This window comes from Triticum urartu, chromosome 2A, assembly GCF_056163025.1.
Source record: "Triticum urartu cultivar PI428250 chromosome 2A, HENAU_Tu73, whole genome shotgun sequence".
Lineage (NCBI taxonomy): Eukaryota > Viridiplantae > Streptophyta > Magnoliopsida > Poales > Poaceae > Triticum > Triticum urartu.
Window position 1 is genome coordinate 85,898,638 of NC_141874.1, and position 72,089 is coordinate 85,970,726.

A 72,089-nucleotide genomic window follows, 5' to 3' on the forward strand; every position below is an offset into this window, starting at 1 on the left:
ATTCCAAACTTCTTCAGGCAATCTTTGAGGTATTTCTCTTGAGATATGAAGATGCTGTTGCTCTGCTGATGGATTTGAAGACCAAGGAAGAACTTCAGCTCACCCATCATGGACATCTGATATTGCTTTTGCATCATGTGCTCAAACTCATCACTGTATCTTTTGTCAGTGCAGCCGAAGATAATGTCATCCACATAGATCTGGCACACAAACAGTTCACCATCATATGTCTTCGTGAAGAGAGTGGAATCCAGGGAACCAGGTTTGAAGCCTTTTCTCTTCAGGAAGTCTTTGAGTGTGTCATACCAAGAACGAGAGGCTTGTTTGAGGCCATATAGTGCCTTGTGTTAAGCTTGTATACCATATAGGGATGTTTTGGATCTTCAAAGCCAGGTGGTTGTGCAACATACACTTCTTCTTCAATCTTGCCATTGAGAAAGACACTCTTCACATCCATTTGGTACATGAGGATATTGTGATGGTTGGCATAGGCTAGCAGTATGCGAATGAAGCAGTATGCGAATGGCTGCAAGCCTAGCCACCGGAGCAAACGTTTCAGCCAAGTCAATCCCTTCAAATTGAGTGTATCCTTGAGCAACGAGGCGAGCCTTGTTTCTGACAACTTGACCATGCTCATCTTGTTTGTTGCGATAGATCCATTTGGTGCCAATAATATTGTGCTTGTGAGGGTCAGGACGCTTGACTAATCACCACACATTGTTCAGCTCGAACTGTTGAAGCTCTTCTTGCATAGCTTGAATCCATTCAGGTTCCATGAAGGCTTCAACAACTTTCTTGGGTTCAGATATAGAGACAAATGCAAAGTGCCCACAGAAATTTGCTAGTTGTGTTGCTCTTGAACGAGTGAGTGGACCAGGTGCATTGATGCTATCAATTATCTTCTCAATCTGTACTTCATTTGCAACCCGAGGATGAACTGGACGAAGATTTTGCCCTTGCTGATCATTGTCTTTGTCTTCATCATTGGCTTCAGGCTGAGCAGTGTCTTCAGGTTGACTTGGTGCAGAAATAATAAGTTCCTCTTCAGCCTGTGCCTCTGAAGTTATGATTTCTCCAGTACCCATAAGCTTAATCGATTCACTAGGAGGGACTTCATCTAGCACATTTGGCAGGTGCTCTCTTTGCGAGTTGTTAGTCTCATCAAACCTCACATCCACAGTTTCAACCACTTTATAGTGAAAGAGGTTGAAGACTCTGTAGGAGTGCGAATCCTTTCCATAACCAAGCATAAAACCTTCATGTGCTTTCGGTGCAAATTTTGAAGTGTGATGTGGATCCTTGATCCAGCACCTAGCACCAAATACTCTGAAGTAACTAACATTTGGCTTCTTACCAGTTAGGAGCTCATAGGATGTCTTCTTTAGAAGCTTGTGAAGATAAACATGGTTGATGATGTGGCATGCAGTATCAATAGCTTCAGGCCAGAACTTCCTTGGGGTCTTGTACTCATCAAGCATCGTCTGAGCCATCTCAATGACTGTTCTGTTCTTGCGCTCCATGATGCCATTCTGCTGAGGTGTGTATGGAGTTGAGAACTCATGAGTGATGCCCAATGTATCAAGATAAGTGCCGAGGCCGGTGTTTTTGAACTCTGTGTGGTTTTCACTTCTGATGTGCTTGATCTTGATGCCATAGTTCGTCATGGCACGGTTGGCGAATCGTTTGAAGACATCCTGCACTTCATTCTTGTAAAGGATTATATGCACATGTATCTTGAATAATCATCAACAATGACGAAGCCATAGAGGCAAGCAGTGGTAGTGAGAGTAGAGTAGTGAGTAGGGACAAATAAGTCCATGTGAAGCAGCTCGAAGGGTTGAGATGTTGATAATCCCCAAGTGCAAGGAATCATCGTAGCAATTTCCAAAGGTGGAAGTGATAAGTATGGAGTGTCGAACCCACAAGGAGCTAAAGGTAAGATCAATATTCTCTCAAGCTCTATCTGCCACTGATATGACTCTACGTACACCGAACATTTGCTTCCAACTAGCAACGAGAAATAAAACTATGTTGTGGGTATGAAGAGGATAACTTTGTATGATATCAGAGAGCTAAAATATAGAAGTAGGTGATGTTATCATAAAGTTAGAATATATTACTAAATATTATAAATAGCTAGTGTGGAATAATGGTGGATCGGTGTCGGGGGTTGGGTGCGACATATGCCAATGGATGGCTTATCATGGTGGGGGCGAGTAGAACATCGCCGATGCCTGGAAACGGGATGAGGCATAGACACATACGCCGGCGAACTTTACCTAGGTTCGGGGCTCTCCTAGGAGATAACTCCCCTAGTCTTGCTCTGCGGGGTCTCCGCATGGTCACTAAGATGAAAGTGAGTACAATGGTGCTCCTCGAGCTGTATCTGTGGTCAGGAGGAGGCTAGGCCGGCTCTCTTCCTTCTCTAAGGTCTGATCTAGTTCTAATGGGTCGGAACCCTTTGCATGGGTGCCCTGGGGGGTTTATATAGGCCTACCCCCAGCGGTACAATGGTAAACCGACTGGGTGCAGGGCCCAGCCGTCAGTCTCTTCGCCTGCCGTCTTCTCTCCCGACTGCTGGGGCCCGCCGGCTGGTGGGCCCCGTCAACTAGTCTGGTATAGAGCCAACAGGCCATACCCGCCGCTTGCGTGTCTTGCCGGCTGCCGATTACTGTAGCCGTGCTTCTAATGACACAGGCTTGGTCATGGGGTCGTGGCTACAGACCTGCTACCTGGCGGGCGATTACTGTAGCCACTCCCCGTCTCGTCTGGTTAATGGCGCGTGGGACCTGTGGGAGGGGCAAGCCGACTTCCGGGGGCCGGCTCCCTTCGGGTCCGGCTGGTGGTGCTCTTGCCGTTTTCTGGACTCTCACTGGCCGGTAGGGCCCATCGTCCGTGGACCGTACCGACATGCCGTCGTGGGTGCAGGACTCTGCCTACCGTTGCTGATGTCAGGGATGGCATGGCAACAGTGCCTCGCCGGACGGAGATCTCCGCTGGTACAACGCACTGTGGCCTAGCCATCCCATGAAAAGCGGAGGGAGTGGGCTTTACTGTGGCCACTCCCGTCACATCCCCCCTTATGAGGGCATGGGCTTTGTTGGTGCCGTGGGCCGAATCCCCGTGGCCGGCTTCTCTGGGAGCCGCCAGGCGGGAGTCGGCCCGTCTTGACCTCGCCTCCAGGACTCGGCCGCATGCGGGCAGTTGGCTGTCCCTTTAGCCGGCCTCTGGAAGGCGGCTCTCCATCCTGGTGTCTTGAAGGGCGCAGTCAGCCCCGATGTCTTGAAAGGTTCTGGGCCTCGGGTTAGCCTACCCGTGGCCCATTACTCCGACAGTAGTCCCCGAAGCTGGTGAGGCACCGCGGTCGATTAGCCGAGGAGCCTCAGCAGTTTCTTTCTTCGAGTGTTTGTGGTGAGACCTTGTTTGACTTCTGCCGGGCCGACTGGTAGGAGTCAGAGTCGCCTGACTTTGACTAGTCCAAAAATGCTTTCGAATCCCCCGGCGGGAACTCGGTAGCGTATGAGCTAAGCTTCCTGACCGCCACCCACTCCGTGCCCGCCATGTGGCAACTAGTGGCCGGGCCAGCCCGCCTACCCATCCGCGAGATGGGACATGCCTGCAGGCGGGGCCCGCCACTACCACACCTCGGCATGCGAGCGGATCCGCTGCGGCCGTGGGGGGCGGTTGAGGTTCCCATGGAATTACCTCGCGCAGTAACTTTGCGCGATAAATGTGGGGGGCGTGGAGTAGTGGGCACAGTAAATCCCACAACTGCCTCCTCGGCTTCGCAGCCCACTGGGCTATAAGTAGGGGGAGGAGGCGAGACGACGGAGCACGCGCGTCCCACCTCCCCACTGCTTCTTCTTCTTCTTCTCTCTCCGCCACACCTCAAGCTATGTCGAGCACTGCGGCAGTCTGCTCACGATGAGCTCTTCCTCCACTGTCACGCCCCCGACGGCGCACTCCGGCACCTGGGATGGTTCGAAGGTTCACAAAGATCACATCGACTTCCTCCGCAAGACGTGTTGACTGCCCAGCGAGGACCTCGTGAGGGTCCACCTCGCGCGGAGGGGAGAGATCTCGCCGGTGCCGCAGGAGGGCGAGCTGGTCGTCTTCCGCTCGCACTGCCTGCGCAGCCTGGGCCTGCCGGCGAGCAACTTCTTCCTCTCCTTCCTTGAGTTCTACGGACTCCGGCCGCACCACCTCACCCCCAACACGGTGGTGTTGCTGTCCGCCTTCGTGACCCTGTGCGAGGGCTTCGTCGGCGTTCTCCCCACCATGCAGCTCTGGCGGAGTTCTTCTTTTCCAAGCTCGGCACCCAGGCTGCGGGTGTGCTGGCTCAGTGCGGCGCGTTCATCGCCGTGCGGAGGTCGGGGGCCGACAACCCGTTTCCCTCCATCAAGCTGATCAAGTCGGTGAAGATGTGGCAGCGGTCGTACTTCTACGTGAAGAACGTCTCCGCGGAGGGCGACTGGATCAACCTGCCGGCCTTCGTAGCCGGCCCGCTGGCTGGGAGGCAACCCAACAGGTCGTATCGGGCCCGGACGTTGACGCAAGCGGGAGCCGGTGCCGTCGCGCGGCTTCGAGTACTGGCACGGTCGGAGGGCCTAACCGGGCCGGACTTGCTGGCCGCATTCGTGGCCCGCCGAGTGCTCTCTCTTCAAAGTCGCCCCCACATGATCTGCCAGATGAGCGGGCACTGGGACCCGAGTCCGATGTGCACCAAGGAGATGCCTCGTGAGGAGGTGGCCTATATGGTGAATTATCTGGCAAGCTGCGACCTTCGAGAAGAGTGGCAATTCGGCAAGGAGCCGTATTCATGTGCCGCCCCTCCACCTCTGGTGAGTCGTTTCTTTTTCTCTTTCTCTCTGACTTCTTCGTTGTCGAGTCCGTTTTGTCCGATCTGACTAGCCGGCTTTGGTCAGAACCCCCTCCTCCAGCCAGCAGCCGGCACCGCGGGGCCGGACCGCGAATTCCTCCCCGACCGGGCGGAGAGTGATGTTGACGACCCCGACCTGGGGGTGGCGGCCCTGGAGGACGACACTGAGGGAGGAAACAACACAGCGGGCGGCCCGAGACTTGGGGCCAGTCTCGAGGACTGGCCCGATGATGACGAGGAGGTCATCCCACGCCACCAGCCAGGAGCCGGCCAGTCGGGCGCGGGCTCGTTAGCTCCGTCGAACGCACAAGGCGGCGGCAAGAAGTGCAGGGCCGGGGCGAGCCTGTTTGGCAGCCGACCAAAGAAGCCCAAGGGCTCAGCCGCGGCGACCAAGCGGGACGAGGCGACCGCAAAGGCCAACCGCTTCCGCAAGGTGGTGAAGACGCCGCAGCTTATTTCAGCGTAAGCACCACCTCCCCTCGTATCTTCGTATTTCTTTATTGAGTCTGTCTGAAATTTCTTTACTTTGTTTTCCGGCTTTGAGGGCCCCTCTCTATTGAAAAGTCGGCCACCAGCTACGTCGTGAAGTCGGCGGAGACCTCCTCCACCACCCGGCGGGTTGACCCCGCCGCCGACCTCCGGGAGGCGACGGAGCGGAACGCGCGGGAGGCGCGTGAGGAGCGGGAAGCCGCCCACCTGAAGAAGGCAGAAGCCGACAGGCGGAGGCCGCCGCTCTGAAGAAGATGGCGGAAACCGAGGCCATCGATGCGGATGAGAAGCACGCGGAAGAAGCCGCACACCACCAGTCGGCGGTGTTTGTCGTCCCCTTGAACTCCGCACCGCCGCTACCGGAGTTCTCGGCGCAGACTAGGGAAGCCGGCGATGAGAACCCGATCATGGAGAGGGATGCCGACTTCACCGCTACGCTGGAGGTCGTTGTGCCGCCACCGCCACCCTCTGGAGGCGCGCCAGGTGGACAACCAGCGGATCCGCCAGTGCCGCCAACCGGAGGCGCGACGACGATGGGCCTGGCCCTCGAGGTCAGTACACTGATGCGCCACCGTCTTGCAAAGGCAGCCTCAGTGCCGCGTCCTCTGGACACCGGCGCTGCGAGATCCTTGATCCCGGACACCGAGGTGTCGAGCGCCGCGCCCACCGGGTGGGTGCAGGGAGGCGGGACGGGCCCGTTGAACCGGGCGCTCTTGGACGTCCAAGCCAAGCTCCGGGCCGAGGGCGACGCCATCAAGGAGTGCACCAAGGCATACCTGGCGTCACGAACGACCATCCGGTTACGCATCCTTTTTTGCTTTGCTTCCTTGTTTTTTCTTTGTGGGGGCGCGCCAGCGCACCCACTGGGTGTAGTCCCCGAGTTTCGGGTCGGCTGCTGAGCAGGCGGCTCGGAACTCTAATCGGCGAGTTCCAAGTACCAACGCTTTTTTCTGAAATTTTGATGCAGGATTACCACAATCTTCGTGTGACCTCCTTCAACGCCAACGTTGAGGAGCTGGCCAAGCGGACCGCCGACTTATCGGACAGCCGAGGTGAGTTTTCTTCTTTCTCTACGGGGGCGCGCTGGCGCACCCGTGGGTTTAGTCCCCGAGATTCGGGCCGACTGCTGAGCAGTCGGGCCGGATCTCCCCGGCGACCCTTCTTCTTTGCTGACGACTGACATCCCTCCCCCTCCTTTTTCAGAGGCCAACGCCGCCCTTCAGCAGCAGCTGGGCGAAGTGAAAACCGCACTGGGCGTCAGGGAGGAGGAGTGCGGCCAGCTAACGGAGGAGCGCGACCGGCTGGCTACGCAGCTGGGAGAGCAGAAGGAGCTGCTCCAGAGGGCCCAGAAGGAGGCGGAGGACAAGGAGACCGCCCTTCTCGCTGAATTTGTGTCCGAGCGCTCCTCCTGGACCGATAAGGAGGCGACGCTAGTCTCCGGCTTCCAGGCAATCGAAGATCTTGTCGATGGTGAGCTTCCATTTGTTTCCTTTTCCGGGCTGCCGACTGCTAGTCGAGTCGGCCTTAAATTTTTAACCCTGTTTCTTTGCTCTTCTTCCTTAGCAAACTTCTTCCCCGGCCATTCTGATGCCGCCAATCAAGCCATCGAGGCTGATCATGAAGCACGGAGGGCGGACGGCGCACAGGCCGCCGCCGATGCCCCCCGAACTCTTAACGAGCAGATTCTAAGCATCGAGGCCCGTCTTCGGCCAGCCCACCGGATGCAGCGCCGGCTTCAACGCGTCGGCGCCTAGGTGATTGCCGCCCTATGGCCGGACATGCAGGCGCCACACACCCCTAGTCAGACTGCCGACTGGTTGGAGGTGGAAGCCGGCTGTCTTGAGGCCTGGAAGGGTTCTGCAACCCGGGCTGGAGCCCGCCGGGCCTTGGAATTCACCAAGGCGTGGTATCCTGGGCTGAGTTTAGCCCAGTTAGCCACATTCTGGCTGGAAGCTCAGCCGGAGCTGGCAATGGTGGAGGACGATCTCGTCAGGCGCGCCGCATCAATTGCTGAGTACACCGACACCAGTGTCTTTGTCCCAGAGTGGGCTGAGAACGGCGAGGAGGCGCCGCCGGAGTGGTTCCGGCTGAACCCGGACGACGGCGAGGACTCGGTGGAGGTGATCGACTCCAGTAGCGAAGAGGAAGGCGAGGAGGAGGAAGGAGACGAGGAGGAGGCGCCAGAGGTCGAGGCAGACGGCCAGCCCTAGCCCGACCGCGCCTCCAGCAACGCGCCGCGCACAACTGAGCCAGCTGTCGCCAGGGGTGATCAGGCGGAGACCAACCAACCAACTGCCCCACCAACTGGCACCGCCGACCCCTCTGGTCCTCCGAGTCCGTCCGCGGCTTCCTAGCCTGCTACTTTAGCTTTGTTTTTCTTGCTTAGTAGTCTTAACGAACTTGTTATTTTGCACAATTCCACCCACTGGGTGTGGGTGTATCTTGAACTCCTATTTGATGATTCGGCCAAGGGCCTTTCTATGTAAATATTTATCCACGTTCTATCTCTTCTTGCTTATTGCTCTTTGGCTTTTTTCCTTTACTGCCTTCCCTTGGTTGCCGTTTGGCTAGTCGGACAGCCGCTCTGCGGACTGCTGCTAGATCAAATACTTGGCTTCTTTGGGAGGCAAGTACTTAGCCATTTAGAGTTTTTAGCAAGTTAATTTAGCGGCGAGCCAGCTGCTCGAGAGTCGGTTGCAAAAGGCTGGAAACTAGCTTAAGCTATGTGCATGTTGTGAGTTCTTAGCCATTTTTAATATGGACACCCATTCTACCTTACTCCTGCTTGCCAGTCAGTCGCTCTGTGATCTGCGGCTTCTAACAGGAGACGGCTTGAGTGCCACACACTACTTGTCCGGCTGCAGGAAGTCATTTCATAGCCCAAGATGGCAAGTCCCCGGGCCGACTAGTCGAACCCGGTGCCAAGCGATAAATAATAGCATACTCATAGGCATAACTCATTATCATGTAGATAAAAGAAGGCAGTCCCCGAGATCGTCTCGAGGGGCCCGAAGTCTTCATACTTTAATACAAAAAGGTAGCGTGATACATACTGCATTAACTATAAAATCTTCGGCGGAGATTTGCATTCCATGGCCGCTCCGTCTCTTTGCCGGAGTCGTCCCTTTTGCGCGCTCAGGGCTTCTGAGCATCGATCAGGTAGTAGGAGTCATTGTCCAACACCTTGCTGATGATGAAGGGGCCTTCCCAAGGTGCTGAGAGCTTGTGCTGGCCAGCTGTTCGCTGAACCAGCCGAAGCACAAGGTCTCCTTCTTGGAAAAATCACGGCTTGACCTTCCGATTGTAGTATCGACGTAGGCTCTGCTGGTAGATGCTGGACCGGCTGAGTGCCAACAGCTGGCCCTCTTCCAGCAGATCGACGCCATCTTGACGTGCTTCCTCTGCTTACTCCTCGGTGTACATGGTGACTCAAGGGGAATCGAACTCTATGTCCATTGGGATGACGGCTTCGGCACCGTAGATGAGGAAGAAGGGCGTGAAGCCGGTTGACTTGTTTGGAGTCGTGTGCAGGCTCCAAAGGACGGTTGGCAACTCATCAAGCCAGCAGCCCGCCGAGCGCTCCAGAGGCTCGACCAGCTGGGGCTTGATGCCGGACAGGATTAGGCCGTTTGCTCGCTCTACTTGGCCGTTGGACTGCGGATGGGGAACGGACGCTAAGTCCAGTCGGATGCCCTGTGTCGCGCAAAAATGGGCCAAGGCACCTTTGGCAAAGTTTGTGTCGTTGTCGGTGATGATCCTGTGCGGTATGCCATACCGAATTGTGATGTCAGAGATGAAGGTCACAACAGTCGGACCATTCAAACTCTTGATTGGCTTTGCTTCTATCCATTTGGTGAACTTGTCCACTGCAACAAGTAAATGAGTCAAACCACCTCACCCGTCTTGAATGGTCCGACCATGTCCAGGCCCCAAATAGCAAAGGGCCAGGCAATATGAATAGTTTTAAGTGCCGAAGCCGGCTGATGAGGCTTAGAACGGAACTTCTGGCACCCCTTGCATTTTTGGACTAGAGACTTGGCGTCTTCAAGAGCAGTCGGCCAGAAGAAACCATGGCGGAAATGTCAGGACCCCGATTCCAAGTCACATCGATCTAGCCGGTAACACCTCATATCACATTGCGGCCTCACGCACGGTATCCCACGGGTGTCGCCTTACCATGGCCCGGGACAGTTTGCGCCTTTTGGCACACGTATATGATAGTGTCGCTAGCATCCATATGACAGAGAACCCGAGCCAACATGGCTAGTCGTGACCCCAAAGTGGCACAGACCGATGGAGACAGGCATACATGAATCACATCGAGCATGTCGGTCATCAGCGAGTGAATCCGGGCTGTAGCACTGGGCTAACAGGACTCCAGGGAACCCGGGCTGTAGCAGGCTAGGCAGGACTCCGGATGTCACCGCGTGACATTTCCCCGAAGGGACAGACATTGGAACGAAGTGAAACACATGCCGGCCAGTCAAGTGTCCTGAACAGTAGTGCTGGGCTAGCAGGACTCCGGTGAACCGGGCTGTAGCGGACTACTATGGCTCAAGGAACACTAGACTACATTTCCCCATAAGAAAGGCTGCCAAGGATAAACAACTAGATTGTTGGATCCCACTCATACCAAGCATTTCAATCATACACACAATATGCCCGATATGAGTACATACAACATGGCATCACAACAAAACTCTACAACTCAAGTACTTTATTTAAAGGCTCCAGAGAGCCATACATAACATGTTCATACAGGTAGGGGTCACATGACCCAACACTCAAGTCATACAAGCATACAAGCACAAGCGGAAGTAAATAGTCTGGGTACAGCCACTAGAAAGCAAGAAGGCTTCCGAAGCCTGTCTATCTACATAGGCCCCTCCATGGCCAGGATCACCACCTGGGTGGCTAGTCACTCGTCGACATCAAGGTCTACGTAGATCCCATCGAAGGGGGCGGTGTTGTCGTCTGAAAACAGTAATTAAGCAAACATGAGTACAAAGGTACACAGCAAGTCTTACAACAGAACCTACTATACATGCTCATTCTCAAGAAGGTGGTGGGGTTATTGTAGCAAGCCAGCTTTGACTCTTGGCTAAGCTATCCTACGGAACTCCCCTAGTAAAATAGTTTTCGAACACGATTCCACTACTCACCAACACAATACTCCACCGGGGATCCTCCCTCGACATCCTACGAGAGGGCCATCCTCAGTACTCACACTTATCTTGAGTCTTTTAGTAGTATCCATTAACTTGTCTATGAACTGTATAGGCAACCAAGTAGTCCTTTACCACGGACGCGACTATTCGAATAGTTTTATACCCTGCAGGGGTGTACTTCGTCACAGATGTTTCCACCACTTAGCGTCTGCACACGACATGTGCTCGGCAGACTTCAAGCTAAAACCGACGTGGGTGTAGACCACGATCTGACTAACCTCACAAGTCTCTAGTCCAGGTTTATCGCCTATTCAGGTTCCATCCACAAGGAAATCCGGTGAGGGTGTCCTCAACGGCCCCAAACGATGTGTACAGAGTCCCGAGACGCCAAACGGGCGCCCGACATACCCGGCCACAGTGTGTCTACCGCATCATAGCCCACCCCTAGGGTCAGCGCTACGCACGGCCGCCAACACATAACCTACAAACACCAGAAACTAGTTGCAACTCCTGGACAGAGGGCGAGAGGGGTCAGTAAGTCGAGCAGGGTCATAGTTCAGGGCCCAATGTGTGGTAGTAGCAGAATCTTAAATCACGCATACAGATCTCAGTTCTTATGGACGACCTCAATGAAACAACCCACCATGTACTCCTACATGGCCTCTCATCGATACCTTTACCAAAACATGTTCAACACATCCCTCACATTACCGACATAATCATTTCACTCTAGCCCATCACCCAGATGAACCAGACCTGACACAACTCTAAGCATAGCAGGCATAGCAAGGTAGGAATCACATACATGGCTCAATCAACTCCTACACATGCTAGTGGGTTTCATCTAGTTACTGTGGCAATGACAGGTCATGCAGAGGATAAGGGTTCAACTACCGTAGCACACAGCAGTTTGAATCGCGTTGTCTTAATGCAGTAAACAAGAGCAGAAGTGAGAACATGGGTTTGTATCGGAATGATCAATGGGTTGCTTGCCTATTGTAGTGGTAGTAGGGTACTGCCCTTCAGACGGATACTCGGGGTTATCCTCGGAGGCAGAACCTACCACGAAAGACACATCGAACATGATCAGCACATGACAATATGCAATAATATGATGCATGCTATGACATGGCAAGATGAAAGTGTCTTGGCCTAATGCAAGCTAAAACAGAAAGGAATGAACTCATTTGAATCAAAGATTCAAATGTTAGCTCATTAAGCATAGCCTTATTAGTGAATTATCTTATTCTGCTTAAACAGCAAGGTTAACTTGTTTTGTCCTGCATGAAACCATTACAGATGGATAGATTGAATTTTTCTGATCATTTTTCATATATAAATCTTTGCATTTGGAGCTATGGTTGATTTTCTATGATTTTTAGAATTTTGGCTATTTTCTGGAATTTCCTATTAAAGAATAAATCCAGTAATTTAATTAATGCGTCAGCATGACATAGGTGTGATGTCAGCGGGTCAACTGGGTCGGCCAGGTCAAACCTGACTGGTGGGCCCTGTCTGTCAGTGTCACAACTAATTAATAGAATTATGTTAGTGCTAATTAACTGTCAGTGGGGCCTAGGCCCACATGTCAGTGACTAAACTAATTAAAATTAGTTAAAACTAATCCTAAACTAATTAGCAAACCGGCCCCACCTGTCATAGCCTCAGGGGGGGTCAACCTGGGCCCACACGAGGTCAAACAGGGTCAACTCGCCGGCGTCTAGTCACCGGCGAGGCCAGACGCGGCGGAGCAACACGGGATTTGCACTCCGGCGACCAAAAGGACAGCGGAGACTATCTACGTGATGCGGGGAGGAAGCCGCGTCGACTGGTGGTAGTGGGTGGAGCTGGGGTGGCCGGAAACGTCGCCGGCGACGAGTTTGGCGGCGGCCGGAGCTCGGGTGAGGATGAACTAGTCGCTAGGGGGCACGGGGAGGCCCGAGGTTTGGTGCGTTGAGCTCCTGGAGGTGCGGTAGGACTAGTGGACAGGGTGGCGTGGCCATTGGGTGGCCGGAGCCTCGTCGACGACGAGCTCCACGGCGGTGCGTGCGGGTGATCTACATGCGGTCGCTACGGGGCTCGAGAGAGGGAACGGAGAGGGTGGGGAGGTGGCTGAGCTCACGGAAATCTGGTCGAGGCGGTCGGAGAGGTCGGGGATGAGCTGATGCGGTGGGGGTGGCGAAAGGGATCTCTGGTGGCCGGAGTTGAGGGCGAGCTCGGTGCAGCGTCTCCGGGACGAGCGAGCGCTCGGGGCTCGACCCACTCGATGTAATCGACGACGGCGGAGCTCGTGGACACGATGACGCGGCGCGAGGACGACGGAGGGCATGGCTACGACGACGATGCGGCGACAGGAGCGTCGGCCATGGTGGGGAACGGCGAGGAAGAGAGACAGGGGGGAATGGCGTGTCCAGGGGCTTCGGGGTGCGATGTGGAGGCATCCAGGCGTCCAGGGGCATGGACGGCAAGCAGGTGACGCCGTGGCGAGCTCGGGCACGCCGGCGTCACCTTCCTGCCTGCCTGGCGGGGAAGAAGCAGCTGGCTGGCGCGGGCCAGCACAGTGCTAGGCCTCCAGGTGGGCCGGCTGGTGGGTTAGGTGTGCTGCGCCAGGTGAGTTCCTTCTCTTTCTCTCCTTTTCTATTTATTTATTTATTTATTATTTGTGTAACTTCAAGGCTTTATTAAAAATGCCAGGGCATTACCATAAATCATAAAATTAATCATGGCCACTGCTTAGAATATATCCAACAACAAACATTTTAGTTTATGATTATTTGAGCATTTAAAATATTTTATAGCATTTAAATGCCCAAATGCAAATACTATAAGGATTAATCCAATGACCTTAGATGTCCTGGAAAAATGTGCACAATTTTTGTCAGGGGTTTTAACCCAAAACAAAAAGGGTGGGCTTTTTAGAAGGGCATTTCAGGTTCATTGAAAAAGTTTTTAGTAAACCCTAGTTGTTCCAAGGGGGTGTGCTGCGGGTTCCGTCATCCCCATTTCAAATTTAAAAGGAATTTAAACATGATGCACACTCTAATGCTTGAACTAGCTAGGGTGTGACAGGAAAGCTTTGGCGACGAGTGCCCTTGAAGCCGCATGATGGCCACATTCGCCCTGATGGATGTCTTTGAGGATTGCCTGGCCTTGCTCTGGCTCCACACACCGCTGGTGAATACCAGTGACGCTGCACCTTACGAGCTCTCTATTGATGATGGCGTACGCTGCCGCCCGGCGTTGTACTTGCCGAGCCGAGATCTCATCGGCTGGCAGCTCTTTGTTCACCATGAATTTGAGGATGGGTTGGGCCCATGAAGGTGCTGCAATTTCTGCAACTGCCAAGACTGCGACTTGGACGAGGGTGGCTGGGCCGGGAGGTGGCGGGTTGGAGTTGGCAGCCGCTTGCTGCGTCGATGAAGTCCCTGGGCAGATTGGTGCAGTCCCCGGGCCGGGTTCTGAAGTCTCCGGGCCGGCCGCCGCAGTCCCTGGGCCGGGTGCGACTGCCACGATCCCCGCACCGTCTACCGGAACACTCGTGCCGTCCGTGGGGGCTCTTGAGTCGGATCCGACTACTTCAGGAGGAGCCGGCATGAAGATGGAGTCTGACTCTGGTGATGGCTTGACGGACGGATTGAGGAGGCGCTGAAGGCCGACGCCAGACGGTATCGCCTGACGAGTGGAGCCGATTCGCGCCAGGGCGTCTGCTTGGTGGTTGTCGTTCCTTGGTACATGGAGAAACTCACATCCCTCGAAATACCCACTGAGTTGCTGTACGAGGAAGCGGTAGCTTGCCATATTTGCGTCCTTGGCGTCCCAATCGCCTACGACTGCTGGACCACCAAGTCGGAGTCACCATAACACAGGATCCGGCGAATGCCGAGCTCTTTGGCTAGCCAGAGCCCGTGAATGAGTGCCTCGTACTCGGCGACATTGTTGGAGTCGACAAAATGGATTTGCAGCACATACTTGAGCTTGTCGCCCTTGGGAGAGGTGAGGACGATGCCGGCTCCCAAGCCGGTACGCATCTTGGAACCTTCGAAATGCATTCGCTAATGGGTGGAGTCGGGCGCTGGTGGTAGATACTGGGTTTTGGCCCAGTCGACGAAGAAGTCGGCCAGTGCTTGTGACTTGATGGCAGTGCGAGGTTGGTAGTAGATGGTGTAGGGGGCCAAATCTATGGCCCACTTGGCCACTCGTCCCGAAGCGTCTCGGCTGCCGATGATCTCGGCTAGAGGAGCTGTGCAGACCACAGTGATTGGATGCTCTTGGAAGTAAGGCTTCAATTTCTTGGCTTTAAAATGCACACCATAGCACATCTTCTGGTAGTGGGGGTAGTTTTGCTCGAAGGTCGACAGTACTTCACTCAAATAATATACCGGTCTCTGAACTAGTAGTGCTTTGCCTTCCTCCTTGTGCTCTACTACAATGACCGTGCTGACCACCCGGCTGGTGGCGGCGATGTAAAGGAGCATGGGCTCCTTAGGAGTCGGAGCCGCCAGAACAGGTGGAGTCGCCAGCATCTTATTTAGTTGGACAAATGCTTCGTCCGCCTTGTGGTTCCACTCGAAAAAAGTGGTCTTCTTCATGAGTTGGTACAGGGGAAGAACCTTCTCGCCCAGCCGACTGATGAATCGGCTAACGGACGCAAACAGCCGGTGAATTTTTGTACGTCCAGCAGTCGGCTGGGTACCTCCATCCTTTCAATTGCCTTGATCTTCACAGGGTTGCATTCTATGCCGTGTTCGGAGACCAAGAAACCAAGGAGCTGGCTGGCTGGTACTCCGATGACGCATTTCTCCGGGTTGAGCTTGATCTGGAATCGGCGCAAGTTGTCGAAGGTCTCCTTGAGGTCTTCCAGCACTGTTCCACGCTTCTCCGTCTTTACCACCACATCATCCACGTAGACGTGAGCATTTCTACCGAGCTGCTTGAGGAGACATTTCTGCATGCATTGTTGGAAGGTGGCGCCGGCATTCCTCAAGCCGAACGTCATGGTTAGGTAGAAGAAAGCTCCAAACGGCATGATGAAGGCAGTCTTCAGCCTATCGGCTGGGTTTAACTTGATCTGGTGATACCTTGAATATGCATCCAAGAAACTCAACAGCTCGCATCCGGCTGTGGAGTCTATCACTTGGTCGATCCTTGGCAAGGTGAACGGGTCCTTGGGGCATGCTTTGTTGAGGCTGGTGTAGTCAATACACATTCGCCACTGCTTGTTCTTCTTCAGTACCAAGACCGGGTTGGCCATCCATTCTGGGAAGAATACTTCCATTATGAAGCCGGCTGCGAGCAGCCGGGCTATCTCTTCTCCAACAACTCTCCTCTTCTCTTCTGACAAGCGGTGTAAAGGCTGTCTGACTGGTTTGGCATCAGATCGGACGTGTAATTTGTGCACGGCGAATTCCGTCGGGACACCTGGCATGTCCTTGGGGGACCATGCGATGATGTCTCGATTCTCACAGAGGAAATCGACGAGCTCGCCTTCCTATTTGCTGTCGAGGTGGGCGCCTACGACAGCGTACCTCTCTGGGTGCTCCGGGTCCAAAGGTATCTTCTTTGTTTCCTTGGCCGGCTTGAACGATCCCTCAGCTTCCGACTCTTTTGGATCAGGCGACATCTCTGGCTGCATGCCTGCCATCGCCACAACTCGATCTAGCAGCCGCTTCTCAACTGCGATCACGAGGGACTCGGCCAGCCGACTGCTCTCTGATGCGCAGGCGGACAACTTCTTGTAGTCGCCAGTTATGGTCAGAATCCCTTTGGAACTCGGCATCTTCATCTTGAGGTAGGCATAGTGGGGGACGGCCATGAACTTGGCCAGGGCTGGCCGGCCAAGCAGTGCATGGTATGGGCTCTCTAGGTCCACCACCTCGAACCATATTGATTCATGGCGGAAATGATCTTTGTCTCCCAAGAGGACGGCGATCAAGATCTTGCCAATTGGCGAGCAAGAAAGGCCAGGGACTATGCCGTGGAACACCGTCCGGCTGGACTGCAGTTGCCTCTGCCTGATTCCCATCTTCCCCATGGTGTCTTTGTACAAGATGTTGATGCTACTACCACCGTCTATCAGGACTCTGGAAAAACAAGCAGCTCTCTTGTCGGTGGCAAAGGTGGCGTCCAAAACCAAGGCATAGGAGCTGGGTCTGGGCATTACTTCGGGGTGGTCAGCCCGACTCCAGCTGATGGGCTTCTCAGACCAGTGCATGAACTCAGGTGTGTCAGAAGCTATTGCATTCACCTCTTGCTGCTGCAGCCGTCTGCTGCATCGATCGTCGGCCACACTGGTGAACACGACGTATGCCCCCTGCTCTTCCGGGTACCCGTCTTGCACTGTGTCGACTGGTCTGACCGTTGGCTGCTTGGGCGGAGGGGGAGGCGGCTGCCCAGCAGGCGGGGGAGGCATAAGGCCGTCTCCTTTTGCGATCTTGGTGAGCCAGTGGCATTTCCAAGTGGTGTGGTTGGATGGCTTCACGCCACTGTGGAACTTGCAGGGTCCATCCAGAGTCTACTCATATGAGAAAGCCGGCTGCCAGTTGGACTTGCCGCCCTTCTGACGTCTGAGCGTTTACGCTTGTGGTCGTTCTGCTGTTGACGCCGACTGGTGTCTCCGGCTGGGGTTCGGGGAGCCTGAGGAGCCACTTTGCCGGTTGCGCTGACTTGAATCTCTGTCTTCATGGAGGAATCGGCCGTGGCGTATTTGTCTGCTATGATCAGCAGCTCGTCGAGGGTTTCCGGCTCATCATAGAGAAGCTTGTGCTTGAGGAGGGTGCCCTCTCGGCATCCCGCAGTGAAGTACTCAATAGCCTGCACCTCGTGCACGCCCTCGCAAGAGTTGTGGAGCTCGGCCCAGCGCGTGAGGTAGTCACGAGTTGACTCGCCGGGGCCTTGCACGCACAAGGAGAGCTGGCAGGGTTTGGGAGGTCGCTTGTACGTGCTGGTGAAGTTGCGGACGAAGGCGTCGGTGAAGTCGACCCAACTGTTGATGCTGCAGGGCCTTGAGTTGTTTAGCCATGTCCGGGCCGTGCCCTGGAGCATGAGTGGAACGTACTTCACAGCAACACGCTTGTTGCCATTTGCTATGCCGACGGCCCTGGAGTAGTCGACCAGCCAGTCCTCCGGCTTCACGGAGCCGGTGTACTTGGGTGTGTGTCTGGGGAGCGTGAACCCTTTGGGGAAGGGATCGTCTAGGATGCGGGGGCCAAAACACGATGGACCCAACTCATCTTCCTCCTCGAGCGCCAGGGATCAGTGGAGACGGTCGATCCGATGGCGGGCGTCGTTGTCACCGACTCCCTCTCGGCGGCCAAGGCGGTCGCCGAGCGTCGGGTGATCCACAGGCGGCGGGGAGACTCGCCTTTCCCTCCGAGGGAGAGGAGGCGGACAGTCATCCCGTAATTCCTCTGTTCTTGGGCGGCCGTCTCGGTCGCGCTCTATGGTGACGCGAGTCCGACTGCGGCTGGCAGACGGCTCCTTGTCTTTTCTTCCATAGACGCTGCCAGTCGGCGTCCGAGACTCTGCGCCTTGGTCTCGACGTGGAAGCAGGTTGTCATTCCGTCGGTGCGGCGCATCAGTGTGGCAGCCGGCCTCGTTCTGCTCAGCAGCTGCGTCAAGGAGTCGCTGCACGTGCTCCATCATCAGGCGACGCTCTTTGCCCTCGAACTTGTCCAGCTCGTCCGCCGCCACTTGGGCGGCTTGAATATTCTCTGCAGGTGTGGCGTAGATAGGGCAATTCACCCCGAACAGATCGGCGATAGCCGCACCGCGCTGATGGACCATGCCAAGGCGGCTAGGCCTAGCTGGAGCCGGCGTGCCGCCCACCGCGCGGTCCATCTCGCGCTGGTAGGCTTTTGACAGGCGTCTCATGCTGGCCAGCTTTTTGGCGCCTTCGACTAGCTGAAGGCGGCGTGCCTCCAGCGTCTCGGCGTCGACATCTTCAGGGATGGGCGCTGCCAGGTCTTGCAGCGCCGCATGGAGCGGGTCGTAATCACCCCCGCCGGAGTGCGCGCCATGATCGATGACAAGCACTTCCGTGACGGTGCTTCCGCCGCTCTCCGCGCTAGGAAGCGGCTCGTCGTAGACCACCACATTGGTGGGGAACGTGTCAAGGCAACACAGTGTCGGAGTCGACCAACATCGGATCAGTGGAGCCTACGGACTCCAAGTCCCTAGCTGGCTCGCTGGCGACGTGAAGTTGATCGAGGAGGCCTGCGAGGAGGCTCTCGGGGCCGCCTGTGCCCATGTCGGATGCGGGCTTGTCGGAGAGGCGGACCTCGCCTACAAGATCGGCGAGGCAACTGGCCGCGCAGGCGATTTCAGTGCCATGCAGTGCATTGGCGCAGACTCCGTCTGGCATGCCGGGCTGGCTACGCTCGCCAGGGAGGAGAATGATTCCCGTCCAGAACAGGTCTCCGGACGACGGTGCACCAGGCCCCACGGTGGGCGCCAAATGTCCGGGGTTGGGTGCGACATATGCCAATGGATGGCTTATCATGGTGGGGGCGAGTAGAACGTCGCCGGTGCCTGGAAACGGGATGAGGCGTAGAGACGTACGCTGGCAAACTTTACCCAGGTTCGGGGCTCTCCTAGGAGATAACACCCCTAGTCCTGCTCTGCGGGGTCTCTGCATGGTCACTAAGACGAAAGTGAGTACAATGGTGCTCCTCGAGCTGTATCTGTGGACAGGAGGAGGCTAGGCCAGCTCTCTTCCTTCTCTAAGGTCTGGTCTAGTTCTAATGGGTCGGAACCCTTTGCATGGGTGCCCTGGGGGGTTTATATAGGCCTACCCCCAGGGGTACAATGGTAAACCGACTGGGCGCAGGGCCCAGCCGTCAGTCTCTTCGCCTGCCGTCTTCTTTGCCGACTGTTGGGGCCCGCCAGCTGGTGGGCCCCGCCGACTGGTCTGGTATGGAGCCGACAGGACGTACCCGCCGCTTCCGGGTCTTGCCTACTGCCGATTACTGTAGCTGTGCTTCTAATGACGCAGGCTTGGTCATGGCGTCGTGGCTACAGCCCTGCTACCTGACGAGCGATTATTGTAGCCACTCCCTGTCTCGTCTGGTTAATGGCGTGTGGGACCCGTGGGAGGGGCAGGCAGACTTCCGAGGGCCGGCTCCTTTCGGGTCTGTCGGATTTCGGGTTCCGGCACACCCCTGAGGTTCGAACACTGGGTGCGCGCGGAGATTTCGCCTCCTACCTACCTGCACCCCTCCGCCTCGCTAAGATCTAAGCTAAGGAAAGAACAGCACAAGAAACACAGGGTTTATACTGGTTCGGGCCACCGTTGTGGTGTAATACCCTACTCTAGTGTGTGGTGTGGTGGATTGTCTCTTGGGCTGATGATGATGAGCAATACCAGGAAGAACAGCCTCGCGAGGGTCTGTTCTTGGCTGGGGCGATGAACTGCTGGGAGGAGTTCAATCACCCTTCTCTCTCTTTCTCTCTCTCTTTCTGATTCGATCCTCTCTCTTGATGCTCGATACTCGATCTCCCCTCCTTCTACCCGGTAGGTGGCTGGTCCTATTTATAGGCAATGGCCCTGGGCCTCTTCCCAAATATTGAGCGGGAAGGGTGCCAACAATTGGCCATTTTGAAGGGGAACATCTGGTACACTTATCCCGACTAAAGTTGGTCCTCGCCTGCCAAAGGCTCTGGTGGTGACGCCGTCTTGGGCTCCATGATGACCTCTGTCTTGCAGTCTTCCTGGTCTTGGTCTTGTTGCACTGAAATGGCAACCTTTGCCTGATGCCTCGGTACTCCGCGGCTACGCTTGCCCCCTTTGCACCAAAGAGGAAAGGAGGACACTGCGCGGTTGGCGCCCGCGTGGCGCCTTTGGTCATCATGGCTTGCGTCACGGGCACCTCGTGAGGTACCCCGCCTTGATCTCTCCGCCTCCTCGCGAGCCAGCCTGATGAGGCCGTGCCTGCGGAAGCTCCGTGTCGTCCGCCCCGCGAGGCATGGCCCCTCGCGAGGGTCTTGGGTCTGTGTTGATGAACATGGGCCGTGCTGGGCCCCCCTTTGAGCCACGCCGCAGGCCACAGGTAGGCAAGTCTGGGGACCCCCGTTCCCAGAACACCGAGAGTAGCCCCCGGGCCCAAGGCGCGCCCGGACTTGGCCGTGCAGGGAGGCGGAAGGGCAAGAGCGAAGCGCCGCAGGCCCTAATAGCCTGCGGCCTTGGGCGCCGCATGGCGGTTGATTGGACGTGGGCGCCTTAGCAACCGCGCGAGTTGATATAGGAGTGGCATCCGCCTAGGCTTTGCTTTTTGCTTTCTCCGGTTGCTGCTCAGATCCCATTTCTTGCGCCTCTCCTTCCTTCCTCCAAAATTTCCAGATCTACTCCGACCACGTGACCTAGGAAGCCATGGCGCCTCGTCAGTCCCCGGCCGTAGCTTGGTACTCGTCTGCCCTGGAGTCGTCGAACGTGTCGGAGGCAAGCTTCACCCGGTTGCACCGGATGGCGGCGGCGCGGGGCATCGACGGGGCGAAGGTGTTCAAGGCCGGCTCCGCCATCCCTGAGGGTCAAGGGAGCACCTTCTATCCGTTCTTCGTAAGCGCCATTGCTGCTGGCCTGGTGCCTCCCTTCTCCGAGTTCTTCTTCTCTGTCCTCCGCCATTATAAGCTACAGGCTCTGCATCTCCACCCCAACTCCGTCCTTCTCCTGGCGATCTTCGCCTATTACTGCGAGGCTCATGTAGGGGTGCAGCCCTTAGTGGCCTTGCTGCGCCACTACTTCTACCTCCGGACCTCTCGCGGTCCTGCTTCATCGCGTATGGTGGCGCCATTGCCATTTTGAACCCCGGGAAAAGGATTGAGGGCTTCAGGAGCAAGTGGGTCTTGGTGGATGCTGGGCGCATCCACCCTCGGCTGATCTTGCCCACGGAGCAACCCACGAGCTCCAGCGATTAGGGTCGAGCGGAGCTCGCGGACCCCCGCGCGAAGCTGGTGTTGGAGAAGATGGACATGGATCTGAGGCCAGCCAACATGGCGGCGGCGAAGCTGACCGGCGCGTCGCTGCTGAGGGAATTCCTGGAGCACCAGCTGGCTCCGCTTCGGCAGTACTCACTTCCGATGTGGAGGCCCCATCCGAGCCCCGCGGCCTTGGCCAACGGAGATCTGGCTGCGTTCCTCTAATCTCTGGTCAGGGGCGATGTGGCGAGGTTGGAGGGCGCTCCTACGCCCTTGTTCCTCCGCGACGACTGGGATCAGGTAGTGGAGTCCATGCCCGTCTTCAACGGGGACGGGCCCGTGCCCATGGAAACTCCCGAGGAATCGGTGGACGTGCCTTCCGACGACTCCAGCGAAGAGGAGGAAGGAGGGGAGTGGGAAAAAGGGCCTGACTCCGAGGCGACTGACGGAGAGTCGAGGGCTCCCCTCCCCCGGCGTAGGTCCCGCGTTCTCTGCCTCTCTCCGAGCGATGACGACGAGGATGATGACGAGCAGGACAGCGGGAGCTTGCCCCGATCCCGAAGAAGGACAGGACCGGGCTGATTTCCCGCAGGTCTGCCCCAGCCCCGAGGCGGACCGTAGACGTACCTTCCGCTTCCAAACTTCCCGAGGTTGACCCTTCCAGCCGGCTTTCGGGCTTCAAATTTGGCCGGAGGCCGCTTGAGCTCACTGGCGACAACCCGTAAGCGCTTGATTCTTGTCTTTATTTCTTGTTCTGCTTCTGAGGCTTGATGTCCGCATCTCTTGGATAGGCTGGCGCCTGCAGCAAAGAAGCCGAAGGGGGCTCCTGAGGTTCCATTCTGTGGCAGCGCCTCTACCCACGAAGGAGGGTAACCGCAATGCACGGGCTTCTCCTGCCCGGTCGTCCTCGCGAGGCCTGGCTGAGCCGGCTGGGGCGAGCTCAGCCCCCATGGCCCAAGTGACTCCCGATGTCCCTTTGCCTGCTGCCGCCACTATAGCCGTTGGGGCGCAGCAGACTCCGCCTCAAGATGCTGTGGCCGCGCTGCCGCCTTCTCCTTCTACTCCACCGACTGTTGTCTCTCCGACTCCTCTTGCCGTTCTGGATCATGTTGCTGCTGAGATGGACCGGCTGCGGCAGGATCTTCTTGGCGCCGACCCTTGCTTGGTGGCCGGGCGCTTGGAGCTGGCTTCAGGATGGATTCGCTCTGACGCTTCGAATCGGGCGACGCTGGTCCAGGCCTCAACGGCTTGCGATGAGGAGAAGCAGGCCGTCCTTGAGGTGAAGGCTGCTCGTGACGCAGCCCTGGGGGAGGTGGTTGATGTCCGCGGTCGCTGCAAGGCGCTGGAGGACTGCAAGGTCTGCAGGACCAGCTCGCGAAAGAGGTCCGCCTTCGCCAAGAGTAGGAAGAAGGCGTGAAGGCTCGCGAGGCGGCCGTCAAGGAGAGGGAGGTCAAGCTCAAGAAGTGCCGCGACCACCTAGGCGCGCTGGAGCAGGAGTTGGGGGCGAGGAGGCCGAGCTGGACGACAAGGCGCTGGTTCTTGCCGAGGACCACGTGGCCTTTACGGAGATGGAGGCGAAGGCTCGCTCCTCGCTGAGGACGCTTTACGACAGCGGCCTGGAGAGCCCGCTGGGTGGCACCGAGGACGGCCCCGCCAAGCTGCTTCCCTTCCTGGTTCGTGCTCTTGAAGATGTCGCCCTTGGCCTTGCCCCACGGCCGAGGCCGAGGCGCGTGTCCTGTCTTCTGCAGCGCTGACGCGGGTCCTCACCCAAATCTACCTTCGCGATCCCAGCGTCGACCTCGACAGCCTGCTGGAGCCAGTAAGCGGCGAGCGTGCCGCTGCCGAGGCCGTGAAGGGTCACGCGGAGGCTCTACTGGGGAAGTTCCGGGCCTTCAGCACCAAGCCGAAGCAAGGCGCTGCCGACCCCACTGCTCCATGAGGCGAACCCACTCCGCGCTGCTCCACCGCCGACAAGTGACTTCGTTGTGGCTCCTGTCCTGCCTTTAATTCCTGCACATGTATCATGCCTCGGGGAGGCGTTTAAACTTGCTTTGGCATTGAGATAACAGTGTGGACTATAATATTTGCTTTTGAATTCCTTGAGATTTACGCTTTTCCTTTCTACTTGCTTATGTTCTACGCCGGCAGAGCCCGGCCCCGTGCATACCTCAGCCGCCGTTAGCCCCGACCGGAAACCAGGACGGGACCAAGGAGTGAGGGGCTACGTGGAAAGTTAGGCTCCTGAGTCGCGATGCTCAGGAGTCCCCCTTGGCACACGAACAACAAGTAGGGAGGTATAATGTGGGTGGATCTACCGTTCTACGTCTGCAGAGCCCGGCCGCGCGCATACCTCAACCGCCGTTAGCCTTTCGGAACTAAGGAGTGAGGGGCTACGTGACCAGTTAGGCTCCTGAGTCGCGATTCTCAAGAGTCCCCCTTGACGCTCAAACGGCCTTCGTACCTTGGCTCCGCTCGGGGAGAGACGCGCGACGAACCAGGCCCGGGGGGGGGGGGGCCTGGCTGGGCGGCGTGCGTTTGGGCGTGACCCAGGCGCAGCCCCCGCGCCCAGCCCCCTCATGCGGCACTCCCGAGGGGAGGCGTTACGATGAGGCTAGACACTGAGCTCTGGTCTCCCTGAGGTTGATGCGGCTCGGGGGCCACCCTCAGTTGTTTATCACCAGCGCGGAGCATACCGCTTCCGTAGGTGTACGGGCATAGCCGCTCCTCGGCAGTGTCGTCAGCCAGCGCGGAGCATGGTGCTTCCACTAGTGCGTGGGAGGGGGCCCCCCTCCGGGAGGAGCCCTCGGGGCGTGTACAGCCCCGCCCTGACACGTGGCTGGCACGGTAGGGCCTGGCGAGGTGTATCTGGGCACCCGTGAGCCAGCGCGGGACTCACGGGGCCCTACCTCTAGGCGGGTTGAGCCTGGCACTGGGCCTTATCTTGTGATGTGTCCCTGCAAATTTGGTTAGATGCCGGCACTCTACGTCCTCGGGTCCCGGCCCTCGAGCTGGTCTCAGCCGTCGCTGGTATGCCAGGTCGCGATGCCGTGGACAAGGCCAGAGGGTGAGGGCTGGAGTGCCAGTAAGAGCCCTGAGTCGCGATGCTCAGGTACCCCCCCCTTTAACGTGCAAGTGTTCGGCATGGAGAAGAAGAGGTGCCGTGGATCGGCATCAAATAATCAAGCATGGTGGGTCGAATGCATAACCGGAAATAAACGCAAAAGGGATACATGCCGCTGGGTCTGGCCCGAGCGACTTGGGGATGATGAAGCCCGAGGGGCGCCCCCAACAAGGTAAACTAACAACATGGAATAAAAAGGATACATGCCGCAGGGACGGACCCACGCGACCTGGGAATAATGCAGCCCTGGGGGGGGGGGCGCTCCCAGCTGGAAATGAAACTTGAAAGATGTCACCTGATGATGTTGAGGACGAAGGAGTGTTGATGTAGCAGGCTCGGTGGGCTGCGGAAGCCGATCCTCACGAGCCCCCAGGCCCAGGGGCCTCGGGAGGCTCCGGTGGTGCTGGTGGCTCCTCGCGGACCATCTCCATGTCCGCCAGGGCTGCCGAACGCCTAGCCTCTTGTGCCTCCATGATGCCCCTCATGAGGCGCCGGTACGTGGCAGCCGCGTTCGGCAAGCCGTCAGTCATGCAAACGTAGCTGAGGGGTGGACCTCCGCAGCGCCCACTCGCGAGGGCCAGAGGCGCTCCATAGAGGCGACTCAATTGAGCCCTGGTATGTCGATGCAGACGCGCAGCCCACCATCCTCGCCTGGATGGGGAGCCACTACAGGTAGGCGGCGGCCGCCTTTCATGACTCTTGACTCCTATAGCTCCTGAATGGCCTTGCTGACGAACTCCTGAGGGTCTGACTCTCATCGCCTTACTTCTTCTTGAGGGAAACGTGTTTCGAAACACGCCTCCATGTGGTGCCCAAGCGCCTCCCTCGTGACCTTAGCCAGGTCGGTGGCCCTCCAAGGGAGAGCCCCCGAGCCCTGCCTGGGGAGGGCGCCGGGCGTGCTTTCCTATGCGATGGAAGGAGGTTCCCCATAGGCAGACGCGGGCCCAGAGGGGCCTGCCTCCTGAGGGGCCGGGCCGAACGATGTCTTCTTCTTCTTGGGGGCGGTCTCGGGAAGCCTCCTACTTCCGCGATCCGGGTCTTCCAGTGACGCGGCCTGAAAGGCTCGCTCCAGGGAACACACCGCGTCCTTCTCTTCACAGGGCACCGCGATGACTCCGCCACTTCCTGGCATCTTGAGGATGTTGTAGCCATGGTGAGTTACGGCCGTGAACTTGGCCAGCGCTGGGTACCCAAAGATGGCATTGTACGGCAGGCGAATGTGAGCGACGTCGACGTCGATGAGCTCGGTGCGGGAGTTGTCGCGTGCCCCGAAGGTGACAGGGAGGCGGACCTGCCCAATCAGGACCGTGGAGCCGTCGGTGACTCCGGAGAAAGGCTTGGTTGGCTGAAGCTGGCTGTAGGGCACTAGGAGATTGTTGAATGTTTTCATGGACAGGACGTTGAGCCCTGCCCCGCTGTCGATGAGGGTCCTGGTGACCACCACGTTGCTGATGATTGGGGAACAAAGCATCGGGAGGACTCCGGCTGTAGCCGCACACTTGAGCTGATCTGCTGAGCTGAACGTGATGGCGCACACCGACCACCTGAGAGGGAACGTGGCTTCGAGCTTGGGGAGGACTGCATTCACTTCGCGGGCGAACTGCTTGAAGATGCGTTGAGAGGCTGGGGCTTGAGCCCCATCCAGGATTCAGGTGATCGCGCGCGGCTCCTGGAAGCCCCCAACCCCCTCGTCCTGGTGGCAGTCTTCGTTTCTCCTTGGCTGCAGCGGCAGCGGAGGGAGGCCTGCGGTGCCTTGCGGGCGATCCTCGCGAGGCTGATCCCTCCAGTCTACCTCGCGAGGCGGGTCTTGCCAGTGATCCTCGCGAGGTTGATCGCGCCACCCTTGGCACGGGCCACGGTCTTCCCAGCGTCCTGCGTTCCTTTCTCCTCCTCGACCGTAGCCCCGGTCACCGCGGTCGGGGCGACGGCCGATCCTTCCTTCTCGCACGGCTCGGAGCTCTTGACATTCGTTGCTGTTGTGGGTGTGGAGGTCGTGGTACACACAGTACCGACTGCCCTTGGAAGGTTCGGGCTGATCTCTGCCCCGCTTGGTGTCTGGTTCTGCCGCGAGCACGACAGCCCCCTTGCGCTTCACATCCTTGGCCTTGGGCTTCTTCTCTTCTGGGTCTGCGACAGGAAGCTCGAGGAGGGAGAGATGCCCTTCCTTAGCCCTGGCGCACTTGGTTGCCAAGTTGAACAGCTCCAAGGAAGTGCACAGGTCTTCATGCATCGCCAGCTCCTCCTTCATCTTGACATCGCGCACGCCGTCGGAGAAGGCTGAGATGAGGGCCTCCTCGGTCACCTTGGGAATCTTGAGGCGTGCGTTGTTGAAGCGCTGGATGTACTTCTGCAATGTCTCTCCGGGTTGTTGCTTGATGCGGCGCATGTCGCTCACGGCAGGTGGCCGGTCGTGAGTACCTTGGAAGTTGGCGATGAAGCGGGTGTGCATCTCGTCCCAGGAGGAGATCGTGCCTGGAGCCAAGTTCAGGAGCCAGGTGCGGGCCCCGTCCTTGAGCGCCATGGGAAACCAGCTCACCATGACCTTCTTGTCTCCGTTGGCAGCTTCAGTGCCCAGCTCATAGAGCTGGAGGAACTCCGCAGGGTCGGCCGTGCCGTCGTAACGAAGAGGCAGGTCTGGCTTGAACTTGCCCGGCCACGCGACGCTGCGTAGCTCGGTGGTGAAGGCACGGCAGCCTGTTGTGGCCACGGGAGGCCTTGGGTGACGGAGAGCTTGGTCTTGCATGTCCCCATGCGCTGCAGCCTGGAGCAGGGCGGGGTCTTGACGTGCGGGAGCAGGAGCATGGTCGCGACGTGCTGGAGCAGGGAGCGCCCGGGCAGCTTCTTGCGGGCAAGGGACTTCTTGGCAGCTCTGCTCTTGCCGCGCTGGCACCTGACGAAGCGGGTTCCGCCCAGGGGCCACTCGCCTTGGAGCCATGGCGCCTTCTTGAGGAGGAGGCGGCCGGGGCGCCACCGGAGCCTCGTCGCCTGCGCGGGCGGGGTGCGGTGCAGCGGAACAGACGGCGCAGGAGAGCCCCCTGCGGCGCGGACGAGCTCGGCGACGCGGTCGAGCCATTCTTCGTAGACGTCGTCGACGGGACGGTAGCGCAGGAGCTCGTTTGCCGCAATGAGCGCAGCTCGAGCCTCCATGGGTGCGCGGAGCACTCGGGACGAAGAACCAGCCGGGGCGAGCGTGGGAGTAGCGGTGCGGCCATCTTGCCGCACGGACGGATGCTGAGACGACGCTTGCTGCTTGTCCCCCGCCGGGCCGGTGGCGGCGTTGACGGCAGGCGACGGGGAACGGCGAGAACGCCTGCCGACAGAAGCCGTCTGGGCGACGCGGGAAGCGAGAGCGGCGCGGCGCTCGGCGCGGGCCCGACGAGCGTCAGACATGGACGCGATGGTCGGAGGAGAACGGGGTGGTGGAAGACGAATTCCGGCGCACCCCTACCTGGCGCACCAGATGTCGGATTTCGGGTTCCGGCAGACCCCTGAGGTTCGAACACTGGGGTGCGCGCGGAGATTTTGCCTCCTACCTACCTGCACCCCTCCGCCTCGCTAAGATCTAAGCTAAGGAAAGAACAAGACAAGAAACATAGGGTTTATACTGGTTCGGGCCACCGTTGTGGTGTAATACCCTACTCCAGTGTGTGGTGTGGTGGATTGCCTCTTGGGCTGATGATGATGAGCAATACAAGGAAGAACAGCCTCGCGAGGGTCTGTTCCTGGCTGGGCGATGAACTGCTGGGAGGAGTTCAATCACCCTTCTCTCTCTTTCTCTCTCTCTCTCTCTCTTTCTGATTCGATCCTCTCTCTTGATCCTCGATACTCGATCTCCCCTCCTTCTACCCGGTGGGTGGCTGGTCCTATTTATAGGCAATGGCCCTGGGCCTCTTCCCAAATATTGAGCGGGAAGGGCGCCAACAATTGGCCATTTTGAAGGGGAACATCTGGTACACTTATCCTGACTAAAGTTGGTCCTCGCCTGCCAAAGGCTCTGGTGGTGACGCCGTCTTGGGATCCATGATGACCTCCGTCTTGCAGTCTTCCTGGTCTTGGTCTTGTTGCACCAAAATGGAAACCTTTTCCTGATGCCTCGGTACTCCGCGGCTGCGCTTTCCCGCTTTGCACCAAAGAGGAAAGGAGGACACTACGCGGCTGGCGCCCGCCTGGCGCCTTTGGTCGTCATGGCTTGCGTCACGGGCACCTCGGGAGGTACCCCGCCTTGATTTCTCCGCCTCCTCGCGAGCCAGCCTGATGAGGCCGTGCCTGAGGAAGCTCCGTGTCGTCCGCCCCGCGAGGCTTGGCCCCTAGCGAGGGTCTTGGGTCTTTGTTGATGAAGATGGGCCGTGCTGGGCCCCCCTTTGAGCCACGCCGCAGGCCGCAGGCAGGCAAGTCTGGGGACCCCCGTTCCCAGAACGCCGACAGGGTCCGGCTGGTGGCACTCTTGCCGTCTTCTGGACTCTCGCTGGCTGGTAGGGCCCATCGTCCATGGACCGTACCGACAGGCCGTCGTGGGTGCAGGACTCCGCCTACCGTTGCTGATGTCAGGGATGGCATGGCAACAGTGCCTCGCCGGATGGAGAACTCCGTTGGTACAGCGCACTATGGCCTAGCCATCCCATGAAAATGGGAGGGAGTGGGCTTTACTGTGGCTACTCCCGTCCCATCCCCCTTATGAGGGCATGGGCTTTGTTGGTGTCATGGGCCGACTCCCCGTGGACAGCTTCTCTGGGAGCCGCCAGGCGGGAGTCGGCCCGTCTTGACCTCGCCTCCAGGAGTCGGCCGCATGCGGGCAGTCGGCTGTCCCTTTAGCCGGCCTCTGGAAGGCGGCTCTCCTTCCTAGTGTCTTGAAGGGCGTAGTCAGCCCCGATGTCTTGAAAGATTCTGGGCCTCGGGTTAGCCTACCCGTGGCCCATTACTCCGACAATTGATGTGCAGAATTGTCCTAGGCAATCGTTAACAAGACCAGTAATCAATATTGCAGTTTCATATGAGGGAGAGGCATAAGCTAACATACTTTCTCTACTTGGATCATATGCACTTATGATTGGAACTCTAGCAAGCATCCGCAACTACTAAAGATCATTAAGGTAAAACCCAACCATTGCATTAAAGCATCAAGTCCTCTTTATTCCCATACGCAACAACCCCCTTACTCGGGTTTGTGTTTCAGTCACTCACCAACCCAGTATAAGCGAATCATGAACGTACTGCAACACCCTACAGCGGGAAACCCTCACGCTTGCGCGACATGGAGGGCAACATAGGACAGCATCAAAGTAAAACATACAACTCATACCAATCTAGATCATCAATCAACCCAAAGACAAAAGATATCTACTCAAAACATCATAGGATGGCAACACATCATTGGATCATAATATGTGGCATAAAGCACCATGTTCAAGTAGGGATTACAGCAGGGTGCGGGAGAGTGGACCGCGTAAAAGAGATGAGGATGGTGATGATGATGGTGATTTTGATGAAGACGATCACCGCGGCGATGATTCCCCTCTCGATGGCACTCCGGTGCCACCAAGAGAGAGGAGGAGAGGTTCTTCCCCTTGTGCTTCCTCCTCCATGGCCTCCCCCCTAGATGGGGAGAGGTTCCCCCTCTGGTCCTTGGCCTTCATGACGATAATGGCCCCTCCGGGATCCTCCTCCATTCCCTCCGGTGATGATGGCCCCCTCCGGCAGGGTGCCAGAGAGGGCCTAGATTGGTTTTTGGTGGCTACGGATGCTTCTGGCAGCGGAACTCCTGATCTAGGTTAATTTTTCGTGGTTTCTGTATTTATAGGAATTTTTGGCGTCGGTCTCACGTCAAGGAGGTGCCCGAGGCGTCCACGAGGAAGGCCCACGCACCTAGGGGGAGGGTGGGTGGGCATGCCCCCACCCTCATGGACGCCCCGGGACTCTCCTGGCCCAACTCTTTTACTCCAGGGTCTTCTTTTGGTCCATAAAAATCGTCAAAAATTGGCACGTCAATTGGACTCCGTTTGATATTCCTTCTCTGTAAAACTCAAAAACAATGAAAAAACAGGAACTGGCACTGGGTACTAGGTTAATAGGTTAGTCCCAAAAACCATATGAAATAGCATATAAATGCATATAAAACTTCCAAGGTTGATAATATAATAGCATGAATACTTCATAAATTATAGATACGTTTGAGACGTATCAGCATCCCCAAGCTTAATTCCTGCTCGTCCTCGAGTAGGTAAATGATAAAAGAAATAATTTATGAAGTGTGAATGCTAGCAAGTGCATAAGTTTCATCAATGATAGTTTCAATCGCTTTTTATAGCATCATTATATATCATAACAGTAGCTCATCTTCATAAAACTTTTCATGATCAAGTAATAAGCTATTCACATGTTAAAGTATATATCATAAAGTTTCTTGAAACTAACAAACTATATTCTTAGTCATCAAACAATTGCAATTCATCTTATTTTTAGGAAGGGTCTATGTCAGAGCTTTGAGTTAGCAAACTCCACATACTCAACTATCATTTAATATTTCACAATTGCTAACACTCACGTGATATTTATGGGTTCAAAGTTTTAATCGGACACAGAGAAAGATAGGGGCTTATAGATTCGCCTCCCAACCTTTTACCTCAAGGGTAATGTCAACAATAATAGTTCATGATAACTTACATCCAATTGGATATATATATCAGGATCTTTCCAACACAATGTGCTTGCCAAAGGATAAAGTGTAAAAAGGAAAGGTGAAGATCACTATGACTCTAGCATAAGGTGGGAGATAAAAGTAAAAGATAGGCCCTTCACAGAGGGAAGCAGATGTTGTCATGCGCTTTTATGGTTGGATGCACAAAATCTTAATGCAAAAGAACGTTACTTTATATTGCCACTTGTGATATGGACCTTTCTTATGCAGTCCGTCGCTTTTATTTCTTCCACATCACAAGATCGTATAAAGCTTATTTTCTCCACATTAATAGATCATACATATTTAGAGGGCAATTTTTATTGCATGCACCGATGACAACTTACTTGAAGGATCTTACTCAATCCATAGGTAGGTATGGTGGACTCTCATGGCAAAACTGGTTTAATGAATGTTTGGAAGCACAAGTAGTATCTCTACTTGGTGCAAAGAATTTGGCTAGCATGAGGGGAAAAGCAAGCTCAACATGTTGGATGATCCAAGATAATATACTTTATTTCCGATATAAGAAAACATAACCCATTACGTTGTCTTCCTTGTCCGACATCAACCTTTTAGCATGTAATATTTTAATGAGTGCTCACAATTACAAAAGATGTCCAAGATAGTATATTTATATGTGAAATCTCTCTTCCTTCAATATTCTTTCATGAATTGTTCAAGTGACCAATTCTATGTTTGCTAACTTTCAATAAGTTTACTACCTATACTTATTATATGTGAAGTCATTACTCCCCATGGTATAAGAATATGAAACATATATAAATTCAGATTTATGATATTCAATTATTCAACCAGTTACTCATAGGATATACGTGAATCACGTGAGTAAATGATAAACTACTTAAAAAGATAATAGTGAAGGACACTGAGTAGTCATATAATTAACTAGCCATGGGAGGATTCTTTTTCATTTAATAATTCAGATCCAATGATTTTATTCAAACAGCAAGTAAAATTGAAAATACGCTCCAAGCAACACACATATCATGTGATGAATAAAAATATAGCTCCGAGTAAGGTATACCGATGGTTTTGAAGATGAAAGAGGGGATGCCTTCCGGGGCATCCCCAAGCTTAGGCGCTTGAGTATTCCTTGAATATTACCTTGGGGTGCCTTGGGCATCCCCAATCTTAGGGTCTTTCCACTCCTTACTCTCCTCATATCGATATCTCACCCAAAACTTGAAAACTTCGATCACACAAAACTTAACAGAACTTCATGAGATAGGTTAGTATGACAAAGAGTAAACCATTCACTTTGGTACTGTCAAAGACAAGGTTCATAATTTTTCTCATGCAATGCCTACTGTACCATATCATTTCTACAGTTTATACTGAGAAATATAAGCCATAGAAACTAGAAAACAAGCAAACTATGCAATGAAAACAGAATCTGTCAGAAACAGAACAGTCTGTAATGATCTGAACACTAACCATACTTTTGCTACTCAAAAAATTATGAAATAAATTTTTGGACGTGAGAAATTTTCCTATTAATCTTCTGCAAAAAGAATCAGGACCAAAGCACTCTTCTGTAAAAAATGGCAGCTAATCTCGTGAGCGCAAAGTTCCTGTTTTTTACAGCAAGATCACATTAACTTTCACCCAAGTCTTCCCAAAGGTCTTACTTGGCACTTTATTGAAACAAAAGCTATAAAACATGATTACTACAGTAGCTTAATCATGTAAACACACAAAAATAGTAAGTTTAAATATTGGGTTGTCTCCCAACAAGCGCTTTTCTTTAATGCCTTTTAGCTAGGCATGATGATTTCAATGATGCTCACATAAAAGATAAGAATTGAAACATAAAGAGAGCATCATGAAGAATATGACTAGCATATTTAAATATAACCTACTTCTTATGCCTAGGGATTTTTTGAGCACATAATTTATAGGAACAAGAATCAACTAGCATAGGAAGGCAAAACAAGTATAACTTCAAAACTTTAAGCACATAGAGAGGAAACTTGATATTATTGCAACTCCTACAAGCATTTATTCCTCCCTCATAATAATTTTCAGTAGCATCATGAATTAATTCAACAACATAACCATCACATAAAGCATTCTTTTCATGATCTACAAGCATAGAAATTTTTCTACTCTCCACATAAGCAAAATTCTTCTCATTCGGAATAGCAGGATCACTAGTTCCTAAAGTGGACACTCTTCCAAACCCGCTTTAGATGATATTATTATTCATAATCCAAAATATATAAGTGAAGTTCATGGGGAATTCTACAATTAATATAAACTAACCAATATCCAAGCTCAAAATGTATAAGTGAAGCACACGAAGCATTCTATAAAACCATACTCAAAAAGATTTAAGTGAAGCTCAAAGAGCAATTCTATAAGATCATAATTAAAAGATATAAGTGAAGCACATGAATTATTCTATAAATTTATGAAGGGACATCTCATACTAGCATGGTTCTTAAATAAAAAGAAAAACACAAAGGACACAAATCATGTGAACCAAACAAAAACCGAGGTATACCGATAATTGTTGAAGAAGAAAGATGGGATGCCAACCGGGGCATCCCCAAGCTTAGATGCTTGAGTATCCTTAGAATATTTATTTGGGGTGCCTTGGGCATCCCCAAGATTGAGCTCTTTCCTCTCTTTATTCTTCTCATATTGATAGCTCCTCGATCTTCGAACACTTCATCCACAAAAAACATTAACAAAAACTCTGTGAGATCCGTTAGTATAATAAAGCAAATCACTACCTTTAGGTACTGTTTCAAACTCATTCCAATTTCATATTAGAACTATATCTATGGTATTCCAACTTCACAATGGTTCATACCCCCTGGTACTACCCATAGATTCATCAAAATAAGCAAACAACACACGAAAAACAGAATCTGTCTAAAATAGGACAGTTTGTAGTAATCTGGAGGTTTAGTAAATTTCTGTAAATCCAAAAATTATGAAATAAATTTGAAACTTTGAAAAATTTATACATAAGTAATGTGCAAAAAGTTTAAGAACCATTTGACTTTCCAGTAAAAAAATGTAAAATCACGCACTACAACCAAAGTTTCTGCTTTTGTTCTGCAGATAGTAAACAAGCAATCTAATCATTCTAAAACCAAAGCTTGGCACATTATTGTTATAATAAAAATGATATATATATATATGGGGATAATTATTTACAGATAAACTTCCATGAAAAATTCTACATTGTTTCCATGAGCATGAACACAAGTGCTCAAGGTCGACCCTCACTTCTTCAATGCATAAATTTCCAATCACTTCTCTTTTTGAAAAACTTTTTAGGAATGAGAGGCAAGATTTTTTTTTGGTATTTTGATTACTTATATTTTTTTATGTTTCACCCACAGCTAAACAGAAACAAAAAAAACAAAATCTAGTTAGTGAAGAAAGCAAACAAGCATACACGAGAATATCAACCCCACGCTATTGCTCCTCGGCAACGGCGCCAGAAAAGAGCTTGATAATCCCCAAGTGCAAGGAATCGTCGTAGAAATTTCCAAAGGTGGAAGTGATAAGTATGGAGTGTCGAACCCACAAGGAGCTAAAGGTAAGACCAATATTCTCTCAAGCCCTATCTGCCACTGATACGACTCTACGTACACCGAATGTTTGCTTCCAACTAGCAACGAGAAATAAAACTATGTTGTGGGTATGAAGAGGATAACTTTGTATGATATCAGAGAGCTAAAATATGGAAGTAGGTGCTGTTATCATAAAGCTAGAATATATTACTAAATATTATAAATAGCGAGTGTGGAATAATGGTGGATCGGTGTGCGGAATTGTCCTAGGCAATCGTTAACAAGACCGGTAATCACTATTGCAGTTTCATATGAGGGAGAGGCATAAGCTAACATACTTTCTCTACTTGGATCATATGCACTTATGACTGGAACTCTAGCAAGCATCCACAACTACTAAAGATCGTTAAGGTAAAACCCAACCATAGCATTAAAGCATCAAGTCCTCTTTATTCCCATACGCAACAACCCCTTACTCGGGTTTGTGTTTCAGTCACTCACCAAACCACTATAAGCGAATCATGAACATACTGCAACACCCTACAGCGGGAACCCCTCACGCTTGCGCGACACAGAGGGCACCATAGGACAACATCAAAGTAAAACATACAACTCATACCAATCTATATCATCAATCAACCCAAAGACAAAAGATATCTACTCAAAACATCATAGGATGGGAACACATCATTGGATCATAATATGTGGCATAAAGCACAATGTTCAAGTAGGGATTACAGCGGAGTGCGGGAGAGTGGACCGCGTAAAAGAGATGAGGATGGTGATGATGATGGTGATGTTGATGCTGATGAAGATGATCACCGCGGTGATGATTCCCCTCTTGATGGCACTCCGGTGCCACCAAGAGAGAGGAGGAGAGGTTCTTCCCCTTGTGCTTCCTCCTCCATGGCCTCCACCCCGGATGGGGAGAGGTTCCCCCTCTGGTCCTTGGCCTTCATGACGATAATGGCCCCTCCGGGATCCTCCTCCATGCCCTCCGGTGATGATGGCCCCCTCCGGCAGGGTGCCAGAGAGGGCCTAGATTGGTTTTCGGTGGCTACGGAGGCTTCTGGCGGCGGAACTCCCGATCTAGGTTAATTTTCCAAGGTTTCTGTATTTGTAGGAATTTTTGGCGTCGGTCTCACGTCAAGGAGGTGCCTGAGGCGTCCACGAGGCAGGCCCAGATGCCTGGGGGGGGGGGGGTTGGGCGTGCCCCCCACCCTCATGGACGCCCTGGGACTCTCCTGGACCAACTCTTTTACTCCGGGGTCTTCTTTTGGTCCATAAAAATCGTCAAAAATTGGCACTTCAATTGGACTCTGTTTGATATTCCTTTTCTGTAAAACTCAAAAACAAGGAAAAAACAGGAACTGGCACTGGGCACTAGGTTAATAGGCTAGTCCCAAAAACCATATAAAATATCATATAAATGCATATGAAACATCCAAGGTTGATAATATAATAGCATGAATACTTCATAAATTATAGATACGTTGGAGACGTATCAGATGTCGTCATGGTTGTCTTCGAGGGATGCTTGGCCCTTGTCATCTTTCCAGCTTTGCAGGCACCACATAGATGACCCTTGTTGAACTTGACGCCCTCGATGCCTACGACATGTTTCTTCTTCGTGAGTGTGTACAAGCACTAAAAAAATACACTTCCATGATGATACGTGTTTGTCATAGTAGGTCGCGTTTTTTGTCATGCATGTACGTCCATGACGATTTTATGACAGAATCAAGATAGTCACACATGTGCTGCCGTAGAAGTGTTCCATGACATTACCAAAATTATCATCACGGAAGTGTCCACTTCCATGGCGATAAATCGCACGTCACAGAAGTGCTTTCGTCAAGGGTGACCAACACGTGGCATCCACCGTAACGGAACGCCGTTAAGCTATCGGGTCGGATTTTGGATCCGATAACCCGTTAACAGCCCCGACCAATGGGGATTTTCCACGTGTAAAATCATCATTGGCTGGAGGAAACACGTGTCGGCTCACCGTTGGGACAGATGTCATCCGCTCATTGGACTGAAGGCGCCTATGATCCGGTGACACGTGGCACAGCCCAACAGAGGCCCATTCCTGTGAAAAGGCCGACCCGTTTGACTTGGTCAAAAGGTGGCGGGCCAGCCCATGAAAAGCTTGTTAACGACTTGTTCGCATATAGCCCATTTACAGCCCGCTAACCCAGGGCCCGTTACGCCCTATCCGAATTAGACCCAGTAGCGTCATCTGGGCCGTCCAATATAATTCAGCCCGTTTTAACTTCTGGCCCATGTGTGGCCCATGACTTCTTTCGGCCCATATGAGGACCTTTGTAACTCTTGGCCCATTAAAGGCCCGTGGTGAAACTGGCCCGTCATGAATAGTGTATCACTTTATACCCATTAACGGCCTGTTATTCCATTGGGCCATTTCCAGCCCAAGTTATCTTTCGGCCTTCTCAGGGCCCATTGATTCTTGGGCTCATTTGCAGCATTCGGTTACATACGGCCTGTTACTGTCATTTTCTACTTGTGGGCCAAATTCAGCCCGTCGTTATAGTCGGCCCGTTTGCGTCATGGGCTCCTCGCGAGGTACCCCTGCCTTGATCTCTCTTCCTCCTCACAGGCCTGCCTGATGAGGCTGCTTCTAAGGAAGCTTCCTGCCGTCCGCCCCGCGAGGCTTGGCCCCTCGTGAGGGTCTTGAGCTTGTGCTGATGAAGATGGGCCGCGCTGGGCCCCCACTTGAGCCACGCCGCAGGCCGCAGGCAGGCAAGTCTGGGGACCCCCATTCCCAGAACGCCGACAGTAGCCCCCGGACCCAAGGCGCGCCCGGGCTTGGCCTAGCAGAGAGGCGAAGGGGCAAGCACGAAGCGCCGCGGGCCCAAAAAGCCTGCAGCCTCGAGTGCCGCGTGGTGATTGATTGGACGTGGTCGTCTGCGCTTCCCCATGACGCCTTGTTGCGCGCCCGGTTAAGCGGACCTGTAGTTGCACACAGTTGTTCCTCCTTTCCGCTACTCGCTCGCCTCCTACCTTTCCTTCCTCTTCGAGCTCCAGCCTCCGCCACCAACCCGGCTCGAGTTCTTCCCTCTCTTCACTGCCATGGCGCCAACAAGAAAGGAAGGGGAAAGAAGCCCGCGCCTTCACCCCGCACACCTCCTGCGGCGGCCCCCGCCGTTGCTCGGTCAATCATACTCAATCTAGAAGCTTTGAACAAGGTCCGCTCCACCCTTGCCACGGTCTTCAATGAGTGTGGCAGGGTCACAGTCTGGCCTGCGTCCCATGCCTCCCTTGATAGGATTGTCACGGAGGTCCGATTCTTCGCCGATGCCCTATGGGCGGGTATGGTTCCCCCCTTTTCCACCTTCTTCAATGCGGTGCTCTCCCATTATCAGATCCGTATGATGCACCTCGGGCCAGAGTCCATTACCCTTCTGGCTATCTTTGCTTTTGTTGGCGAGGCGATGATAGGCATTCCTCCTTCCGTTGCCCTGCTGCGCCACTTCTTTTCCTTGCGCCTGAGCGACCCCACTCAGTGCTCAGGGTGCGTGAGCTTCTCTGCCGTGCCAGAGATGGCCGCTTCAGGGATTGACATCAGCCTTCCTTCTCCTGAGGCCAGGTTCAGAGAGTGGTGGCTGTCCGTGGACGTCGGAGAGCCCAACCCTTTGCTCTCGCACCCGACCTCGCCTGCTGTTCCCAACCCAGGCTGGGATCATGAGGTGCTCACGAGCCCCCAGCTCGCCTTCGTCTGGCGCCGCTTTTAGAGTTTGAGGGCGCTCAATGTGTCAGCGCCCAAGGTGGTGAAGGAATTCCTCCAATGTCGCATTGCTCCTCTCCAGCGCCACTCTCGCCGGATGTGGGACTTTGCGGGGCATAAAGACCGCATGCGGCTTCAGGAGGAGGACTTGGCGCCTGAAGCGCTGAGGACGGTACTCAAGGTCTTGACTAGTGATCCTTCCCCGGGTGGCCTTCAGAGCAATGGTGTCCTCTTGTATCTTTGCTTCGGCAGGGCCGATTTTGTGAGCCAGATGCCCAGCTTCGACGAGTGGGGACTGCGCCCGGCTGGCTTCACTAGGCCCCGCGAGAACCCGGCTGCCGTGGTTGCTTCCCCTGCCGCCCACAACAATCCTTCCTCGGGTGACAGGGCGGGGAGACGGGAACCAGCGGGAGTTGAGGCGACAGATGTCGAGGTGCCGACGCCGTGAGAAGCCTTGAAGGCTGTAACACCCTCGATGCGACTATAGCTCCCATGTGTCGAGGCACGACTTAGAGACATAATCGCATTGAAGGCATATGTCGCAAGTTAGGTAATCTTCACAACATCCCATGTAATATGAATAATAAAGGGGAGAACATAGTTGGCTTACACTCGCCACGTCAATCAAGTACATAAATAACATTACATCATCCAAAACACTCATGGCCCGACTACGGCGCCAAAATAGAAGAAAACCCAACATGCGACAACGGTCCCAATCACCCCCAACTGGGCACCACTACTGATCATCAGGAAAAGACACGTAGTAACGCTGAGAGACTTCGTCGAACTCCCACTTGAGCTCGTACTCGTCACCTGGAGCGGAATCACCTGGACCTGCATCTGGAGTTATAGTATCTGTGAGCCACAGGGACTCAGCAATCTCGCACCCTCGCGATCAAGACTATTTAAGCTTATAGGAAGGAAAAGGCAAATATATGTGGAGCTGCAGCAAGCGACTAGCATATATGGTGGCTATCTTATTCGCAAAAGAGAGCGAGAAGAGGAGGCAAAGCACGAGCGTGAAAAACTAGAGGAACAACCTGCGCAAGCATTACTCCAACACCGTGTCCACTTCCCGGACTCCGCCGAGAAGAGGCCATCACGGTAACACACGCGGTTGATTCATTTTAATTAAGGTCAACTTCAGGTTTTCTACAACCGGACGTTAACAAATCCCATCTGTCCATAACCGCGGGCACGGCTTTCGAAAGTTCAAATCCCTGCAGGGGAGTCCCAACTTAGCCCATGACAAGCTCTCACGGTCAACGAAGGAATAGACCTACTCCCAAGACGTTCTGATCAGACTCGGTATCTCGGTAACTCAAGACACTTCGAGAGGCTAAAACAAGACCAGCAACACCGCCCGAATGTGCCGACAAATCCCGATAGGAGCTGCACATATCTCTTTCTCAGGGCACACTCAGATGAGACTAGCTACAAGTAAAACCAACCCTCAAGTTTCCCCGAGGTGGCCCCGCAGGCAGCTCAGTTCAGACCAACACTCAGAGGAGCACTGGCCCGTGGGGGGGCTAAAATAAGATGACCCTTGAGTCTGCAGAACCCAAGGGAAAGAAAAGGCTAGGTGGCAAATGGTAAAACCAAGGTTGGGCATTGCTGGAAAAGCTTTAATCAAGGCGAAATATCAAGGGGTTCCCATTATAACCCAACCGCGTAAGGAACGCAAAATCCGGGAACATAACACCGATATGACGGAAACTAGGGCGGCAAGAGTGGAACAAAACACTAGGCGAGAGGCCGAGCCTTCCACCCTTTACCAAGTATATAGATGCATTAAGATAACATAGCAATATAATGATATCCCAACAAGTAGATAAATGATGTTCCAACAAGGAACGGCCTCCAATCTTCACCTGCAACTAGCAACGCTATAAGAGGGGCTGAGCAAAGCGGTAACATAGCCAATCAACGGTTTGCTAGGACAATGGTGGGTTAGAGGTTTGACATGGCAATTTGGAGGCTGACAAGCAAAAGGTAGGCATCGTAGCATTGGCATAGCAAAGAGCGAGCAAACTAGCATAGCAAAGATAGTAGTGATTTCGAGGGTATGATCATCTTGCCTGCACAGTTGTCAGAGTTGACTGGATCCTCAAAAGCAAACTCAATGGGCTCCTCGGTAGCGAACTCGTCTTCCGGCTCTACCCAAACAATACAAACAAGCAACAAGGATACAATCAACCACGTGCAAGACCAAGCAATATGATGAAATGATGATATGCTATGCGGGATGCGATGCGGGATGCAAAATGCAAGATATGACAGGAAATGCATGAACCTGGCCTCAACTTGGAAAACCAAATGTGCCACTGGAAAGAGGGGATGAAATCGCTTAAAAACAATATAAAGATCATTGGAATCGGAGTTACGGTTTGGAAATGGCAAGCGTTTTAAGAATGACACCGGTCTGCAATTTACAGCAAGTAGGCATCTAAACGCAACGAAATGAACATTCTACAGCCACCAAACATGACAACAAAATACATGGCAGGGATGAACACAAGATGCTTAACAAAATACTAGCACTGAGACACGGCCAATTCATCCATTATGAGGTTGAAACAAGCATGGCGAAAACGCAAATGCAAAACAGATTCCAGACTTAGTGAAATTAACACTTGTCTGAAATTTCAGATCACGAAGCCCTCCTCGGAGCAGCAAAACAACATGATACATGACCTGATTAAGACAAGTAAGAACATGGCATGGAGCTACTCAACAAGCTTAACAAAAGTCCCTAATGGACCTTGAGCCAAAAGGGATCACAGAATATACTAACAAGCACACGAACATAGCAAAAAGATAATCAGTTTTCAGACTTAGTGAAAACTGAGACATGCTGAAATATAACTCACGAAGGCATGTAAACGAGCTCGATGCACTCACTACGGTGCAAGTCATGGCAAGGCAAGCACACATACATTAAGAAGGCACAAAATGCTAGCTAGACACGGCAAGAACAATGGCATAGCATGCACGGATCAACTACAATAACATCGGCAAAATCGCAAACAAGTTGACGATCTGCCCAGATTCACCATGAAGCAAAAGTAGAGCTCGATTGACACAAGCTAGGGTGCTCAATAATTGCAAGTAAAGACATTGATGGATCTATCATAACATTATTAACAAAACTTCTTTACTGATCATCCTCAAAAGAGGCACGGATCACTAGGAAACAAGCTGAACATATGGCATCATGAACTAAATAATCCCAGACTTAGTGAAAACAACTAAGTCTCTGAAAACAGATTTCCCGGGTGCCTCTCTTTGCAAGCTTGCACAAGTCACGACACACATCCTAAAAATGCATGGGTTGCATCTCTGGAAAGAAGACAAAATCCTTAATAAAACATATGAAGGACTCACAGGCATAGCATGCACACAATAATCATGGAAAAAATGACAAAAGTCTAAGATGAACTAGCAGATCTGACAAATAACTCACGAAGCCTCCTTCTAACAGCATTTTGGGCAACAAGATGAACTCAAATGAAAATGATGCAATGGCATGAAATGATGTACTCGTCGAGACGAACATTTTGATATACTATTTGCCCAAATCGGAGCTACGGATGCAAAGTTACGGCAGGTCAAAGTTAGCACAAAAATTAGGGTTAGGAGGGAAAGTCAACCGGAAATATCTCCAGATCCAGATCTGCACGGGTTACGAGGATCGCCGGGGTGCACTGTTCGCCAGAGTTCTTCGGAGATGGCCGGCCAGAGTGGAAGACGAGGTGGCCGGAGAGAGGGAGGCCGGACTTGGCGCAGTTCCCGAGGGGCGGCGAGGCGGCGTGGGGCGCGGCTACCGGAGTTCGTCGCCGGCGATGCCGCACGGCGGCCGAAGATTGAGAGGAGGCGGCGGGGCGAGCGAGGCTCCCAGGCGGCGCGGGCGAGGGAGGCAGGCGGCGTGGAGGTGAGTGGCGCGGGCCACGTGGCGGGATGCGGTTGGCTGGGCGCGGCGGCGGACGCGTCCGACCGGGGGCGGACGTGTCCGTCGGTGGCGGGGATCTGTTTTTTTAGCTAGGGTTTCGTGGGAGGAGATGATCCGAAAACGGGGGGGGGGGTTATTTATAAGCATAAGTGGAGCTAGGAGAGTCCAAATGAGGTGCAGTTTTCGGCCACGCGATCGTGATCGAATGCTCTAGATGATGGAGCAAAGTTTGGTGGGTTTTGGGCCAAATTGGAGGGGTGTTGGGCTGCAACACACACGAGGCCTTTTCGGTCCCTCGGTTAACCGTTGGAGTATCAAACGAAGTCCAAATGATACGAAACTTGACAGGCGGTCTACCGGTAGTAAACCAAGGCCGCTTGGCAAGTCTCGATCCAATCCGGAAATGTTTAATCCCCACACACGAAAGAAAGCTAGAAAAGACCACCGGAGGAGAACGGAGCGCCAGAATGCAAAACAGACAACGGGGAAAATGCTCGAATGCATGAGATGGACACGTATGCAAATGCAATGCACTTGATGACATGATATGAGATGCATGACAAAGACAACAACACATGGAGACAAAGACCCGAACCCGAGAAATAAATATAACTTAACGCCGGAAACAGCAAGAGTTGGAGTACAAATTGGGAAAGTTACATCCGGGGTGTTACAACAGTCCAACACTACGAAAAGATCTCGTCCCGAGATCTAGGACTGAAAAAACTCCGGGTACTCAGAACGGAGGTGATCCTCGCGTTCCCAGGTAGCTTCACGGTCGGAATGGTGTGACCACTTGACTTTGAGAAATTTGATTGACTTGTTGCGAGTCGTGCGTTCAGTCTCTTCAAGAATAGTAACTGGGTGCTCACGATAGGAGAGATCTTCTTGGAGCTCAATGTCCTTGAAGTTGATGGTGCGGTCAGGAGTCTTGAAGCACTTTCGAAGCTGAGAGACATGGAACACGTCATGAACATTTGCAAAGTTTGAAGGAAGCTCGAGTTGATAGGCGAGGTCGCCTCTCTTGCTGACAATCTTGAAAGGTCCCACGTATCTAGGGGCAAGCTTCTCTTTGATACCAAAGCGACGAGTACCTTTCATAGGAGAAACACGGAGGTAAACATGATCTCCGATCTCGAAAGCCAAATCACGGTGCTTACTATCATAGTAGCTCTTCTGGCGGGATTGGGCTGCTTTGAGGTTATCACGAATGACTTTGCACATTTCTTCTGCTTCTGTGATTAAGTCATTACCCAAAAGCTGACGTTCACCGGTTTCAGACCAGTTGAGAGGGGTACGGCACTTCCTTCCATACAGAATTTCAAAAGGGGCCTTGCCCGAACTTGCTTGAAAACTATTGTTGTAGGAGAATTCAGTATAAGGAAGACAATCCTCCCACTTCATGCCGAAGGAGATCACACAAGCCTTGAGCATATCTTCAAGAATCTGGTTGACACGCTCGACTTGACCGCTTGTTTGAGGATGGAAAGCAGTGCTAAAGCGGATGTTGGTGCCCATGGCCTTCTAAAAAGAATCCCAAAACTTGGAGGTAAAGATGCTGCCACGGTCTGAAGATATCACTTGAGGAATACCGTGCAGAGAGACAATACGAGAGGTATAGAGTTCCGCCAATTGAGCTACAGTGATCGACTCTTTGATAGGCAGAAAATGAGCCACTTTGGTGAGTTTGTCGATGACAACAAATATAGCATCATTGCCACGCTTGGACTTTGGAAACCCAGTCACGAAGTCCATCTCAATGTGGTCAAACTTCCATTCTGGAATGGCAAGAGGTTGGAGGAGACCAGCTGGCCTTTGGTATTCTGCCTTCACCCTTCTGCAGACATCACATTCATTCACGAATTGAGCGATCTCGCGCTTCATTCGAGTCCACCAATAAGCTTTCTTGAGGTCCTGATACATCTTCGTGCTCCCAGGGTGGATGGAGAGGAGAGAATTGTGAGCCTCGTTCATGATCACTTTACGAAGTTCACCTTTGGGCACAACAATACGATCCTCGAAGAAGAGAGTGTCCTTGTCATCAAGGCGGTAGCACTTGTACTTGGACTGACTCTTGGAAATCCCAATCTTCACCTTTTTCACCATAGCATCGAGAAGCTGGGCTTGGCGAATCTGGTCTTCTAAAGTAGGAGAGACTTGAAGGTTGGCAAGGAAACCTTGAGGAACAACTTGTAGATTAAGTTTGCGGAAAGCTTCACAAAGCTCGGGTTGATAAGGCTAAAGAATCAGACTGTTGCAATACGCTTTCTTGCTCAAAGCGTCAGCAATCACATTAGCCTTGCCTGGAGTGTACTCGATACTCGGATTATACTCTTGAATCATTTCGACCCATCGAGTTTGCCTGAGGTTGAGATTAGGCTGAGTGAAGATGTACTTGAGACTCTTGTGATCAGTGAAAATGTCCACTTTTCTTCCCAATAGAAGATGTCTCCAAGTCAAAAGAGCATGCACAACTGCCGCCAACTCGAGATCATGAGTGGGGTAGTTCTTCTCATTAGGCTTCAACTGGCGAGATGTATAAGCAACAACTTTGTTCTCTTGCATCAATACTGCGCCAAGACCTTGGAGAGAGGCATCACAAAAGACCTCGTACGGTTTGGATTCATCAGGCGGAGTCAGAACTGGAGCAGTGATCAATTTCTCTTTCAAAGTGTTGAAAGCAATATCACACTCCGGAGACCAAACGTACTTGACGTGCTTCTGAAGAAGATTTGAGAGAGGCTTCGCGATCTTAGAAAAGTTTTCAACGAATCTTCGGCAATAGCTTGCGAGACCGAGAAAACTGCGGAGTTGCTTCACATTCTGAGGAGGTTCCCAATTCACAATTGCAGACACCTTCTCGGGATTCACGGCAATGCCCTTGGCAGAGATGATATGACCAAGATAAAGAACCTCATCGAGCCAAAATTCACACTTGGAGAACTTGGCATAGAACTGATGTTCTCTGAGCTTATCAAGAACCAAACGCAAATGCTTGGCATGATCTTCCTTGTTCTTGGAGAAAACCAGAATGTCGTCGAGATAGACCAAAACGAAGTCATTGGTGTAGGCGTTGAAGATGAAGTTCATCATGCGAGAGAACGACGGAGGAGCGTTGGCGAGGCCAAAAGACATGACAGTGTATTCATATGAACCAAAGCTTGTTCTGAATGCTCTCTTGGGAATATCTTCTTCACGAATGCGAATCTGGTGATAACCCATACGGAGATCAAGCTTGGAGAATACTTGGGCACCTTTGAGTTGTTCGAATAGCTCATTGATGTTGGGAAGTGGGTATTTGTTCTTGATGGTCTTCTTGTTCACTGGACGGTAATCAACACAAAGTCGGTCCGTTCCATCCTTCTTCTTCACAAAAAGAACACCACAACCCCACGGAGAAGAACTAGGCCGGATAAGACCCATTCTTTCTTGCTCATCGAGTTGCTTCTTCAGCTCCTTCAACTCTTCAGGTCCGAGCTTGTAAGGACATTTGCACACAGGTTCCGTGCCAGGCTCAAGTTCAATAACATATTCCACTGGCCGGTGCGGAGGCATTCCTCGGAGCTCTTCTGGAAAGACGTCTTGATATTCGCAAACGACTGGAATTTGAGAGATGGCATCCAATTCACCCTTCTCATTGAGAGAAAACAGACGGATGGTATTATCCCGAGCGGCAAAGACAATTACATCCTCAGATGAATGAGTCAATTGAATCTGCCTGGCTGCACAATCAAGCCGAGCCTTGTGCTTAGAAAGCCAATCCATCCCGAGAATAAGATCAATATCCGAGTCACCGAGAACCATTGGAGAAGCCAGAAACTTGAAATCACCCATCAAGATAGAAATATCCGGAACCATCAAACTAGAACTCAGACGCTTAGCTGGAGAGATGACTTGCATAGCTCTAGGTAAAGCCTTAGTACTAAAATTGTTCTCCGATGCAAATGGGAATGACATGAAGGAATGTGATGCACCAGAGTCAAAAAGTACTTTTGCGGGAATATCATTAACAGGAAGGTTACCCATGATCACATCTGACGAGTCCTCTGCCCGAGCTGCATTCATCAAATTGACCTTGGCATGCTTGGGGTTATGCTTGACCACAGCTGTACTTGCCGATCTGACAGGAGGAGGAGGAAGACGCCTCTGGTTGAGACACTTGTTGGCATAGTGACCCTTCTGTTGGCACTTGTTGCACGTGACCTCTGAAAGCGGACGGTGATACGGAGCACTCGATCTTGGAGCTTGAGACGAAGCCTTGTTCTGAAAGCCAGGGTTGGGTGGGTGGGAAGAACCACTGCCACCTTTGCTCTTCTGCTGATACGGCTGACGGAACAGAGGAGGAGGAAGCCAAAACTTCTGCTGCTTGGCCACTTGAGTAGAGGAAGAAGGAGTAACATCTCTGACTCGCTTCCTGGAAGCATCACACCTCAACTGAGCAGCCTCTTGCTTCAGTGCGATGTTGTAGAACTCATCATATCTCAAGGGCTCGAAGAGGACAAGTGCGAGCTGAATTTCTTCTCCGAGACCACCCCTGAACTGATATATCATGCTCTTCTCATCAGGCACGTCCTGCTTGGCAAAGCGGGCAAGCTTCTGGAACAACTTGTTGTAGTCATAGACAGACAAAGAGCCTTGCTTCAGATTGTGGAATTCCTCACGCTTGCTTTCAACCACACTCTGCGGAATATGATGAGCTCGGAAATCTCGACGGAAATCATCCCAAGTGATAATACGTCCACCTCTGGAATCCTTGTACTGCTGGAACCATTCTGCAGCTTCATCTTTGAGTTGGAAGGAAGCGAACTTGACAAAGTCCTCAGGCCTGACGTTACTGCACTCGAAATGCTTACACAGATCCACAAGCCAATCGTCAACATCGGTTGCCTCAACACAATTGCTGAAAGTCTTTGGCCCGTTAGCAAGGAACTGGTTGAGTGTAGAAAAGTGACTCTGATTGCTGCCTTGATTCCCTTGACTGCCTTGATTGCGGTCTTGGAGAATTTGCATGATCAGCTGTGTGTTTGCATTGGTTGCGGCCATCACAGCTTGCCATGCCTCTGGAGGAGGTGGAGGCGGTGGCGGATCAGGATTCGGAGTCGTGCGCGTTGGAGGAGCCATCCTGAAGAGGTTGACCACCATTAGCACATTGATAGATAAATATTGAAGCTGAATCCAACGGAATGAAAATTGCAACATATAGTCTTCACATCCGAACAAAATGAACGAATGCATTCCTCTTCAAATGGTCACGTATCCATAAATTGAGAAGCCACGTAGAATTAAGGTAGAGAAATAAATCAACAAGGTACAAATCAAGAACGAATAATCGGTAAGAAATCCCAATCTTTAACCAATATCCGTGGAAGAAGAACTAGAGCTACTAGAATTCCCACCTATGAAACTCCCGAACCTTTCCGGTTATGCAATCAGGTGTTGGGGATACAGGGGAAGCATAATATCTCACCCAAACTAGCAAATCCTACATCCAGCTATATCCATCCTTCAACACATAACCAAGAAACCTTCGGAAACCATCTACCTCAACCATCGAAAAGCATCCGTTATACAAGTTATGGCGATACTCCCGAACTCCCGCCCCATTACTGGGTGGCGTCGAGGTTATCTCACCAACGAACTGCATAAAAGAGATTTTCGATGTCGGCGAACATATCTCAAGTATTCCAGAATAGCAACGATAAAATTATGATGACAACACCTCAGAGCTCAACTCCCCGGGACACTTCCACTAAACCCCTGATAGGAGGCACCAAGACAATGTTCTCATCATAAGCCATCGGAACGATTCCAAGATACTCGCGTGATCCTAAATTTTTTTTTAGTGAAATTTGAGAAGAGAAGAGTCAAAACTCTATGTCAGGATGCCTTACCAGAGCGATGAGGAGACTGGGAAGTAAAGGAATTCCTAAGCTCTCCGATATATAATTCCTAAGTGACTCAAAACATTTTTCTAGACACAACTCGGCTGCTAAAAACGATCAAGCAATGGGGCCCCTAAGGTCGGGGAAGGCTCTGATTACCAACTTGTAACACCCTTGATGCGACTATAGCTCCCACGTGTCGAGGCACGACTTAGAGACATAATCGCATTGAAGGCATATGTCGCAAGTTAGGCAATCTTCACAACATCCCATGTAATATGAATAATAAAGGGGAGAACATAGTTGGCTTACACTCGCCACGTCAATCAAGTACATAAATAACATTACATCATCCAAAACACTCATGGCCCGACTACGGCGCCAAAATAGAAGAAAAACCAACACGCGACAATGGTCCCAATCACGCCCAACTGGGCACCACTACTGATCGTCAGGAAAAGACACGTAGTAACGCTGAGAGTCTTTGTCGAATACCCACTTGAGCTCGTACTCATCACCTGGAGCGGAATCACCTGGACCTGCATCTGGAGTTATAGTATCTATGAGCCACAGGGACTTAGCAATCTCGCACCCTCGCGATCAAGACTATTTAAGCTTATAGGAAGGAAAAGGCAAATATATGTGGAGCTGTAGCAAGCGACTAGCATATATGGTGGCTATCTTATTCGCAAAAGAGAGCGAGAAGAGGAGGCAAAGCGCGAGCGTGAAAAACTAGAGGAACAACCTGCGCAAGCATTACTCCAACACCGTGTCCACTTCCCGGACTCCGCCGAGAAGAGGCCATCACGGTAACACACGCGGTTTATTCATTTTAATTAAGGCCAACTTCAGGTTTTCTACAACCGGACATTAACAAATCCCATCTGCCCATAACCGCGGGCACGGCTTTCGAAAGTTCAAATCCCTACAGGGGAGTCCCAACTTAGCCCATGACAAGCTCTCACGGTCAACGAAGGAATAGACCTACTCCCAAGACGTTCCAATCAGACTCGGTATCTCGGTAACTCAAGACACTTCGACAGGCTAAAACAAGACCAGCAACACCGCCCGAATGTGCCGACAAATCCCGATAGGAGCTGCACATATCTCTTTCTCAGGGCACACTCAGATGAGACTAGCTACGAGTAAAACCAACCCTCAAGTTTCCCTGAGGTGGCCCCGCAGGCAGCTCAGTTCAGACCAACACTCAGAGGAGCACTGGCCCGTGGGGGGGCTAAAATAAGATGACCCTTGAGTCTGTAGAACCCAAGGGAAAGAAAAGGCTAGGTGGCAAATGGTAAAACCAAGGTTGGGCATTGCTGGAAAAGCTTTAATCAAGGCGAAATATCAAGGGGTTCCCATTATAACCCAACCGCATAAGGAACGCAAAATCCGGGAACATAACACCGATATGACGGAAACTAGGGCGGCAAGAGTGGAACAAAACACTAGGCGAGAGGCCGAGCCTTCCACCCTTTACCAAGTATATAGATGAATTAAGATAACATAGCAATATAATGATATCCCAACAAGTAGATAAATGATGTTCCAACAAGGAACGGCCTCCAATCTTCACCTGCAACTAGCAACGCTATAAGAGGGGCTGAGCAAAGCGGTAACATAGCCAATCAACGGTTTGCTGGGACAATGGTGGGTTAGAGGTTTGACATGGAAATTTGGAGGCTAAGCAAAAGGTAGGCATCGTAGCATTGGCATAGCAAAGAGCGAGCAAACTAGCATAGCAAAGATAGTAGTGATTTCGAGGTTATGATCATCTTGCCTGCATAGTTGTCAGAGTTGACTGGATCCTCAAAACCAAACTCAACGGGCTCCTCGGTAGCGAACTCGTCTTCCGGCTCTACCCAAACAAGACAAACAAGCAACAAGGATACAATCAACCACGTGCAAGACCAAGCAATATGATGAAATGATGATATGCTATGCGGGATGCGATGCGGGATGCAAAATGCAAGATATGACAGGAAATGCATGAACCTGGCCTCAACTTTGAAAACCAAGTGTGCCACTGGAAAGAGGGGATGAAATCGCTTGAAAACGATATAAAGATCATTGGAATCGGAGTTACGGTTTGGAAATGGCAAGCATTTTAAGAATGACACCAGTCTGCAATTTACAGCAAGTAGACATCTAAATGCAACGAAACGAACATGCTACAGCCACCAAACATGACAACAAAACACATGAAAGGGATGAACACAAGATGCTTACCAAAACACTAGCACTGAGCCACGGCCAATTCGTCCATTATGAGGTTCAAACAAGCATGGCAAAAACGCAAATGCAAAACAGATTCCAGACTTAAATTTCAGATCACGAAGCCCTCTTCGGAGCAGCAAAACAACATGATACATGACCTGATTAGGACAAGTAAGAACATGGCATGGAGGTAATCAACAATCTTAACAAAAGTACCTAAGTGACCTTGAGCCAAAAGGGATCACAGAATATACTAACAAGCACACGAACATAGCAAAAACATAATCAGTTTTCAGACTTAGTGAAAACTGAGACATGCTGAAATATAACTCACGAAGGTATGTAAACGAGCTCGATGCACTCACTACGGTACAAGTAATGGCAAGACAAGCACACATCCATTAAGAAGGCATAATATTCTAGCTAGACATGGCAAGAACAATGGCATAGCATGCACGGATCAACTACAATAACATCGGCAAAATCGCAAACAAGTTGACGATCTGCCCAGATTCACCATGATGCAAAAGTAGAGCTCGATTGACTCAAGCTAGATTGCTCCATAATTGCAAATAAAGACATGGATGGATCGAGCATAACATGATTAACAAAACTCCTTTACTGATCATCCTCAAAAGTGGCACGGATCACTAGGAAACAAGCTGAACATATGGCATAATGAACTAAATAATCCCAGACTTAGTGAAAACAACTAAGTCTCTGAAAACAGATTTCCCGGGTGCCTCTCTTTGCAAGCTTGCACAAGTCACCACACACATCCTAAAAATGCATGGGTTGCACCTCTGGAAAGAAGACAAAATCCTTAACAAAACATATGAAGGACTCACAGGCATAGCATGCACACAATAATCATGGCAAAAATAACAAAAGTCTAAGATGAACTAGCAGATCTGACAAATAACTCACGAAGCCTCCTTCTAACAGCATTTTGGGCAACAAGATGAACTCAAATGAAAATGATACTATGGAATTAAATGATGTACTCATCGAGACGAACATTTTGATATACTATATGCCCAAATCGGAGCTACGGATGCAAAGTTACGGCAGGTCAAAGTTAGCACAAAAATTAGGGTTAGGAGGGAAAGTCAACCGAAAATATCTCCACATCCAGATCTGCACGTGTTACGAGGATCGCCGGGGTGCACTGTTCGCCGGAGTTCTTTGGAGATGGCCAGCCGGAGTGGAAGACGAGGCGGCCGGAGAGAGGGAGGCCGGACTTGGCGCGGTTCCCGAGGGGCGGCGAGGCGGCGTGGGGCGCGGCTACCGGAGTTCGTCGCCGGTGATGCCGCACGGCGGCCGGAGCTTGAGAGGAGGCGGCGGGGCGAGCGAGGCTCCCAGGCGGCGCGGGCGAGGGAGGCAGGCGGTGTGGAGGCGAGTGGCACGGGCCACGTGGCGGGATGCGGCTGGCGGGGCGCGGCGGCGGACGCGTCCGGCCGGGGGTGGACGTGTCCGTCGGTGGCGGGGATCTGTTTTTTTTAGCTAGGGTTTCGTGGGAGGAGATGATCCGAAAACGGGGAGGTGGGGGGGCTATTTATAGGCATAAGTGGAGCTAGGTGAGTCCAAATGAGGTGCGGTTTTCGGCCACGCGATCGTGATCGAACGCTCTAGATGATGGAGCAAAGTTTGGTGGTTTTGGGCCAGATTGGAGGGGTGTTGGGCTGCAACACACACGAGGCCTTTTCGGTCCCTCGGTTAACCGTTGGAGTATCAAACGAAGTCCAAATGATACGAAACTTGACAGGCGGTCTACCGGTAGTAAACCAAGGCCGCTTGGCAAGTATCGGTCCAATCCGGAAATGTTTAATCCCCACACACGAAAGAAAGTTAGAAAAGACCACCGGAGGAGAACGGAGCGCCGGAATGCAAAACGGACAACGGGGAAAATGCTCGAATGCATGAGATGAACACATATGCAAATGCAATGCACATGATGACATGATATGAGATGCATGACAAAGACAACAACACACAGAGACAAAGACCCGAACCCGAGAAATAAATATAACTTAACGCAGGAAACGGCAAGAGTTGGAGTACAAATTGGGAAAGTTACATCCGGGGTGTTACAAAGGCGGCGTCTCCCGAGTCCCACCCTGGAGCGACGGCGGGTGCGGAGTCGCGGCCCATGGTTCCTGTGGCCGGGGCTCCCGGAACCCTGGCCTTTCCTCGCGAGGCGACGCCTGAGGGCGCCCGCCTGGCTGACTCCTCCAACGCTGATCATCTTGCCGCTTCTTCCGCACCAGAGGCCGACCCCTGCGCCGAGCGCTTAGGTTGGTTCCGCGTAGATTTCGAGGCCCTCCGCAAGAGAAAGGAGGCCTTGGGTGGCAATGACCGCCCTTGTCGCCCGTTGAAGCGTAGGAAGTACTTTGCCATGGACGAGTAAGTCTTCTTATTTCTTTGCTCATTTACTTTGCTATCCCTGTGACTGATTGTGGCCCTTTCAGGCCCTGCCCTGCGAAACTCGTTGAGTCATCCCGGGAGCCATCCCCCAAGCTTCGCCTTCTCCGCTGGCCCTGGGCTCGCCGAGCTCGAGCGGCTCCCCTGCTGCCAGACTGGTTGGTGGAGTGGCCCGCTCCATAGGGCACCTTGAGCCTGCGCGCCCGCTGGCCTTTCTTCATGAGTCCTCCTGGGGCACATCCAGTTTGCCCCGCGTTCCTCCTCTGATCATAGATGGTGAATGGCCGAAGTGTGTCTTTGGCTCCTCCTCCGTGGGTGGACCGACGCCAGGCTGGATTCCTAGAGAGGTCCATTTGGCGATGACTAGGGCGCCAGCCCCAAGCCCCGCGCCGGGAGGGGGCTTGCCGCCCTGGGGCCCTCCGCGTGCTCCGGTGGAAGAGGGTGATGCAGAAGACGTGCTCAGGCGCGCTCGGGAGCGACACGCCCTTCGCAAAGAGTTCCACTAGAGGGCGGCGGATGCGGTGAGCCGGATCGGGGCAGAGCTTGCTGACGAGGATGCGTGCCTCGAGGCCGAAGGTTTGCGCCTTGCTGAGGAGAGGCACAAACTAAAGGTAGCCGTCGCCCTCGCACGTCACCAACGTGATCTCGACAACGCGAAGGCTGAAGCGTCGCTGGTAGCTGCGTGGGAGGCCTGCTCCCAGGCCGTCGAGGAGGCTCGGGAAGCAGACCGACGGCGCAAGGATGCGGAGGAGCGCGCATGGGAGCTCCAAGCTTGGAGCGACTCCCTGGAGCAGCAAGTGGAATTGCGCCAGGCGGCCCTTGAGTCGATGGAGGGGGCCTCTATTGACCGGGCGGAGCTTCTGAAGCGCGAGGAGGCGCTGACGCTGGAAGCCGCCGAGCGCAACCTTGACCTTGAGCGGTTGGAGACGAGGGAGCGCCTGGTGGCCCGGGCAGAGGATGACGTTGCCGCGCGCGAAGCCCGTGCCCAGGAAGAAGTCGATTGCCACGTGGTGGAAGCTCGCTCGACCTTCGAGCGCGAATATGAGACGAGGTTGGGGCTGATCATGGCCGAGGCCGAGGGCAGGACCGCAGCCCTCAGGGCCAAACTGGCCGAAGTGACGCGGCGTGCGGACTCCTCCGCAGCCGCCCTCAGCGCGGCGCAGGCGGAGGTGTCCTCTTCCCGGGCCGAGCAGCTTCTTCTCCGTCTGCGACGGGTTCTGGAGCATGTGCATGCCCCCATGCTTCAAACGCTCCGAGAGAGGGCCAACACAGCTTTGGGCAATATCTGCGAGGCTGCTACTAAGGAGCCGCACGAGGTCAACTACGCCGCCAACCTCCAATTTTTCACCGATGTGGTGACGCTTCTGGAGAACAGGTCTAAGAGGTCCCGTTGGCTTGTCGAAGAGAGGAGCCGAGCCTTGCTCGGGCGTGCCTTCTCCCGTGTCTTCAGCCATCTGCAGGACAGGGACCCCCACTTCGACTTCGACGCTGCCATCTCACGCGTGCCCATTGCCGTCCGGGGCGACTTGGCGTGGTGGGTGGAGTACAACGTGGGCGCCCTCGTCAGGGCCTTTGCGTCTGATGACGACGGCGTGGTCGTGGGCGCCAATGAAGGCGGCATTGTGGACGAGCCTGGCACCGACGGAGATGCTGGCGGTGGCGGCGACAATGTCAACGACGCCAGCGATGCCTCAGAGGATGCCCCAGAAGACGCGGTGAGTGATATGTCCGACTGACCGCATGTCACTGCTGTTTATCCTGCATGAAGAAGGTTCGGGCTTGGCCCTGAAGAATGTAAGAGCATTTTGGGAGGGGGAGCCCCTCATGTAAAGGTTTGCAATTAGTACCCTGGTAAGCATAACGTTGCACGTGAACTTAGCCACTATCCCGGTGATGGGTCAGCTGACTTGTGTACCTTCCGACCCCAGCAAGTCCCGAGCGGGCCTGCGGGGGCCGCTGCACCTTGGGTGTCTTCTGATTAACTTGTAGATCCCGCGATGAAAACCTCCAGAAAGGGTGCGGTAACATTGGTCCTGGTTGTGAACGTGCCTTGCCCGGCCCGGCTCACAAGGGGATCGCGAAGGGGGCAGCCGAGGTTAACTTTGGATGCAAAGCCAAAACCAGAACGCGAGAGATTGCTCGAACGAGACTAAACACCCCTTCCCCCAAACACACGGAAGCATCGAGCTCAAATCCAACTTAAATCCAAATCGAAGAACTTTGTCAACAAGGAAAGGCAAAAGCAAAAGGCCGCATCTAGCACCTAGACTAGTCTTCGACGTCTTCTCACCAGCGCGGAGCTAAGTGCTGCCACTAGGCGTGGGCGAGAGCCCCCGAGGCCCGAGGGTGGCTCTCCGGAGACTCCGGGGCATGTACAGCCCCACTCATTATTACGTGAGAGTGTCACGGGCAGTGAGCTTCACAGGCACTGGGCCTTCTTCACAGGTACTGGCCTTGCTTCATATCGCCAGACGAGGGCCCCGCCTTATGCCTCACTCTGCCGCCATCGATGGCGATCGGAAACCAAGGACGACGCCAATGGGGCAGAGCGGTCGCCAGCGGTTCCCCCGACGACCACGGGTCCCCTGCCGGGGGCAGGCCCTGGGGCACCTCCCCGGCAGGGGGCCTATCTCCTGAGAATGCCTTGCTCCGACCACCGCGGGGATGAACCAGAATCTCGGCCCCTCTCTTGCAGCCCCTTCTCCCTCCTCCTGAGGGGTATGAGGCTGCAGAATTGGGGCAGCCACCTGCTGCGGCGACCTGTATCTCCTGTGACTCATGGTTAGCATAAGCTTGCTCCTGAGGGATGAGTGGTACCCGATAGTTGCCGCTGCCGGTGCGGTTGTCGAGGCTCTCTTGGGATTCCTGAAAGAGCTCAGCTCCTGGCGTCTCCTCGCCCCAGCCTGTCCCGAGGAATGAGCCATGATCTTCTTCTAGTGCGCACCCCTGATCCACCATGCGGGGCACGTAAGCTTCTGGGGCCACCGCCCTGTGCGCCTCGCCGTAGCGCCCCGCATGCCACGCAGCCTGACTTGGAGCGCCGTCTTGGGGGTGATGGCGTGGCGGTCCGCTGAAGCCGAAGGCCACGGCGGGCACCCCTTCGCTGGCTTGAGAAGGGGCCGGCGTGACTTGTCGCCTGGTGCCGGCGGAGGTGTTGGCGCTGAACGGGCCCTGGAGTTTGCCGGAAGTTGCGTGCACGTGCACGACGCTGCCATACGCCCCGCCTTGGGTCTGGGGTGGCAGCGGGATGCAGAAAGGAGGCGTTCCCGAGGCGGCGGCATCTAGGAGCTCGGCGACTCGCTCCAGCACCACGTCACGGCCGCCCTCCAGCAGCCGACACCGTAGCAGCTCTCGGGCCACCATGAGCGTGGCCCTGGAGTTTGCTAGCTCCCGTCAGGTGTACGGCGCCGTGGCCACGGCGTGGTTTGAGGCCCTTGCCGCGGCCCGCACCTGCCGTGGTGTGAGGGCAGGTGGCATTTGGTCGCGTCGCCCGCGCCCCGCAACGTTCTGCGGAGCGCAGGCTGCCTAAGGCGCAAGGTTGAGGTCGCCCTGGGCCGGCGACACGGCGTGGGCGGGCCACGCTACCCAGCGGTCGGTGTTGGCAGCCGGGTCGCTTGACATCTGAACGGCGAGGCGGACAGAGAAGGATTCCGGCGCACCCCTACCTGGCGCGCGAAATGTCGGATTTCAGGTTCCGGCAGACCCTTGAGGTTCGAACACTGGGGTGCGTGTGGAGATCTCTCCCCTACCGATCTACGTCCAATCCCCTCGCGTGATCTAAGCTAGAAACAACGAACAACACAAGGGACACGAGGTTTATACTGGTTCGGGCCACCATTGTGGTGTAATAGCCTACTCGAGTGTGTCGTGCGGTGGATTGCCTCTGGGGCTGATGATGAACAGTACAAGGGAAGAACAACTGTCAGCGTTCTGGGAACCGGGGTCCCCAGACTTGCCTGCCTGCGGCCTGCGGCGTGGCTCAAGTGGGGGCCCAACGCGGCCCATCTTCATCAGCTCAAGATCAAGACCCTTGCGAGGGGCCAAGCCTCGCAGGGCGGGCGACCGGAAGCTTCGTCAGAGGCAGCCTCGTCAGGCAGGCTCGTGAGGAGGCGGAGAGATCAAGGCAGGGGTACCTCACGAGGAGCCCGTGACGCAAGCCATGACGATCGAGACCAGGCGGGCGCCGGCCTGCGCAGTGTCCTTGTTTCCCCTTTGGTGCAAAGGGGGCAAGCACAGGCCAAGGCATCGGGCAAAGGTTACCATTCCGGTGCAACGAGACCAATACCAACAGAGTAGTAGGACAGAGGTCACCGTGGAGCCCAAGACGGCGTCATCACCAGTGCTTTTGGCAGCCGAAGACCACCTTTGGTCAGGATAACTTGTACTAGATGTTCCCCTTCAAAACGGACAATTGTTGGCTCCCTTCCCGCTCATTATTTGGGGAGAGGCCCAGGGCCTCTATAAATAGAGCTAGCCACCACAGATAGAGGGATCGGACAGAGACACAAAGAGGGGACATACCTAGACATCTAGAGATCTGGTAGAGCCCTAGCAGAGAGAGAAAGAGAGAGGCGACTGAACTCACCCAAGAAGTTCATCGCACTAGCTCAAGAACACCTCTCGCGAGGCTGTTCGTCCCTTGTACTGTTCGTTATCAACCCCTGAGGAAATCCACCACACCACACACTTGAGTAGGGTATTACACCACAACATGGCCCGAACCAGTATAAACCTCGTGTTCCTTGTATTGTTCGTTGTTTCCGGCTTAGATCACGCAAGGAGATTGGACGTAGATCGGTAGGGGAGAGATCTCCGCGTGCACCCCAGTGTTCGAACCTCAAGGGTCTACCGGAACCCGAAATCCGACATTTGGCGTGCAAGGTAGGGGTGCGCCGGAATCTTTCTTCTGTTGTTCGCGTGCGATCTTCCGTCGTGTCCATGGCTGACGCTCGCCGGGCTCGTGCCGAGCGCCGGGCTGCTCTTGCCACCCGCGTCGCCCAGACGGCACCCGTCGGCGGACGCCGTCGTCGTTCCCCGTCGACTGCCGCCAACGCCACCACCGGCCCGGCGGGGAACGAGCAGCAGGCCTCGTCCCAGCATCCTTTGATGCGGCGCCGCACCGCCACACCGTCGCTAACTCCAGCGCCGCCCATCGTCGCAGCTCTCCTGGGTGGCTCCCAGGCACCACCCTCGAGCCATCACGTCAAGCCGTTCACCCAGCGGATCAGCACCGCCTCCAAGCGCCGAGAAGCCCCCCCGGGCTGGGTGGCGCCCGAGACCGATCTAACCTTCGACTCGGAGGACCACCCCTTCAACCCCATCAGTTCGGGCGCGCTCCCAATGCTGTGCACCCCCACAATCTGCCAAGTGGCCATCACTAGGACCCTCATCGACGGTGGTGCCGGCCACAACGTGCTCTCGGTGGAGGCCTTCAGCCTCCTCCACGTGCCGTGGAGCGGCTCCAACCTAGCAGGCCTTTCTCGGGCGTCGGAGCCGGTTCCACCGCCTCCTTGGGACAGATTCGCCTCCCTGTGACCTTCGGCACCTACAACAACTTCCGCACGGAGCTGATCGACTTTGACATCGCCCCCATTGGCCTCCCCTACAACGCCATCCTCGGCTATCCGGCCTTGGCTCGGTTCATGGCAGCAACTCACTCGGCGTACAACCTCATGAAGATGCCTGGGAGCAGCGGCGTCCTCGCCCTGTCATGAGACACAAGGGATGCGCTGTAGGTGCTCCAGCTTGTTTTCAGGTGGCCGCGGTGGCACAGCCCACTAGCACCGATGCCCTTGAGCCCAAGGGGGCTGTACCGGCTAAAAAGAAGCAGCTATTCACCCAAGACAAGGCGGAAACCAAGCAGGTACCAGTCGACGAGGACGGGTCCACTAGCACCACCTTCACCATAGGGGCCAACCATGAGCCCGAGCAAGAGGAGGCCCTGGTGAGGTTCCTGCGTGCGAACAAGAAGGTGTTCGCATGGGAACCTGATCAGTTAGCAGGGGTCCCAAGGGAAGTGATTGAGCATCACCTCAATGTGTTCCCCAATGTGCGCCCCGTGAAGCAGAAGGCGAGGCGGCAGTCCACTGAGAAACAGGCTTTCATCGTTCAAGAGACCTGGAAGCTAGAGGCGGCAGGAGTTATCCGCGATGTCCGCTACCCTGATTGGCTGGGTAATCCGGTCGTTGTGCCAAAAAAGGGAGGAAAGGAGCGCATGTGTGTCGACTTCACCAACCTCAACAAGGCCTGCCCGCAGGATCCATTTCCGCTCCCCCGCATTGACCAGATAGTCGACTCCACCGCAGAGTGTGACCTATTGTGCTTCCTAGATGCCTTCTCGGGCTATCACCAGATCAAGATGGCGGTATAAGATGTGGAGAAGACGGCTTTCCTGACCCCGTGTGGAGTGTACTGCTATACGTGCATGCCATTTGGGTTGCGCAACGCAGACACGACCTTTAAGCGGCTGATGCACATCGCCTTAGGCCGGCAGCTTGGGAGGAACGCTGAAGCTTACGTCGATGACATTGTGGTGAAGTCTCGTGAGGCAAGAACCTGATACAGGACCTGGAAGAAACCTTTGCGAGCCTCAACGAAGTGGACCTATGGCTCAACCCGGAGAAGTGCGTGTTTGGAGTCCCCTCAAGCAAGCTCCTGGGTTTCCTCGTATCCCACAGGGGTATCGAGGCCAACCCAGAGAAGGTCAAAGCAGTCAAAGACATAGCCCGCCAAGGACCCTCAGAGAAATGCAGAAGCTCACCGGGCGTGTAACTGCACTGGGGCGCTTCATCTCCAAGCTGGGGGACGAGCGTTGCCCTTCTTCAAGCTGATGAAGAAAAAGGGCCCCTTCGAATGGACTGAAGAGGCCGACAGGGCATTCCAAGACCTGAAGAGGTACCTTACCAGCCCACTAGTGATGGTAGCTCCGCGTCCTCGGGAGCCCCTAGTGCTCTACCTTGCGGCCACCCCCTACTCCGCTAGCGCAGCCCTGGTGGAAGTCAAGGAGGAGCGTTGTGCCAAGGCCGCATTGACCGTCCGAACTGAAGCAAAGCAGAGCTGGGAGGGCCTCGCGAAGGCCGCAACCACAGCCAAAAAGGAACAGCCGCAGCAGGAGAACGCACCCGAAGCAGGAGGGGCCTCTTCAGGTGACCAAGCACTGGGGGCTCCGTCGTCTCAAGAAATGCCTCGACCTCTGGAGGACGCAAGCTACGCCAGCACCCTCAACCTCGTCGAGCATCCAGTGTACTTCGTCAGCATGGTGCTACGGGAGGCAAGGGCGCGGTACCCCATGCCTCAGAAACTCCTCCTCGCGCTACTAGTGGCCTCACGCAAGCTGCGCCACTACTTCCAAGGCCATCCCATCAAAGCCGTCTCAGCATACCCCTTGGAAAGAGTACTCAGGAGCCCCAACTCAGCTGGGAGGGTCGCTGAGTGGAACATTGAGCTACAGGCATTTTAGCTAGAATTCAGTATGACCAGAGTCATCAAGGGAGCCGCACTTGCGGATTTCGTGGCAGAATGGGCAGAAGCGCCGGGTCTCGAGGCAGGCGAAGACCGATCACTTTCCCCGGGAAGCGAAGCACCGGACGGCTTGGTCATGTACTTCGATGGGGCGTTCTCCCGACACAGCGCGGGAGCTGGCGCAGTGCTCGTATCCCCTACCTAGGACAAACTCTACTATGCCGTACAACTCTGCTTCCAACACGGAGAAAAGGTCTCCAACAACATAGCGGAGTACGAAGGCCTAATAGCAGACCTGAAGGCCGCAATTGGCTTAGGGGTAAAGCGCCTCATCATCAAGGGCGATTCGCAGCTCCTCGTCAACTTTTCTAACAAGATATATGAGCCAAAGGACGAGCACATGGAAGCCTACCTCGCTGAGGTTCGCAAGATGGAGAAACAGTTCTGGGGCTGGAGTTGCAACATGTGCCCCGGGGCACCAATCAGGAAGCTGATGACATTGCCAAGAGGGAATCTCGGCGGCTGCCTCAGGAGCCTGACGTCTTCGAGGAGCAGCTCTTCAAACCCTCGGCGGTGCCGCCACTGTCGAGCATGGCGCAACCAAGGGAGGAGCTCCCTCAGCCGCCTGCCTCAGGAGCCCCGATCTGCGGCCCGGCTTCAGGGGCACGCCTGCTCCTAGCGTTAGAGCCTCAGGAAGGGTGTTGGATCCCAGAGCTCAAGAACTACCTGATGCAAGGGACTCTGCCAGAGAACGAGGAGGAAGCGGAGCCTGTGGCGCGGCAGGCCACAGCTTATTGCATCAAGGATGGAGAGCTCTAGAGGAAACGACCAAATGACATGTCCCTACGTTGCATCTCCCGAGAGCAAGGGAAGGAGCTACTGGTGGACATACATGGCGGAGACTGCGGGCACGACTCGTCGTCACAAACCCTCGTCGGCAAGGCGTTCCGTAGTGGATTCTACTGGCCCACAGCGCTTGTCGATGCCGTTGAGTTGGTGAAGGCTTGCGAGGCCTGCCAGTTTCATGCTAAGCAGATCCATCAGCCTACGGGGGGTCTACGGACTATACCCCTCTCATGGCCGTTCGCAGTTTGGGGGCTGGACATTCGGGGCCCGTTTCCTCGGGCGCCAGGGGCTATTGCTACCTCAACGTCGCTGTGGACAAGTTCAGCAAGTGGGCTGAGGTGGAAGCCGTCCGCACAATCCCGGCAGGCTCTGCAGTGAAGTTCATCAAGGGCCTCGTGAGCCGATTTGGAGTGCCCAACCGCATCATCACCGACAACGGTTCGCAATTCACCAGTAATCTCTTCAAACCATACTGTGCTAACCTTGGAACGCAGATATGCTACGCTTCGGTAGCACACCCCCGGAGCAATGGCCAGGCCGAGCGAGCCAACGCGGAGGTCCTGAGGGGCCTCAAAGCTAGGACCTTTAATAAGAAGCTGGAGGCCTGTGGCAGGGGCTGGTACGACGAGCTCCAGTCCGTGCTGTGGTCAACCCGCACAACTATGACCAAGCCGACTAGCGAGACCCCGTTCTTCCTCGTCTATGGAGCAGAGGTAGTTCTCCCTCACGAAGTCCGGTGTCGCTCCACACGGGTCCTGGCGTTCAACGAGACGCAGCAGGATGCCATGCGGGGGATGGATCTCGTGCTGGGGGAGGAGCGCCGTCGGGAAGCCGCGCTGCGAGCGGCAAGCTATCAACAGGCGCTGCGATGATACCACTCCCGCAACATCCGCCCCAGAACTCTTGATGTAGGGGATCTCGTACTCAGATGGGTTCTCTCCAGGGAGGGGCTGCACAAGCTCTCTCCCATGTGGGAGGGCCCATTCAAGGTTGTTCATGTCTGCAGGCCTGGCTCCGCGTTCTTGGAGACCACGGAGGGGGTACCAATCCAGAACGCGTGGAACATTCAACATCTCCGGAGTTTCTATCCCTGAGCGAGGCCTAGCACCTAGGAAAGGCCCGGTGCCTGTGAAGAAGGCAAATGCCTGTGAAGCTGCCGTGTTTTGGGAAAGGCCCGGTGCCTGTGAAGCTGCCGCGTTTTGGGAAAGGCCCGGTGCCTGTGAAGAAGGCAAATGCCTGTGAAGCTGCCGCGTTTTGGGAAAGGCCTGGTGCCTGTGAAGAAGGAAAATGAATGTGAAGCTGCCACGTTTTGGGAAAGGCCCGGTGCCTGTGAAGAAGGCAAATGCCTGTGAAGCTGTCGCGTTTTGGGAAAGGCCCGGTGCCTGTGAAGAAGGCAAATGCCTGTGAAGAAGGAAAATGCATGTGAAGCTACCGCATTTCGGGAAAGGCCTGGTGCCTGTGAAGAAGGCCAATGCCTGTGAAGCTCGCCGCCCGTGACACTCTCACGTAATAATGAGTGGGGCTGTACACGCCCCAGAGTCTCCGGAGTGCCGCCCTCGGGCCTCGGGGGCTCCCACCCACGCCCAATGGCAGCACATAGCTCTGCGCTGGTGAGAAGACGTCAAAGACTAGAATAGGTGCCGGACGCGGCTTTCCCATTTGCTTTCTGTAGTTGGCTTGTTTATTTCCGTTTGAAGTTTTATCGAAGCTGTTGACATTCCTGGCTTGTGACTCTTTGTCTTTCTCGCTCGCTTGCCTCATTTTCTCCCGCACAAGTCTCGCAAGGGAGGTTCACGGGCGCCCTTGCGAGTGTTTTCTGCCCCGATCGTTTGGAGCTTTCCTATCCATGTCTTCTGCGGGAGCACCCCTCCCAGTCCGTGCCTCACGGGCATCGCGACATGAGCGTAGGACCTGGGTCGATCGCCCCCACAACCAAGACCAAAAGTTACCCCTCCTACTGATCCTTGCAGGGCACAAAGCGCATGGCGAGGCCACGGCCTCGAAAGGCGAGGACCGCGTCAAGCCCCACCGAGCTAAAATAATTCCCGCACATGGGTGCATGGCGCGGGAACACAACGCAGAAATAGCGGAAGCAGCATGATGGTTAATAGCATCAATTCTAACACGCCCCCGCAGGGCCCTATACTACCTTTTATTTCTGCGCAGGAAAAGAAGGAGAGCAAAATGGGCGCGATTCGTCGTGCACCAACCCACAGCGAAGGTTCAAGCTGCTCCTGGCGTTGCAGGGACTTGTCAAGTCGTGCGATCGCCGAGGCATCATGGGGAAGCGCAGATGCCCACATCCAATCAATCGCCACGCGGCACCCAAGGCCGCAGGCTGTTGGTGCCCGCGGCGCTTCGCGCTCGCCCCTTCGCTTCCCTGCTAGGCCAAGCCCGGGCGCTCCTTGGGCCCGGGGGCTACTGTCGGCGTTCTGGGAACGGGGGTCCCCAGACATGCCTGCCTGCGGCCTGCGGCGTGGCTCAAGTGGGGGCCCAATGTGGCCCATCTTAATCAGCTCAAGCTCAAGACCCTCGCGAGAAGCCAAGCCTCGCGGGGCGGGCGACCGGAAGCTTCCTCAGAGGCAGCCTCATCAGGCAGGCCTGCGAGGAGGCGGAGAGATCAAGGCAGGGGTACCTCACGAGGAGCCCGTGACGCAAGCCATGACAATCGAGACCAGGCGGGCACCGGCCTACGCAGTGTCCTTGTTTCCCCTTTGGTGCAAAGGGGACAAGCATAGGCCAAGGCATCGGACAAAGGTTACCATTCCGGTGCAACGAGACCAAAACCAACAGACCGGTAGGACGGAGGTCACCGTGGATCCCAAGACAGCGTCATCACCAGTGCGTTTGGCAGCCGAAGACCACCTTTGGTCAGGATAACTTGTACTAGATGTTCCCCTTTGAAATGGCGAATTATTGGCGCCCTTCCCGCTCATTATTTGGGGAGAGGCCCAGGGCCTCTATAAATAGAGCTAGCCACCACAGATAGAGGGATCAAACAGAGACACAAAGAGGGGACATACCTAGACATCTAGAGACCTGGTAGAGCCCTAGCAAAGAGAGAAAGAGAGAGGCGACTGAACTCACCCAAGCAGTTCATCGCACCAGTTCAAGAACACCTCTCGCGAGGCTGTTCTTCCCTTGTACTGTTTGTTATCAGCCCCTGGGCAATCCACCACACCACACACTGGAGTAGGGTATTACACCACAACGGTGGCCCGAACCAGTATAAACCTCGTGTCCGTTAAGTTGTTTGTTGTTTCCAACTTAGATCACGTGAGGAGATTGGACGTAGATCGGTAGGGGAGAGATCTCCGCGTGCACCCCAGTGTTCGAACCTCAAGGGTCTGCCGGAACCCGAAATCCGACAACAGCCTCGCGAGAGGTGTACTTGAGCTGGTGCGATGAACTGCTTGGGCGAGTTCAGTCGCCTCTCTCTCTCTGCTAGAGCTCTAACGGACCTCTGGATGTCTATGTGTGTCGATCTGTCTTTCGATCTCTCCGATCCCTCTATCCTTCCTCTGTGGTGGCTAGCTCTATTTATAGAGGCCCTGGGCCTCTCCCCAAATAATGAGCGGGAAGGGTGGCAACAATTGGCCATTTTGAAGGGGAACATCTAGTACAAGTTATCCTGACCAAAGGTGGTCTTCGGCTGCCAAAAGCACTGGTGATGACGCCGTCTTGGGCTCCACGGTAACCTCTGTCCTGCCGCTCTGCTGGTCTTGGTCTCGTTGCACCGGAATGGTAACCTTTGCCCGATGCCTTGGCTTGTGCTTGCCCCCTTTGCACCAAAGGGGAAACAAGGACACTGCGAAGGCCGACGCCCGCCTGGCGCCCGCCTGGTCTCGATCGTCATGGCTTGCGTCACGGGCTCCTCGCGAGGTACCCCTGCCTTGATCTCTCTGCCTCCTCGTGAGCCTGCCTGATGAGGGTGCTTCTAAGGAAGCTTCCTGTTGTCCACTCCACGAGGCTTGGCCCCTCGCGAAGGTCTTGAGCTTGTGCTGATGAAGATGGGCCGCGCTGGGCCTCCACTTGAGCCACGCCGCAGGCCACAGGCAGGCAAGTCTAGGGACCCCCGTTCCCAGAACACCGACACACACATATACCAGCCATTGTACCTCTATAGTTAATTGGGCCTCCCTCTTCCCCCACCACACACCGATAGTCGAGCACTGCAGGTAGGTATCCATGCCATAGAGACAAACTGCAAATGTCCCATCTCACGTTCCAATAGGCCAGCCACTCTATATCTTTGACATGGGCACACACAAATTTGTTGGCACTCTTTATCGATCGCGCGCGCGCAGACACACACACACACATCATCCCTCTCTTCGATTCTATGGACAGCTCAAGTCGATGATACCTCCACTCTCTTCTCGTGGATCGCCCCCTCTATATATATGTTATATCCAAGACTCTATTTCACACACATTGCATACGTTACATTTTTTGATTGACCCCCCCAAAAAAACTCTCAAGAACACACACACTATATCTCTCTAGGTTTGTATCTCTCTCACACAACCCCACGTAGGTGGTGTACGTATACAAGAAGAGAATAGGTGCACCGTGCACGTACTCACGCTTCGTGCCAAGCCACACCCGCGCGGGTACACGGTGGAGCTCATTTATTTACGAAATGGCAGCCCACATGCTAATTTGAACGCCTGTAGCGGTTGTTTACCTAGGGAGGTCGTGTACCAGCGTCCACGAAACAAAGTTCGACTTGACGCGTTGCCGCGTTATTTTTAAATGAAGTTATAGTGCTCAATGGCACGTACACAGAATATAAAACGATTTTTATGGAGAAAAAGGTAGTCCGCTCACAATATACAATGGAGCCTGCCTGCCTGGTTTGTCGCTCTTCAGAGTATCTCACACAAGGCTGCGGTGGCCTCTCTCTACCGTTGGTCACTAATCCGGCTGCATCCCGACCGTCGGGGGAAAGGGAGTGTGGTGGCCTCTCTCTCTCTCACCGTTGGTCACTGATCCAGCTGCATCCCGTCCTCCGGGGGAAAGGGAGGAAGTGCATCATTTCTCCGTTCGATGGTGCTGAGGCAGCACGTCCCGATCTGCGGTACACGCCGTTCTCTCTGACCAAGCTCTGGCGCGGCAGGGCCTACGCCACCTGCTCGTAGATTCCGCCCGCCGCCGCTCACCTAGTTACATCCCGACGACCTCCAGGTATCCCCTCTGGCCTTGCTCCATTGCCCGTCTTACCACGTCGCTGCATGTGGATCTTCCATAGTTATTTGCCCAAAACATAGCTCGTCTGGCGTACTTTCCATATTGCATTCTCACCCTCACACCGTTTTAGACAAACACAACCGTGTTGTTATCTTCCCTTAGGACAAGGAATATGCTTCTTTTTTGTCGTCGCATGTGTCATCAACTGTTATTGGCCAGTAATTGTTTCCTTTCTACCTCTTTTTTGCAAACAGGGCTATCCATTTCACCTCATTGCTATTGCGACCTTTTGGTGAACTGCACAAATCACTTTTTCTTCAGAGTGTTTTGTGTAGTTGTACTAAAATGTCACACGGGCAACGTCTCTACATTTTAGTGCGACTACACAATGGGAGATTGGTTTTGCTCTATCCTCCTCATCCAACTCCGAGCCTAATCTTCTCCAACTAGTTAGTCTTAAGAGAAATTGCAAAGGTGACTGGCTTCTATTTGTGTGTTTATTGTTTCATCAGCAGTCCACTATTATCATAATCACACTTAATATCTTTGGAACAGGGACGCTCAACTCTATTTTAGTGGATTTGCACAAAATGATCGGAATGTTGCATGCTCCAGACAACTACTTTTTTTCCCAACATGCCTTGTTGATTTAGACAGAGCTGGGGGGACGTTGCTGCCAATGAAAGCATGGATCAATTTTAATTTAGCACCTTCTCACAACTCCGTCTTCAGCTGTGATGTAATTATTAGCTCTAATCTCCTAATAATTGACATGCATTAGCAAGGAAGTTAGTTTTTTATTGTTTCCGAAAGAGCATCGATGGCAAGACACGCGAAACAAAAGCTGAAAGCTCACACCATTGTACAATTTCATGTCGCTGGAAAATTATTTGTATAGTATTCAATTATGTAAAAAAATGATGGAAGCTTGATAGCATTGCCAGAAGCGTCTTCATCATCCGGGTCCATGTGCCATGCACACAATTATACTCCTTCGTTCCTAAATTGTTGTCTTTTTACAAAATTCAAATGGGCATATTTTAGGGTGTAGATTCACTCATTTTGCTTCGTATGTGTACTCCCTCTGTTCCTAAATATTCTATTCGTCTTTCTAGAGATTTCAACAAGTGACTACATACGGAGCAAAATGAGTGAATCTACACTCTAAAATATGTCTATATACATCCGTATGTGCCAGTCCATTGAAATCTCTAAAAAGACAAATATTTGAGTAGTCACTCGTTGAAATCTCTAGAAAGACAAATACTCCGGAGTATATTTAAGAACCGAGGGGGTAGTGCACAACCGCATGGGAGACTCAGCCCGGCCATTGCGCCGCATTAATAGTGAGTAATGAGCACTCAAATCATAAGCCCCACCTTTCCCACTGTAAGTTGCTCTGAAGAAGCAACCATCAATACGCTCTTCTTTGAATCCACTCATACTACTCCATCCGTCACTATTTATACAGAGCGCTTCAGAAAAAAAACTATGGGACCAAGGAGCCTAGTGATCGGCCTGAAAAATAGCATTGGTAGTTATAGCACGTCATCTATTACTAGAGGGAATAATGCATACAGAGATGCATGCAGTGCTTCCACCCCGGGTACACACATGCATGCACTTACTCCACTCCGTAGTAGTACAGTACATGGAGAGAAAATTGTGGACTTGATTGCGGTTACCACGCCCTAATTAATTGAGCATTAAACCAAACACGTCTAAAGTCTCTCTGGTGGTGGAAATGCATTTAGAGAAACGCATCATAATGAAGCACGCCCTGTAAACTGTGACGGAGGGAGGAGTAGTATGAAGGTGCAAAACCAAGTACGCGTATGGATCGGTCAACGCACCTCCTCTTGGCATATCACTGACATGTGGGACAGGAGTGTGAGCAAACCGATCTCAATTGACGGCAAAGAGCCAACCCGCCGTTCCTTGAGAGAGACAAGGAGCGAGAACACACATACGGGCTTGCACGGAGGCCAAGATATATTCGAGCATGGTTGGTTGATCGATATCATTCATTACATGTTGGGCTGCCTTTTTCCGCCCTTCTCCGGAATAAACGTGTACTTTATCAGAGATAAAAAAATAAGAGTACAGACGCTCCACCATGTGGTTCTAGTAGTAGTACTACTCGTACTACTGTGCTTGGCTCTTCGCCTCTTCATGAAGTCGAACAATGATGGTACTCCGCATGTTGGGTACGACAGTGTATGCCTCTGACAATCTGACACCGAATGGACTGATGCATGTCCACCGAGGGTAGGTTGCATTAGTCAAAAGGCGTAAGCGAGCTTCACCTTGTCGTACAAGCTTCTCCTTGTTCTGCGAGTTGACGGGACACACCAAAAAGTAGTGCTAGTCCATACTCCCTCCTTTCTGGTTAATATGGCTTAATCTTTTTTGCGGGTAAATGAGAGAGCTTTATTCATATATAAGCATTCTTAGGATGATCAGCCAAGACACTGGTCACTAGAAAGCAAGGTACCCTGCAAAAAAAGAAGTAGGAAGTGAGGTGTTTCATCAAGCCAGCTCTCGGCCACATTCAAAGTGCAGCAAGCACGGTTCGCACGAAGATGCGCCGCAAGGTTTGCTGACCTGTTTACATGCTGAATAACAAAAAAAGAGGAAAATATTACCGAGCGCTACTATTTGTAAGAGGATATGAGCCAGAATTAAGCGAGAATTGTGGTGAGTGTTCCATGTAATCAACTTCCATTATCACATGTGAGAACCCTCGAAGAGAACCAAATGTGTTGAAAATTGCTTTATCACATTTTAAAATTATAATAAGAGTGCAGACGCACCTCCATCCGGTTCCTAGTACTAGTATAGTATGTACCTTTTATAGACTATAGTAGTAGTACTAGTAGACTTTGCGCTTGGCTGTTCGCCTATTTGGGAAGTCGAACAATAATAGCACTAGTAGTATAGTGTATGCTTCTGGCAATCTGACACCGAATTAACTGTTGCAGGTCCACCGCCTGAGCGAGGGAGAGCTTGCATTAGTCAAAAGTTTCTCCTTGTCCTGTGAGCCACCGCGCGCAAGCTTCTCCCGTCCTGCAACCTTCTCCTCATTCGGCAAGTTGACGAGACACAGCAAAGTAATGCTAGTCCATACTGCCTCCTCTCCGGTTAATATGGCTTAATTTCAAATGAGATAAATACACTGCCTGTCACTGTATATTCGTAAAAATATGGTCAGTAGACTTCATAATACGCTCATTGCGCTCAATATATATATATATATATATTCCGGTGTTTATACGGTCACTATCTCACCCTGACTGAGTATGTGTGTGCATGCACGTGTAGGTTGAGCACTTGAGCGTGACCGTGTGTGTTCCGTCGTGTGCTTGGACATGCATGCATTAGGGCGTCACGCGCGTTTTTGCGTCCATGTGTACATGTGACTGTTGCATACATGTAGGGGGAGTACGTGTAGGGGCCACTAAGGAGCAGACAAATCACACAGTAAGTTAGTCGGAAGAAGCAACCATCATTTCACTCTTGAATGACACATACGCAATATAAAATGGTTAATATGGAGAGAAAAAGAAAACCACTATATATACACTAGCAAGAGCCTAAGCTACAAGCATGCTTGCTTAGGTTGCTCTCTTCACAAGCATAGAACGACGTGCCTGATCCCGCAGCTGGGGGAAGGGAACAATGTTCTGCGTGGACGCGGTCGACATCGGCGAGGGAGAAAACCCATAGTCAGTGCGTCCCAATCGGGGTCACCGTGGTATGGGCCGATGCCGCGTCCCAACCGCCCTTCTAGCTACAGCTCGACGTCCCTGGTAGTCCATCTTCCTTTTGGAGCCGGCTTGCTCCACTGCCGTAGCTCCATCTCCATGTCGATCTTTCTCTACTTCTACCGGCTTCTACTTGTGATGAGTTTATGTCTCATGAACTAGTGCCAGTACTATTACTCTAATCACACTTCTTCAATATCTTTGCCATCAGGGATGCTCAGGTCGATTTTAGTGGAACTACACAAAAGCATCGTATGATCCGAGGGTGCCAGTCGACTTTCCTTCGACAGGTTCTACCTGGCCAGGAAATTAAATCATGTTTAGGGTTTAGGGTTTAAGTCGTAGTGACCCCATCAGTAGTTTTTCTTTCGTACATGCTCTCACAACTTTTTTCTTTAGTTGTGAAGTAAATATTGGCTATGATCTGTGAATCATTGAGATGCATCAGCATGCGTGTTAGTTTTCCTTTGTATTTGATGGAATGTTGTAATGGGGCAACCTTGGAATAGGAATGAAAATGGAGGGGAAAGTTTCCGTTTTTCCGGAGAAAAAATGGAAACGGAGAGAAACCAACGTTTCGTTTCATTGGATCGCGCCATCGAGCAAAACCAACGTTTAAATCACGTCTGTCGTGTTCATGTCTCACCCTCCTCCATGGCTCGACCTCACATGGTCGCTCAGCATGCCACTCACCGCAAACCGAGTATACGATAACTTTCCCCCCTGCTTGTCGATGGATCGCGCCATGGATTACTAGCACTACTGAAAGAGATTGACGAGTTGGGGGAGGACATCTAGCTGTAGCACGGACTCCCAATAACATTTTACATGCGTGTTGTAGCCGGCTATTGCGACCTTTGAACGCGGAGCAGCCGCTTGCACCCGAAAGCGGCGCGGGCGACGCTCTCTCGGCCGGCGCGCCGCTTCAATGCCGGCGCCAGTGAGAGGTCGCGTCTGCTCTGGCCGGACATGAATCTGGCACGGACCGTTTCGGGCGGGAAGCACGCGCGGGTGATGAAGAGCGTTCGGGTTGGTCAGGACCAGCCGTGACAACGGTCCGGACGTGCGCAAACAAGAGATGTTGTACGTTAATATTGCTGCGTATATAATTAATAGCGTAAATAATGTGCCAGTTGGACAAATATGATTGGAGATGGAGATGGAAATGGAATTTTACGTAAACACGGATATGCATGTCTATGTCTATGTGTGTGTGCGCGACGACTCTCGCGACCTGGAAGCGGGGGCGTGTTTTTGATCGAGTTTTCTTTCTTGGTACGTTAGAAAATCAGTTTGTCTAATTCACATCTAGATGTTATTTAAGCATATCACATCTAAGCTCCCACAAGTATATGATGTAGCAACAAGAAACAAAAAAAACTAGGAAAAAAATAGACCACAAAGAGAGTGGACATCAACTTAGATGTGACATAACTATGTCACATCTAGATGTGTCCTAGACAAACCCTTAAAAAATTGTCCGCCAGTTTTCGTTTCTTTTTTCCGGGAACGCGCGTATTCTATTTAAAACCACTACTATGGAGAGATTTTTTTACTCCATTATAGCCTCTTGTTTGATAGAGTTTCTCGCGTCTCGCTCTCTCACCCTCTCCATATCAAAACAAGATGACAGTGTCCACTCTATCTCTCTCGTCACCGGTGGTCACAGATCCGGCCGAATCCCGTCCGTTGCGGGAGGTGAGGAGGTGCAGCATTGACATTGTCGCCGTCGGTGATGGAGGAAGCCGATGCGCACCGTCCTCTCGGAGCCGGCACTGGCGCGGACGAAGATCCTCCGCGCCCTTGTTCGCTGCCGTCG